The following is a 72,089-nucleotide window of genomic DNA, read 5'->3' as shown; positions in this document are numbered from 1 at the left end:
TACCTATTTTATTTTGCTAATATTTGGAGATTTAGCACTTCCCATATCCGTCTCATTAACCTGAAGCCTGACCTCAGAACCCTTTTCTGTGGCATTATCATCTACTTGGACATCAACATGCTGAAATTGAACATTGTGCCTAGTAGTAGTTTGAAAGGTGGTTGCAGGGGCTTTAGAGTCTTTCCTATGGTCAACCAAAAGAACTTCCCTCCCCCTGGTATCCCCCTCCTTCAAGTTAGTAAGTATCTCCTATATTCCCCCATCATCACATACATGAACTACTTCAGCAACAACAACAGTTTTATTAAGAATATTAGAGTTATTGGGGGAGCCATGGGGGTATGGGAGCATTGAGTCAATACCTGAGGTACTCTTATTGAGAGTATTAGTATGATGATCAAAGTCATCATTTGCAGGGCCCATATCAGTTTGTTGGTGTCTCTCTTTTAGTAGATTATCATTTTCCTGGCTTTGTTTTGTTGCATTATCTTGGATCACCTATTTTGAGGGGCTAGAGGGATTGGGATTTACATTCAAATTAGGATGGGGTGCTGATTCTGGACTCTAGAATCAACATTACATTCATCAGGAGCATTTTCCTGAAAGTTAGTATTTATACCTATTTGCTGAAGTTGTTTCCCTAACTGGTGCTTTGTTGCAGGTGTCTGGCTGGAGCGTGGGTTCTCTCCTTGTTTCATTTCTTATGGTTGTTTCTTTTGTGCATTGGCTTGTTGAATTATCTTCTTTCCTTTCCTTTTTTGAACTTGCCACTCCTCACGGTCTTGACCCTTATCCTTACCATCAGTGTGGAGAATACTTGATTGATTTGTGTTACCTACAACTTCCTGAATCTATAACTCTTTATTCCTGTCAGTGTTTGCTTTGTTTTTGGTCTTCTCAAGTTCCTCCTGCTCTTTTATTCTTCTGTTCTCCTCATCTCTTCTCTTCACAGTAAAGACTCTAAAGAGATGGCCCTGATGTTAGCAATATTCTAGTACTCTAGCACTCCTTCATACTGAATAGGTTACCACCTATCTTCACCATTCTTATCTTCATCAAATTCCATCTAAATATACTGAGGTATTTACTTGGTGAGATCAATTTGAATCTTGACTTTAGCTACACTACCCCTTGTTTTCTTATAAGTAGCCAAATCCAAGAATAAAACCTTACTAATAGGAGATAGTAAAGGGGTTACCACTTCTAGAAAATAACAATGCCAAGGTAATTCAGGTAGAATGGCCTATATAGGGACCAAAGGAGTTTCCACTTCAGGTTTGAATGTGGCAGTCCAAATCTATATTCTCATAAGTTGACCTGCTATGAACGTTTTTCCTTTTGACCACACTGTTGAATGATCAAACTCATTGTCAAGATCAATAAATAAGTGTCTATAGTTAAAATGAGTAAGCTTGACTCCTCCTCTCAGTTCAGTTTGCAGTGTAAATTCCTTCCTGATAACCTCCATTTTTGGCATAGTATTGGTAAATTTCCCAATAAGAGTGTATTTACATCTACCAACCAATTTAACCATAAATTCCTCTTTTCTAAAAACTATAGCAGGGTAGCCTTGCTTAGTAGTGATCTTTGGGGGGGGGGGTTATATCAATAGGAGCATTTTGCATAGCTTCTTGAGATCTTAATCTAGTCACTAGAGCATGGGGCACTATAGGATTTGGAGGAGTAAGAGGATTAGGAATATTTGGATTAGGAGCTCTATTTTAGTTTGGATGTTTGGAGATTGAGTTATTTTTGTTATCCACAGAGGTAGCTAGATTGGTGGGAGTGAATGTCTCAAAATTACTGGACACTTTCATAGGATTGCTATTAGGAATATAAGGCTTTTGTACAGGTTGTTGGCATACATTGGACCGCTTAGACAGATGAGCAGTTTTTTGGTTTATTTTGTTGCTATTCTGCACATTCCCATGAGATTGACTATTCCCCTGGTCTTTTTGATTAGCTACTAATTCAACATGATCATCAGCAACCTGTACTTCCTTATTTTTATTAATCACATCTAGTTGCAGATCATTAGTTCCATTAGTAGGAACATTACCAGTTTGCATATTGTTGGAAATAACACTCACAACATTTGGTTCAATTTGGAGTTCTTCTACAGCTTGACTGTTACATTGCTGATTAGTTCCAAGACAAGTTTAGTAGTCTTTTATCTATGATCATTCTCCTTATCACAATAAATTACTTTTATTTCATCACTTTTTTGGTGTAATTGACCTTGGCAATTCGAATCATCCAAAGTTTGATCTTTCATAGCAGCATACTCCACAGCTTTACAACTTCGAGTTTCCATTGACGACTTACTGTTACATTGCTTATAATTCCCTTGAATGCTTCAAATTTGAATTAAATCATGATCATGTCGATCCTATGGTTGTATTCCATGCATTTGTTTTACTTGGCCCTACAAATTCAATTCTTTCGAAAATTGGGCTACTGAACCTGCAGGTTCTTGGATATTATAGTTCTTAGAGGTCCAGGGATATTTGAATCCATTGGAGGTGATTTGAAGTAGTTCTCAGAGCTTGGGAGAAGCACATCCAAGTGAGGAATATTTTGTCATAACTTTTGTTCGATTTGGGTCGCCGGAGCTCCGGCGCCGCCACTGACTTCTTTGCCGCTGATGATTTCTCTGATGCAATTAGATGAAAATACACTCATCTATTCATGTTGAATTGGAGAACAATCCCTAGTAGTTGCATGTCTTAAATCTCATTGGAAGTTGCTTGAATTTGGAGACACATCTCAAGCAATTTTGAGGCGCTTCTCACAAAAATCGCCTGATGATTTCTCCCAATTTGAATGGTCAAATATTTTTATTTTTGGATCATATGTAGCCCTTGTGATGCTGATTCGACACCTTCATTCCGTTTCAGTCGAATCAATCCAGAATTTTGCAAAAAAATGATTCTTTCTGTGTGTTGCAGCTCCTCTTGATTTTGAGATGCAACTCAGGCGTTTGAGACATTTCAATTGTATCAATGGAGTCTTTCCCAATCGAATGTACTTGAGTCAATTCAGCTTCAGTTGAAATTGCTACTGTATTTTCAGTATCTTTTTGCAGATTCAAAGTATTATTAGATGAATTAGAGGATAATTCTTGATGAGCTATATTCATTTTATGATCCGATGGCCTGGAGAGCTCCACTGGCTGTGGTGAGGCCATTCCGGTAGACCTGAGATGATGAACAATATTTTTGAGAAATTTTTTGTTATCTTGGGAGCGTTCATCTCTTCCCAAGGTGTTCGATTGATTTTTGAGGTAGTTTGGTCATTTTTGAGGTTTAAGCCTTAAAAGAGTTGACTTTAATCAACATTCGGAGATTTTGATGTCAGATGACGTTTTTGTCAATTCCATCAGCTCAAAAAGGGTTATTTTGGTCTGATATGAGTATTGGTTTGGGTTTTAGGGCTTTCATTTTGAGTTTGTGCGATTAGACATTTTAACTTTAAAGTGTTGGCCAAAGTTTGACTTTGGTCAATATTTTTGAAAAATGTTCTCGAATTAAAATTCTGATAGTGCGGTTAGCTTGAGAAAACCAAGTTTGGTCTAAAATGACCTTTGATTTGGTTCATGAGGCCTTCAAAAGGAGTTTTTGGCCATTTGTGTGTTTTATGGGTTTTCTTAAATTAGTGTTGACTTTGGTCAACATTAAGATGATACGACCTCCGTTGGATGTTTCGTTGATTCCATTGAGTCCGAAATGTCATTTACAAGTGGTTTGCACTTTTGGTTTGCGTTATTTGGACTTCGAATGATTTTTGAGGATCAGTTTGAAGTTGTGAGCCTAAGGCTCAAAACTACAGTGTAGGCCTCTAGTGTGGTCGCTTTTGTGACCCTTGTTCACATAACCGATGGTCGCTTTTATGACCAAGGGATTATTTTAGCGAAGGCCATCCCTGAGGTGGGAGTTACTTAAGGGACCAGCCAATCGCTTAAGCGACAGTCACTTTTACAATAAGGTTGTCGCTATAGCGACAAGCACCCCTGGGCGGGGGTCACTTTTACGATCTGGATGTCACTTTAGTGATGACTGCATAGGAATTTAGTCCTTATTTGTTCGTTATTCTTCAAAGAAGAAGACCCACCTTAGGAGATCTCAGACCGAGGAGTTTTCCCTCATTTCTTGATCAATTTAAGTGGTTCAAAGGTAATTCTCCATTTCCTTTTCCTAAAATGATTCTAGCTTCAATTCTGTGTTTTATTTTAATTCTTGACCCCAAATCTCTTGATTTCTAGTTTTCAAATAATGGCATTTTGACCATTTGAGGTCCGAATTGAAATCTATTTTTGCCCAACTTTTGGGCATGTGATCCTTACCTCAAGGAGAATATAATGACATGTTTGGTTCTATAATCATGTAACTTTGATTCGAGAGTCAATTTTTGATCCAAATTTTGGTCCCTTTTTCTTTCTAGTAATATGGCTATTGGTTGTTTTGTTTTGACTTGCTCTTTCCATTTTTTATAGCTTGGCAGCAATCTGAGGCTTATCGGAATTGAAAAGTAACCGAGTAAAGGTTCAAGTGCAGTTTCGGCCTCGAGGTAGGTTATGGTTTCCTATTTTTAGACTTAGCTTAGCTTGATCATCTATATATTGGAGTAGTTTGATAGCTAGGTTGGTGTTAGGACTAGGTGATAGGTATTCTTGATCCTTAGTGAGATTCATTGGCCAATTCGAGATATTTAGCTTAGAATTTTATCATTGAACCTTAGTTTAGGTTGATTCTTTGCTTGATTGTCGCTTAGATCCTTAGACTACCCTTAGGTGGTGTAAAACTTAGCTTGTGTGCATTTTGTTTGCTCAGTTTAGTTGTGTACCACTTTCATTCTATGTTTAAGTTTACTTCCCTATGTTGATTGAGTTGTTGGGCCTAAGCCCGTGAGCTTGGACTTGCGAAGTTCCAAGTTAGTACCTTTGAGTTGTTATGGGTGTTTTACCCGGTTATATGCATGAGCTGGATTGTTTTGACATATTGATTCAATTTCATTGGTGCATAAGCATGTTTATGACATATTTGTATCTAATTTTTGAAAATAGAGAGATTTTTGAGATATTTTGGGCTATACTACACTTTTCTATGGATTTTGAGCTCCAAGGGAGCGGGATACCAGCTTGTGACTGATTTTACCGATGGAAATTTAGTTTTGAGGAAAAGCACCATTTTTCACTAGATAATGCGTATGTTGATAAGCTCTAGCAGCCAGTAGATTAAATTCTAAGTTTTACTTTTGTGATAAGCTGAGGCGAGGTTCCGCAGTTGTTTAGGGGTCCACGGGACAGTCGGTGAGATAACTCAAAAACTTTTTGCATTGATTCTGCAGTGGCCAAATATGTATTGCACCTATGTTTGTGTTTGTTATGGATTGAGTGGTAGTTACTGTGGTAATTTGTGTTCTTGATTATGTTTGTTGTTTGTTTGGACTGCCTTTAGCTTTTATTAGACTCTGTTATTTCTATCATGCTGCTTATTTATATATATGATCTTTCTTAGCTCGGTCGTCCTATGATACACACTAAGTACCTCATGTTTTGGTAAGCATACTACAGTTCTGCATATTTTCTGATGCAGTCCAAGTACGAGCCACCCTTCCTAAGCATTGGATCTCCCTTGGTTGTTACCAACTTGGAATGTGGTGAGCTCCTAGAATCTAAATACTTGTTGCTTTTCCTCTTTTGTATTGACTTATGTTTTGTATTTTGCTTAGTCAATTCTCTTATATATATAGCCTTTTTGTACTTAGTAGCTTCTATATAGGTGACACCAGGTTCAGAGTCTTGGTCATTTTCAAGCCTCTTTTGTATATTTTTGTATCGAATTATTAGTTTATGATATGGACCATTTCTTATATGTTATTTCTGGCATCCTTTATTATTATAAGTATACTTAAATTGTTGTCTTCCGCTAATTTGCATCCTTGGGTTTAGGCTTGCCTACTTGGTGGGTTGTAGTAGGATCCATCATGGCCCAATTTAAGGGTCGTGACAAAGTGGTATCAGAGCTTAGGTTCACCGGTCTCACCAATACAAGAGCAGGTTCCTAGTAGAGTCTTGTAGATCAGTACGATGACGTCTGTATCCTATCTTTGAGGGGCTATAGGGCATTCTTAGGAATACTTCATTTGTTTTGTTCTTTATCATTCATACTTGACTTTAGAAACTTCTGAGCTTTTGTTTTTTTCGTTTATTCTATGATCGCTAGGACGAGGTCGTCTGCGGGTAGACGAGAGTCTTATGCACCAGTAGATAGATCCCCAGTCTTATGGATGAGAGTCTTATGCACCAATGGACGAGGTCGTCTGCGGGTAAACCTAAAGGTTGAGGTAGGCTATGAGTTATAGCCCCAGATCGAGATCAGGAGAGGGCACCATTACCTGATCCCGACATAAAGGTTGAGCATGTTTAGCATTAGCTGGTTGGTGGGGTTTTAGCCCAGCCTCCACTAGGATTCGTTGCCACACTAATTATGGAGGTCACCCTAGCAAGGATTCTTAGCTTCATAGATGGTATGTCCCAAGTAGGAGCTATGCCCAGTACATCAGCAGGTCCCTAGAGGCATGACGGGACTTAGACTGCAGCCCAGGCAAGGGCACCAGAGGTTCAGATATTAGAGGCGCAGCCTGCTATTACATCTCCTCAATTAGTGCGTCGATCGATTCCTAATTTTTCTCCACCCATGGAACCCGAGCTAGTCATATCTTATGAAGAGCAGAATATGCTAGGGCGGTTCATTAGATTAGGCCCTCCCAAGTTCTCCGACAGAGCGAGCGAGGATGCCCATGAGTTTTTGGTTATTTGTTAGGAGAGGTTACATAACCTCATGTTAGTGGAGTCTCACGAGGTGGATTACACTACTTACTAGTTAGATGGGTCAGCGAAGCAATAGTGGAGGTCTTATCTTCAGTGTAGACCAGTCGTGTCTCCTCTCATAACTTGGGCTCAATTCTCTAAAGCCTTCTTGGAGAAGTATGTACCTCGCTGGCTGAGGGAGCAGTTGTAGGATGAGCTTACAGGTTTGACTTAGGGGTCATTGTCAGTTGCATAGTATGAGACCTAGTTCTATAAGTTGTCTAGATATGCGGCTATGTGTATGCCGAAGAAGCATGAGAGAGTGTATAGGTTTGCTAGAGGGCTCTTATACCCACTATAGTTGGCGATAGAGCAGATGGTGATGTCGGGCTAGTCCTTTATATAGATAATCGATCATGCATGCACCATTGAGGGGATCTATCGCAAGGCCTATAGGGGCAGTGACAAGAGGCCCTATTATTATAGTAGTTTTAACGGGTCTTAGTCCTGTGGTAGGGGGTTTCCAAACAGAAGTTACTACTATAGTTTTAGTCTACTAGGCCGGTTCAGGCAGCCCTTTAACTTACAGATGGTGGCACTACTGTAGGTGCTAGTGGTCTTATGGTTCCAATGCCAGTTCAAACTCCTCTGGTTTTACACTCAGGGTATTTAGGCCATGGTGTATAGTCAAGTTCAATCGAGTCATCTCAGTGGGTCAGATCTGGCAAAGGTTGTTATGAGTGTGGTGAGTTGGCCACTTTTCTAGAGAGTGTCGTAGGGGTAGACCTTTCAGAAAGTAGGGTCAATAGGTCCAGTAGGTTCAGCAGGTTCATGCCCCCAGGGCTCTAATTTAGTCTTGTAGGGGTGGTTCTCAAGGAGGTAGGGGTGGTCCCTAGGATGCTCAAGGTTGTCCTCAGTCAGGCAGGTTGGGAGCCGCAATGGACGTCATATGTATGATTTTCTAGGGAGTCTAGAGGTGGATGCTTTGGATTTCGTCACTACGGGTACGATCTCTGGTCTCATCAGTCTGCATATGCTTTATTTGATCTAGTGTCTATCTACTCATATATGTCTTCCTATTATGCTACGTGTCTAGATATGTTGTATAAGCCTTTACTTGTGCCAAAGTGTGTAGCTACCCCTATAGGTGATTCTTTAGTAGTGGATCGAGTGTATTGATCCCGTGTGGTATCTATCTTAGGGTATGATAATAGGGTAGATTTGATTATACTATATATGGTGGACTTTGACTTAATTCTAGGCATGGATAGGTTATCTGCTCATCATGCGACCTTGGATTGCTTCACTAAGATAGTCACTTTATGCATGCCTGACATTCCTTCGATTATATAGATGGGTATAGTTAGACATATGCCTGGAGGTGTGATCTCTTTTATGAGGGTGTAGAGGATACTAAGGAAGGGGTGTCGTGCTTATGTTTGTGCTACTAGTGCCAACACTCATTAACTTGAGTCAGTTCTAGTGGTTAGAGAGTATCCTGAAGTATTTTCTATCGATCTACCTTGTCTCCCACCTGAGCGTGATATTGATTTTGGAATAGATGTTGGGTCGGGTACTCCATCCTATCGGATTGCTCCAGCCAAGTTGAGGGAGCTTAAGGAGCAGCTCCAGGACCTTCTAAGTAAGGGGGTCATTATGAGTTCTTAGTCATGTATTTTGGGTTGACTAATGCCCCAATAATATTTATGGAGTTATTAAACCGTATGTTCTGGCCCTATTTGGATTCTTTCGTGATAGTGTTCATCGACGAAATTCTAGTCTACTATAGGAGTAGAGGGAACATGAGTAGTATTTGAGGATTGTACTCATAACCTTGTAGAATCAGCACTTGTATGCCAAATTCACTGAGTGTAAATTTTGTCTGGACTTTGTAATATTCTTGGGGAATGTGGTGTCCAAGGATGGGATTATGATGGATCCGACGAAGAACGCCTTAGTTCGTGATTGGGCTAGGCCTAATTCTCCTACTGAGGTTCACATTTTTGTCAGCTTAGTTGGCTCTTATAGGTGGTTTGTGGAGGGGCTTTCTTTGATAGCAACACCTTTGACTAGATTGAGTCAGAAGAATATTCCTTTCTAATGGTCTGACAAGTGTGTGGCGAGATTTCTGAGGCTCAAGGCATCACTGACTTCAGCGCTGATTCTAACTCTTTCATTTGAGGCCCATAGGTTTACATTCTATTGTGATGCTTCTGGTGTTAGCTGGGTTGTGTGTTTATGTAGTAAGGTAGGGTTATTGCTTATGCCTATAGGCAGCTGAAGCTTCATGAGAAGAACTACCCCACTTATGACTTGGAGTTGGTGAAGGTAGTCTTCGCATTAAAGAGTTGGTGACATAATATATATAGAGTTCACTTTGAGTTGTAATCTGACCATCATAGTCTTCAGTATATCTTCAATCAGAGGGATCTTATCCTGAGACAGCGCAGGAGGTTGGAGGTTCTAAAGGAATATGACATTCCGATTCTTTATCAGCCAGGCAAGGCTAATGTGGTAGAAGATGCCTTGAGCCAGAAGGTAGTGAGTATGTAGAGGTTTTTCTTAGTTGCAGAGGAGCGACCTATGGCTTTGAACATCCAGTCTTTAGCTAACTAGTTGGTTAGGCTTGATACTTCAAAGCCTGGCAAGGTACTTGCTTGTGTGGAGGCTAGAATTTCTTTGATGGAGTAGATCCGGGCACAACAGTTGATCTGCGATTGAGGGTAATTCGATATAAGGTTCTTAGAGGCGAGTCTAGGAAGGAGATCTTTGATTAAGAGGGTGTTCTAAGGATTGAGGTTCGTATCTGCATTCCTAAAGTTGGAGAATTGGTTTGGCTGATTCTAGAGGAGTCCCACTGTTTGAGATATTCCATTCATCCTGGTACAACGAAGATGTATCGTGATCTGAGGCAGCACTATTGGTGGTGTGGGATGAAGAGAGATATTTCAGCTTTTGTGTCTAGGTGCTTGAACTGTCAGCAGGTAAAGTACGAGTACCAGAGGCCAAGCGATTTGACCCAGAAGCTACCCATTAAGAAGTGGAAGTGGGAGCTAATATCTATGGACTTTGTGGTAGGCTTGCCGTATACTTTTTGAGGGTTTGATGCTATTTGGGTCATCGTGGATTGATTGACCAAGTCTGCTCACTTTCTGCCATTTAGACTTCCTATAATTTAGAGAGGTTAGCTCATATCTACATTTGGGAAATTGTGTATTTGCATGGTGTGTCAGTGTTTATTATCTCAGATCGTGGTACTCAGTTCATTTCGCACTTCTAGAAGTCTATTTAGAGAGAGTTGGGTACTAGAGTTGAGCTTAGCACGGCCTTCCACCCTCAGACCGACGGTCAGTCCGAGAGGACTATTTAGGTCTTGGGGGACATGCTTCGGTCCTGTGTTATTGATTTTAGAGGGTAGTGGGATCTATTCTTAGATTTGGCAGAGTTCATGTATAATAACAGCTACCATTCTAGTATTAAGATGACTCTATTCGAGGAGTTTTATGGTAGGAGGTGTCGTTCTCCTGTGGGCTGGTTTGATGCTTTTGAGATTAGGCCGTGGGGCACCAACTTGTTGCATAATTCTATGGATAGTGTTTGTGTGATCTAGGAGTGACTTTATACTACCCAAAGTAGAGAGAAGAGCTATGCTGACCGGAGGTTGTGGCCTTTGGAGTTCATGGTCGGTGACCGAGTATTTCTGCAGGTATAGCCTATGAAGGGCGTGATGAGGTTCGGAAGGAAGGTCAACCTTAGACCTAGGTTCATCGGTCCATTTTGAGATTCTGAGGCGGGTAGGAAAGGTGGCCTAAGAGATAACATTACCTCCAGCTCTTTCGAGTATTCACCTTGTTTTCCATGTTTCTCAGCTGAGATGGTATGTTCCAGATGAATCTCACATGCTTTAGTTGGATGAGTCTATGGCATTTGAGGAGGAGCCGATATCCATTCTAAATAGGCAGGTTAGGAAGTTGACAAATAAGTCGATTCCATCAGTGAAAGTCCAGTGGAGACAACGTTCGATCGAAGAGGCTACTTAGGAGATCGAGCTTGACATACGGACCCGATATCCTCACTCCTTTAGGTACATTCCTTTCTTTAACTTTCTAGGACGAAAGTCCTTTTAGTAGTAGATGTTGTAATGACCCTCGAGGTCATTTCTTTATTTTTGTGCATTTTTACCATTTTCCCCTTCCTGTTGCTTCCTTGTAGCATTTATGTAGTGTTGGGATGGGTGGCACTCTCCCCAAGGTGTTCAATTAAGTGTTGAGGTGGTTTGGCCATTTTTGAGGCTTAAAGTTTGAAAGAGTTGACTTTAGTCAACATTCGGAGATTCTGATGTCAGATAATATTTCTGTCAGTTCCATCAACTCCAAAAGGGTCATTATGGTCTAGGATGAGTATTAGTTTGGGTTTTGAGGCTTTCATTTGGAGTTTGTGCGATTAGGCATTTTAACTTTAAAGTGTTGGCCAAAGTTTGACTTTGGTCAATATTCTTGAAAAACATGCTCAAATTGAAATTCTGACAATGTGTTTAGCTCGGGCACACCAAGTTTGGTCTAGGACAACCTTTGGTTTGTTCCCAAAGCCTTCGAAATGATTTTTGGCCATTTGTGTGTTTTATGTGTTTTCTTGAATTAGTGTTGACTTTGGTCAACATTAGGATGAGACGACCTACGTTCGGTGTTTTTTCGATTCTATTGAGTTCAAAATGTCATTTACAAGTGGTTTGCACTTTTTTTTTGCGTCATTTGACCTCCAAATGATTTTCGAGTGTCGATTTTAAGTTGTGAGCCTAATGCTCAAAACTACAGTGCAGGCCTCGGGTGCGGTCACTTTTGCGACCCTTGGTAGCTTAAACGATGGCCTCTTTTGTGACCAAGGGGCCGCTTTGGAAAAGGCCATCCCTAACGTGGGGGTTGTTAAGCGACCATCCCATCGCTTAAGCGACAGTCGCTTTTACGATCAGGCTATCGCTTTAGCGACAAGTGCCCTGGGCAGGGGTCATTTTAGCGAAGACCGCACAGGGATTTAATCCATGTTCTTTCTTTATTCTTCAAAGACGAAGACCCACCTTATAAGAGCTCGAACCAAGGCTTTTTCCCTCATTTCTTGATCAATTTAAGTGGTTCAAAGGTAATTCTCTTCCATTTCCTTTTACTAAAATTATTGTAGCTTCAATTCCGTGTTTTATTTTAATTATTGACCCCAAATCCCTTGATTTCTAGGCTTCAAAGAATGGTATTTGGACCATTTGAGGTCCGAATTGAAATCCATTTCCGCCCAACTTTTGGGCATGTGATCCTTACCTCAAGGAGAATATAATGACATGTTTTGTGCCATAATCCTGTAACTTTGATTCTAGGATCAATGTTTGACCAAAATTTCGATCCACTTTTCTATTTAGTAGTATGGTTATTGTTGGTTTCGTTTTAACTTGCTCGTTCCATTGTAGCTTGGCAGTGATCCGAGTCTCTTCGAAAAGGAAAAGCACTCGAGTAAAGGTTCGAGTGCAGTTTCGGCCTCGAGGTAGGTTATGGTTTCCCCTTTTTAAAGTTGGCTTAGTTTGATCATCTATATATTGGAGTAGTTTGATAGCTAGGTTGGTGTTAGGACTAGGTGACAAGTATGCTTTTATCCTTCGTGAGATTCATTGGCTAGTTTGGGTTATTTAGCTTAGCGTTTTATAATTGAACCTTAGTTTAGGTTGATTCTTGGCTTGTTTGTTCGTTAGATCCTAAGACTACCCTTAGGTGGTGTGAAACTTAGCTTGTGTGCATTTTGTTTCCTCAGTTGAGTTGTGTGCCACTTTTGCGTTATATTTTAAATGAAGGATCGGGCTTAAAAATTCACTGGTGCCATGCCATTTGGCCTTTGCGAAAATGGAAGCGATTGCGGAGCACTGGACCATTGGCCTCCACAAACATGGAGCTTCTCCGGCGATCTTGGAGAAGGGAATGGTGACCCTCCGCGAATGTAGTCAGAGGCCCGCGATCGTAGAGAACAAATTGATCGACCTCTGCGAATGCGGCCAGGGGCCGCGATTGTGGAGAACAAATTTGAGCTGCATTAGTAGCTCTGCAATAGCAGAATCCCAAGGAAGAAAAGTCCCCTGATGGGGGCTCAAAATTTATTTGGAACCCCATCGACGTAAACAAGCCATGCTACCCTATTGGAAACGGTATTTCAGACTTTACAAAATCGATGAAATGACTAATGGAGATTGTCTCATCGAAATGTTGACGAAAGTCAACACTAAATCAAGAAAACACAAAGACACATAAATGGGCAAAAATTCATTCAGAACACCACGAGAACTGAACAATGGTCGTTCTAGACCAAACTTGGCGTTTCGAAGCTAATCGCACTGTCACATTTTCAATTCGAATACGTTTTCTAAGAATGTTGACCGAAGTCAAATTTTGGTCAAAACTTTAAAGTTAAAACGCCTAATCATACAAACTCAAAACAAAAACTCCAAAACCCTAACCAACACTCATTCTAGACCAAAATGACCCTTCCATAACTGATTGAATTGACGAAATCATCATCCAACATCAGCATCTTTGAATGTTGAATTAAGTTAACTCTTTCAAGCCTTGAGCCTCACAATGATCAAACCACCTCAAAACTCAACTAAATACCTTAGGGATCATGCCACCCATCCCAACACCGCATAAATACTACCAGGAAGCTATGGGAAAGGGCAAAATGGTAAAAACATATAGAAGCACAGAAATGACCCCGAGTGTCATTATAATTTGAAATGTTGAGTCGAACAAATGCTCATCGTACTCTTTCTGTTTCTGAGGAGTTGGAGACTGGAACTACCAAAAATTAAAAGTATTCAAGCATTGGTTAATTCCATATAGGTAAATTATATATTTGTTAAGAGAGATTTATAAATATCATTAATTTTAAGTGAAATATTACTATATGTGTTGGTCAATATTCTTTATAGATTGGACAAATCTGGATAGTTGCAACAGTTGTTAACATAGAACTTCAAAAAAACTAGTCATATATGGGGTGCAAGAAGTGTCAGAGGAAAGTTGACAATATTGGTAATAAAGCTTATTGCAAAAAATACGCTCGAGACGAGATTGCTTCTCATAGGTATGATCAACATTTCTTTTAACTAAACATAACATATTAAAAATAAGATTTATATTTATTAAACACATATGATATCAGGTACAGGCTTTAGATTAAGGTTAATGATATCACTGGAAATACCTCTCTATTGCTTTGGGATAAAGAAGCAACCAAACTCATTGGAAAAAATGCTATTTAATAAGATCTCTTATGCACTAATTAGTAATATATTATAATAACAATAATTTAAATCATTAACTTATTTATTTGAGGATATTAAAGTAATATAATGAATACACAATTTAATATCAAAATATTATTATCTAGCTATAATCAACCACAATATTAGTTTTTTTATAATTATGTTGGAAGTTTTGTATAATTGTTTTTTTTTCAATTTTAACGTACATATGAGAATAGAGCTACAATAACGTTAAGTTTATGCAGATTCTGATGTTTGAATGTTGATTGAAATTATGTTGTTTATTTTATCTTTGTTATTGCAATATGTTATTACTATTTAAGGACCTACTATTTATATAGACATAACAATTTATGTATTTGTTAGAGAGCGTTTTACTCCTAAATGTGGGGCTTTCCGGCATGAATTTAAATTTAGTCAGACTCTAATGTTGGTTCTGAAAATCGGGTGAGAAATCAAAAAAAATAATTTAATACTTTTTTAAAAACTTCAAAAATAATTAAATATAAAATTATGAACTGATAAATTTGTCAACAAATGTTACATATTCTACATCTAATGAGATCCCGTATTTGTTTGATATAGGATTTCTAAGTTACATTCTCTTACTTTTCATTTTAATAATTACACTCTTTTATATTCAAAATATATACACCATTTGAACCAAGTTACATTGCCCTCATTTAAACTTTGTAATTTTTGTGGCAAAGAATCTCAACTTTGTAATTTTTGTGATCGAACAATTCATCACAAATGCTAAATCAGAATATGCTCCTTCCATGTAACTGTATATGTTGGTAAAGTAGAAAACAAAAAAAGCAAGCAAATAATTTGATAAGAATTGAATAATTCACGATCAAGATCCTAGAATTCAATTTTTTCCTCTCACGCAATATAATTCAAGCCTTGAAAATAAATTATAAAAGACACTTGATTTATAAACAACTAGAAAACGATTATGGAAGCACAATGCCAAAATATTAAGAAAAAAAGATTACTTTGGTGAAAATATTTACCAAATTTAACAATAGACAAAAAGCCTCATCAAAAGTATTAACATTGAAGAAAGGCGAATCCACGAAAAGAAATCGTGAATTGGAGGAGAATACACATGCTAAAACCGTCTTCTGCCGCTCCGCTAAAACCCACTCTACATCTGTCCATTGTCTAGCTATTAACAATACCGTTCATTCACCAACCATGATTCGAGATTTGCAATTCAGGCTGATTATCGTTTTCGTATCATTTTGTGTGCTCTTGACTATCAGTGTATCTCCTCTTCACACAAGATCCAGTGTTTAGTATTTATATTCTCAAATCCTCATTAAGCGTAAAATATGCAAAGAAAATACAGAAAATTGAAAGAAGAGGAGACAGAAAAAAGAAGTTAACCTTTATATATTGTGTTCTCCACCAACATGGATATCAAGCATAAAGTTAATGCAGTAACACTTCTACTTAAATGAGTATTTTTATTTTTATTTTTTTGACAATTAAAGATCATAATAACATTCATGAATTTAAAATCTAGTATTCTATCGATAAAAAAATTGCCAAATACATAAGGCATAAATAAAAGAAAAAGTCAAAATCGAACACACCAACAAATAATAAAACATCTGAAGTTGATATGGTGGCTTTTTCTTAATTGATATGTAAACAGTAAATAGAGACAAAAAAATAATATGAAAGACGTTAAAAAAAGCCCTTTAACAGTTTTCAAACAACCGTTCCCTAATTATTTGGCTTTGTAAAATGTTTTGAACATTTTCTTTGTTTTATAAAAAAATCTGTTTCTCACCTCTATTGAGAAAATGGGAAACGTACTGGGTGAGGGTTTATGGGGAATTTAAAATATTAAAAAAGAAAATTAAAAATATGTAAATTTGTAAGTTGAATAATATTTTTCCATGGTACGTAATTGTTTATTTTGAAAGTCACATATATGAATATTTAAATTAAAAAAATCAGAAAATCTATGATATAGTTGAATTGTCCTAGCGACCTTCAAAACAGTAGGCCTATAAATTTTTATCCTTCAATTATAGTAGGGGTAGTCCGGTGCACTAAAGCTCTCGCTATGTGCAGGGTCCGGGGAAGGACCCGACCTTACCTTGTCTTTCTGCTAGAGATTGTTTCCTAAGCTTGAACCCGTGACCTCTTGGTCACATGACAATAACTTTACCAGTTACTTCAAGACTCCCCTTCCCTTCAATTATAGTAATATTTAATATTTCATTTAGTCAATTTATATTATAAAAAAATAGTTTGAGTTCAAGAATTGTATATCCATTATGAAAGATAAATATGTGATAATGTTACAACTAATAAACATTACATTAAATTATAAAACAGTTTAAAAGTTGAGTAGATTAAAAACATGATTTTTTTATTACAAATTATAAAGGCATATTTTGTGAGTTAATCATTTCCATAAAAATAGGCTAATCTAGAGTTGAAAGACAATATATTTGTAAAAACATTTATATATATATATATATATATATATATATATATATTGAATAAATAATGTGCAAATATTTCAGAGCACTCACACCAAACAACTGATTTGCATTACAGAAGAGGTAGGGATAGACCGAAGAAGTATTGGGGAGAGGTGATTAGACAGGACATGGCGCAGTTACAGCTTACGGAGGACATGACCTTAGATAGGAGGGTGTGGAGGACCCACATAAGGGTAGAAGTCTAGTTCATAGTCTCGTTATTCTTCTCTATTCATAGGCGTAGTAGTGCATTACGATCTCTTGCGCTTTGACTTCTGATTTCTGTTATTTCTGTTATTATTTATTACTTTCTATGCTTTGATTACTCTATTTTACCTGTGACGCTTTCATTATTTATTTAATCATTATTTGTTATTTGTATTTATTTATTTGTATTTATTTGTTATCTATTCGTTATTTGTTTGTTGTTTTTCTCATAAAACTTTTAATTTCCTATTCTTATCTAACATTTGTTTTATGCATTTATGCTTTTACTGAGCCGAGGGTCTCCAGGAAACAGCCGTCCTACCTTGGTAGGAGTAAGGTCTGCGTACATTCTACCCTCCCCAGACCCCATGTTGTGGGATTTCACTGGGTTGTTGTTGTTGTTGTTGTTATCCAAATTATTATTGAAAAATGCAAATTTAAAAGATTTCAAAATTATATTTTTTTAAAATTGAAATTTTTTGTGGTGTTAACTTGTATGCGTTTTCACCTATCCTATTATATATCCACTTATTTTTAAATGAAATTGTAATTATTTCTTAAACGAACAATATAGAAAGTTGATAAAACTTAATTTACCAAGAATACCGTTACTGCATAATACAATTGAGTTTTAAAGGAATGAGGAACTTAGGGAAGTGGGTGAGAAATTTTAGGGGTGGTTTAGAGTTGATAATTTTTTATCTTTATCTTTTTGATTTATTTAACTTTTAACTACCCTTATTCAGTACGTTAATTATTTTTTTCCGTAACCCGTGTTACCATTTTTAATGTGTTGGTCAATTGGAATTTAATTTTATGTTTATATAAATTTTTTGGTAATTTTTTGGGGTCAATTTTAATTGTTGTTTTATTTTTATGTTTTAAATAGTTAATTGTAATGACTCTCCAAGTCATTTTTCTAATACTGGTTCTGTTTCATCGTTTAGAGCATTCCTATAGCGACCTCAGGTCACCTGATGGCGCCGGTAGCTCGGTCGCCTAGTCGTTCGTTTGGGTTTTAGACCCATTTTCCTACTTTGGAGCTTTTATAGCTTGAAAAATTGACTTCGATCAAAACTTTAAGAAAATAAGCCCATAATAGAATTGTGACGATTCTATCAGCTCCGGAATGACCAAATTAGGCTAGTAGCATAGTTGGCACGAGTACTGAGGCAATCGATACGAGTTTGAAACCATTTGACGCTTTTGCCTTTAGAATTTGGCTCATTGTTGACTTTGGTCAACATTCTTGAAAAACACGCTCGGATGAAAAATCTAACAATGTGGTTAGCTCCAAAATATTGATTTTATTCTAGAACAACCCTTCATTCGCTTCATGAGGCTTCTCGTCTAATTCCGAGGTCCTTTGTGGAATTTTTCTTAAAATGACATGGGTGTGGGATCCACTTTTCGTTAAAAGGACCCCGTATGAGAATTTCGAATGCGTCATTGAGTCTGGTACATCGAATTAAGTAGGGTATCATATTTTATTTGTGCGCACGGAGTTCTGAACGAATTCCGAGCACTCCGTCGGAGATTTTTCGAACTATGAACAAATTGCAACAGTGCTGGTGCACTCCCATTTTTGTGTACACCAACATGCTTTAACATCAAAATCATAGAGGACAACATCTGCAGCAGCTCAACACCTGCAGCAGCCCAACACCTGCAACACCTGCAGCAGCTCAACACTTGTTTGCTTTGTTGCTTGTCTTTGGTTGACTTTCTTTGCTTAGAACCTATTTGGCACTGCTATGAGGGCTGCAGTAACCTTGGGCTTATATGGAGTAGCACACTCAGCTGGCCAACCACACTCTCTATTATCAACACACCCCAGCACCAACCTGCAGCAGACAAGGAACAAATCCAATCCACCTATGCCTTCTCTAATAACTCTAATAACACAACACTTGCAGCAGCTCCTTTCTTGCTGGTTCTTGTTTGTGGTGTAGATGCAGATGTCAGGATGAACTCATCAACATGTGTTTCCAACACCTACATAGAGCACAGCACAGATACAACCACCAAAACAAATACCTTCACTAAGAGGCCTACACAAGGACTATGCAGAGCAGCAACTTCCTTCTGGATTTTGTGGTTGTTTGGTTGCTTGTATTTGGCTGTTTGTCTTGTTGGTTGTGTTTGTCTATGCAGGTACCCCAGCTTCACCCCCCTCCAGGAGAATGCATTGATCTCCATGACCAGTCATTCTCAGCTTCACCAATGCAGCTGGCAGACTGCTAAAAGGACTGCAGTATCTTGGGGCTGCTTTGAGACCAACAAGCAGCCTAGGGAACCTGCAGCCACCTGCAGATTGGCAGCCTTGGATGCATTCCATCAACAGCTGCAACAGCTCCACCAACTTGCAGCAGCCAAGGAACAAATACAAGCTAATGCTACAGCAGCTTGCACACCTCTTTGGTTGAATGTATTGTTGGTCTTGTTTGGCTGTGCAGGTACAGGTCTGCAGCAACCATACATTTGGACCACCATGCAGCTACTTCCTTCCTTTCAACCTCCATAGCTGGTAATCATGATGCTGATACAAAGGCACACTTCACCTGGATTTACTTGGTACGACAAGACTAAAAGGAGCAAAGATGAAAGGAATTTCCCATCCCATGCGAGATAGAAGTTTCGTATGCTTGTTCTTCTTCAATGTAGCTATGTCTGGTACGTAGCATAGTTGAATAGGACTAGTGTAGGTTACTTTTCTTTTTTCTCATGGAAGGGGAGAGTCTCCCTCATTTATGCTTTCATAGTTGAATTGTACCGGGAGGAGTCCTCTCACAGGTTTAATGCTTTCTAGTTATAGTTAGTTTCTTTTTTGTATCGGGGATGAGTTAGCCGACCTTAATAGGTTAGCCGACTTATGAACCACCATAGGATCGGAGGTAAGGTTTATGTCCCCCTCCTTGTATTTTTATTTTGATTATTTATGTTAAGGCTTGGGGGTGTTGCTTAACCCCTGACTGTGCACGAGAGGTGGGAGCCTCGTGTAGGGTCTGTTCCCGTAAAAAAAAAAAAAAAAAAAAAAAAAAAAAAAAAAAAAAAAAAAGAGCTCCACATTGGCTAATTCAAAAGGCAAACTTGTCATATTTTTCTAGGAGAATGCATTTAGGCTCGAAAATTGATTTGTGACATTCGATTGAGATAAAATCTTGATTCTAGTTGCTCCAATGTCCATTTTCGGAGTGAAATTTTGAAGAACTTTGAAAATTTATTTCTTGGACTATATAAATTTAATTTTGGCGATTCAAGGGTCTACATTAAAGAGAATTTCGTGGGGAACCCGTTGGTAAGCTCAAAATCTTGAGGGGAGGCTTCGTGTGAGGTAAATTTACTAAACTAGTTACTGATTTTGGTATTTTTGGGTTGGAATTTTTGTAAACTTTGGAGGTTTGTATCTTGGTCATTTGAGCTCCATTTTTAGTAATGTTTGAGGCTAAGTTGTGGAGTTTTTCGCTAGGAACATCATGAAGTAATTTGTTTTGATTGGGAGATTTTTGTTTTTAAGAAATCACTGATTAAAGATGATGCCTTATTGTCTTCTGAGCTTAAAATGTGGAAATTTGTTGCATGATCGTCTTGCATTGGTTTTCCATTCCGATTCGTGTTGTAAATTGATTCTTGAGCTTGGGGTGCTGTGTAGGACCTATTGTTGGGGTCAATTCTGGAATTTCAGATGCGGGTCCTACATTTCTCATTTTAGACATCAAAATTGACCCGTCTTCAAAAATTATTAAATTAGTGTCTAAACGACCGTAACGACGTTATAATTCTGTTTTTAATAACATGGTAGCATTTTAAGGCCATTCAAAAGGGAAAAGCTCTAGTACAGTGATTTGTCGTGCGCGTGTTCAAATCTATAGGTAGGCTACGACTTTTCTTTCTTAGATTGAGCTGAAAGGCGTGAAAGCATGTTGAGATTGTTGGAATTTGGGTTGGGTAGCTTATTTTTATATCTTAGGTATTAGAAATCATGTTTTAGGCTTTCATTTGGTTTTTCGAGTAATTGGAAGCATGTGATTTTTTCTGTTTTTTGTTAGTATTGTAAGAGGAGTTGAATGATTATGTTGTTGATATTGTGGAGTATGTTGGTCTTAGTATAGGTTGTAAACTTGCCTTAGTTTCCCCCAATGTCTCTCCGGCGAACTTAGATCCTTGTAGAATGGTGTAGCAGGCTAGTGCTTGATATTTTGGCCTTAGCTAGGCGGTAACCTTGCTCTTAAAAATACCCTCATCCATAACTCGGCATAATTTTGACTTTCGAAATGCGTTGGCGATACTAGACTTTGTGATCATTTAATTTTCGGCTCTGGTCAAGCTTTGGCAGCATATCAGTTGACTTATTAGGAAGTATATTCTCAGAACTGTTATAGTCCAATTGGAAAGGAAAATATTCAGCACCATAGGATGAATTATCTATGAGCATCCGGGTACCCAACCCCGGCCTCCGTTCTAAATTTCCATCGGAGAGCATTCAGTTACCCAGCCCCAGCCTCTACCAACTTGCTAGTATGGAGAGTATCTGGATACCCAGCCCTGGCCTTGACCATTCGGATATATTATGGCAAGTATCCAGGTACCCATCCCCAGCCTCGACGACATTAAATATTCGAACAAGCATCTGGGTTCCAGTCCCGACCTCGACCCCTAAAGCATTCCTGGTTCATCGATTCTTGCTGGTTTTTGGTTCAGACATGACATGGTTCTTTGGTCTTTGGCATCACAGATTCTTGGTTGATATCCTTGGTAGTTGTAGCTATTTTTGTGTACTCGATGGGCTTGTGGGGGTTCATTTGGGATTTTATTTAACTTGACTATGAATGTTCCGACCGGCCTTTTAAGGGAACAGTTGGTGTAGTTAGATGTAGTTTTCTCAAATCATACCTTTTTCAATTTGGATACTTATTATGACCCCTATTTAGGCTTATTCCTCTTTTTCATACTATTTTTACCCTTTCTGATCAGTCGGCCTATGATGCCTACTTGGTACCTGTTGTCTTGGTACTCATACTATACTATACATATACTTTCATGATGCAGGGCCGAGCACTAGCTACCTTTGCGGGTAAATTAAGCTTGTTGCAGTCAACTCCGAAGACTAGGGTGAGCACTTGAAGCTTTGAGACCAATTCTGTCTCCTTCAGCTTGGACGACTCATCTTTTGCATTTCTGAGACTAGCCAGTTGATGTTTATATATTTTTGATTCACTTTTGGAACTTGTACTCATCTTTTATGTTGTTGCATCTCTGTACTTGTGACCTCTAGGTTCTGGGAGGGATCTTTAGTTGTGTATATCAAGTTTTGGTTTTTCTTTCGCTTATTTATTCTTTTTATGTTAGTGTTTTCTATTCATGATTAGTTTCTGCCCTCAAACCCATTACTTGTCATTCCAGGTTATGGGTTGGATTACCTATTGATGGGTTATCGTAGGTGCCATCATGATATGAAAAATTTGGTCGTGACAAGATGGTATTAGAGCCCAAGGTTCGTTAGTCTCACTTTTACAGAGCTAACGTCTAGTAGTCCTGCGGATCGGTGCGGAGACATCCGTGACTTATCGTCGAGAGGCTACAGGATGTCATTAGGAATGTTCGCTATGTTGTATTATTTTGTGCAGTTGTGCGTCTTATTGGTTTTATGAAAACTCATTTGTTCCACTCTTTCACCAAGAATGGCTAGTATGCGCGGTACTATGGGTTGTGGTGACCCACCAAGACCGGGCAGGCCTAGATGCCAGCCTCATGGCACAGGCATCAGCACAAGTCCCTGATCCAGCTATATCTCCTGAGCATATTGAGGAGCATCAGGATGCTCTTATTCCTCCACAGCTGGAGGGCCCACCACCAGTAGCACAACCTCCAGCCACACCAGTTATGACTCCAGCCTTACAAGTGATGATTTCTTAACTCCTCACAACTATTGAGGTTATACCACAGGCCCCACCTGTAACTGTTGATATGCTAGCACCGCAGGACCAGCCTGCGCCTCCAGCACATAAGGTTCAGTCACCCTCCAGATATTGCACCCTCGCCAATAGTTCAAGAAGGTGTCATGTCCTTACGGAAGCTGAAGATGTTGGGGGTATTTTGGAGGCTATCACCCCTAACATTTTTTGGAGCCATTGGCGAGGATGCCATGGAGTGTCTGACTACTTGTTAGGAGAAAATTCACTCCTTGGGTCTTGTGGAGTCCAAAGGGGCCGACTTTATGGCTTACCAGTTTTGTGGATCAGCTAGACAGTGGGACACTCCTACTTATAGACCAGGCCAGATGGGTCACCACCATTGTCATGAGCTCAATTCGACTCCAGGATCAGTTTACACAGTTGGAGCATGGTCACATGAAAGTTACCAAGTATGAGGCTAAATTCCACCAGTTATCCTGGCATGCCACTATGATTCTATCCACCAATGAGGAGTAGGTACAATGTTTTATGTATGGGTTGAGGCCTCACTTGAGATTGGAAATGGAGCACTTGGTTTATGTGGGCCGCTCTTTACTGGATGTGGTGGACCATGCCCACACCATAGAGATTATTCATCGTCATCCTTAAGGGGGCAGCGATAAAAGGCCTAGGCATCAGGGCAGCTACAGTAAGTCCCAGCCTAGGGTTCAGGATAGTTATGACAGGCCCTGCCAGCGATTTCATCATGATAGGTACTAGTAAGGTCAGTCCAGCTGACCTATTCAGATAGCCTTGCTAGTAGCTGAGGGTAGTCATCCCCATTCAGGGGGTTCGACCGCAGGGCATAGCTCGAGTGGATCAGGTCTGCTTCCTTCCTATCGCGAATGGATCATTACATGGTGCTCAGCTTCGAGGTGTTATAATTGTGGTTCACTAGAGCTAGGCTAGACCATTGGCAGCAGTACCGCCTCCAACTGGAGGCAGAGATCTAGGTCAGAGCCTTGATGAGGGCCAATAGAGTTTTTAGGGAGGTCCCTTAGGAGGTAGGTAAGGTCACAGGGTAGATGGATGTTGGTGAGGCCTACATGGCCATTTCTATGCTACTCTAGTGAGGGTAGAGGCCGAGACATCAGATTATGTGATCACAGGTTCTATCTTTATTTGTCAATAGACTGCTTCAACTTTATTTAATCCAGGTTTCATGTATTCCTAAGTGTCTATATATTTTGCTCCTCATCTGGGTATTGTTTATGAGTCACTTGAGGTGTTATTTCATGTTTACACCCCAGTAAAGGATTCTTTAGTGGGAGATTAGGTTTGTAGATCCTGTGTGGTAACTATTTAGGGGCATAAGACTCAGGCAGATCTTATTTTACTTGATATGTTAGACTTTGATATTATTCTTGGCATGGATTGGCTATCCCATTACCATGCAGTTTTGAACTGTTATGCCAAGACTGTCACATTAGCCATGCCTAGCATTCCCCGATCTTATGACAGGGTGCTTATAGTCGCTCATCGATTGAGCTCATATCTTTTATGTGGGCCCTGCGGCTAGTTGTGCTCGGGTGTTTATCATACTTAGTATGTATCTATGATGTGTCCAATGAGGCTTCTTCTATTGATTTAGTAACTGTGGTTTGCAATTTTATTGATGTTTTCCTTACCGACCTACTTAGCCTATCCCCATAAAGAGATATTGACTTTGCTATAGATTTGGAGCTGGGCACTAAGCCCATTTCAATGCCACCTTACCGTATGGCCCCCACAAAGCTAAAAGAGCTCACTGTGTAGCTTCATGATCTCATAGGTAAGGACTTTATTCATACGAATGTGTTGCCATGGGGTGCACCCATCCTGTTTGTTAAGAAGAAGGATGGGACTATGCGGATGTGTGTTGATTATAGGGAGTTGAATAAGGTGACGGTGAAAAATTGTTACCACATGCCTTGTATCGATGATCTGTTTGACCAGCTTTAGGGCGCCACCATTTTACTAAGATTAACTTGAGGTCCGGTTACCACCAGCTGAGGATTAAAGTTGCTGACATTCCTAAGACTATTTTTCGGACTCATTACGACCATTACAAGTTCCTTGTGATGTCTTTTCGGCTTACTAATGCCCCCACAACTTTTATGGACCTTATGACTCGAGTATTCAGGCCTTATCTTGACTCCTTCATGATCGTATACATCCATGATATACTAGTATACTCGCAGAGTAGAGAGGAGCATGCACAACATTTGAGGGATGGGCTGCATTCTTTAAGAGATTAACAACTTTATGCTAAATTCTCAAAGTGCGAGTTTTGGTTGGAGTCTGTATATTTTTGGGACACGTGGTGTCCAAGAAGGGTGTCATGGTAGATCTGATGAAGATTGAGGCTATTCGTGGTTGGGCTAGGCCCCGCCTATTACAGAGATTCAAAGTTTCATTGGATTAGCTGGTTCTTACAGGAGCTTCATCAAGGTTTTCTCCACCATTGCAGCCCTATTAACCCGTATGACCTTTCAGTATATTCACTTTATATGGTCTGAAGAGTGTGCGTTGGGCTTTCAAAAGCTCAAGGAGTTGCATACCACTGCTCCTATTTTAACTATTCCCATTGAGGGTTAGATTATCTCAATATTTTGTGATGCTTCTGGTGTAGGCCTTAGGTGGTTTTTGATGCAGCGGGGCCTAGTTATTGCTTATGCTTCCATATAGTTAAGAGCGTACGAGCGCAACTACCCCACTTATGACTTAGAGTTGGCGGTGATAGTTTTTGCACTAAAGATATGAAGGCACTACTTATATAGAGTCCATTGTGAGATATATATACAGATCACCACTGCCTACATTACATTATGAGTCAGAGGGACCTTAATTCTAGACAGCGGCACTGGATTGAGCTATTAGCAGATTATGACATCTCTATCATCTCCCTTCGGTCAAGACGAATGTAGTAGTAGACGCATAGAGCTAGAAGGCGGAGAGTATGGTTAGTTTAGCTTACTTGCCTAATGTGAAGTGATCCCTAGCCTTGGAAATCCAGTGTTTTGCTAACAGGATGGTCAAGTTGGACATCTTAGATACTGGTCCAGTTTATGCTTTTGTGGGAGCTCGATCATCTCTTTCTGATCAGATTCATGGCCGACAGTTTGAGGATAGAGCATTGGTAGAGCTACGAGAGTTAGTATTGCGAAGCTCGGGTGTCTAAGCTTCTATAGATTTCGATGGGATACTATAATTTGATGGTATCCTTTGTGTTCTTAGAGTTGGAGACTATATACAGTTGATCTTTCACGAGGCCCACAATTCTAGGTACTCTATTCACCCGAGCACCGCGAAGATGTATCGACATTTTCGACAACATTACTAGTGGTATGGCATGAAGAGAGATATAGCAGAGTATGTTTCTCATTGTTTAAGTTGCGATTAGGCTAAGGCCGAGTATCAGCATCCTGATGGGGTGTTTCAAAGATTAACCATTTCTGAGTGGAAATGAGAGCATATAACCATGGACTTTGTCATGGGATTACCTCGGACACCCAGAGGTAATGATGGTATTTGGGTCATCGTTGATCAATTGACCAAGTCAGCACACTTCCTGCCAGTAAAGTCTACTTTTAGTGTAGAGCATTTAACTCAGGTTTGTATTCAGGATGTGGTCCATCTTCACAGGGTACCAGTGTCCATTATATCAGATATGGGAGCTCAGTTTACTTCTACTTTCTAGAGAGCCTTTCAGAGAGTGTTGGGCACCTGGGTTGATCTTAGCATGACATTTCATCCACAGACCAATGGCCAGTCAGAGCGTTCTATTCAGGTTTTGAAGGATATGTTGCGAGCTTGTCTATTAGAGTTTGAGGGTTATTGGGAGCAGTACTTGCCTTTGGCGGAGTTCACATACATTAATAGCTTCAACTTTAGAATTCATATGGACCCTTTTGAGGACTTATATGGTAGGCTTTTTCATACTCCAGTTGGTTGGTTTGAATCCTCAGAGCCTGGGCAACACAGTATCGATTTACTTCAGCATGATGTAGGTAGGGTTCAGGATATTCAGGATAGGCTAAGGACAGCTCAGAGTAGGCACCAGAGTTTTGCTGATCATAGGTGCCGACCCTTACGCTTTGAGGTTGGAGATCGAGTGTTATTGCTGGCATTTCACTTGAAGGGCATGATGAGATTCGGTAGGCCGGGTAAGCTTAGCCCAGGTATATCGGGACTTTTGAGATTCTAAGGAGAGTTGGAGAGGTTTCTTATGAGCTGGGTTTGCCTCCAGCATTTTTAGCTATACATCCAGTTTTCCATGTTTCTATGCTACGTCGATACATTCCAAATGAGTCCCACGTGCTTCGGTATGATTCAGTTGAGTTCGATGATCGCCTGACTTTTGTTGAGGACCCGATTTCTATTCTATCTAGAGATGTTTGCCAACTTTGTTCTAGGTCCATCCCAGTGGTTAATGTCTAGTGGTACCATCGTCCGATGGAGGGTGATATCTGGGAGACTGAGCAGGAGATGCAGGAGCAATTCCCCAGCTTATTTGAGCCTCTAGGTATATCCTTGTCTTTACTTTCATGGACGAAAATTCTTTTAGTAGTGGATGTTGTAATGACCCTCCAGGTCATTTTTCTAATATTGCTTCCATTTGGTCATTTAGAGCATTTCTATAGAGACCCCACGTACTTTATGAACTGCTAGCGCTGGTAGGTCGATCGCCTGGTCGTTCGTTGGGTTTTAGACCCATTTCCCTACTTTGGAGCTTTCAAAACTTAAAAATTTTACTTTGGTCATAACTTCAAGAAAACCTCAAAAAGGAATTCTGATGTCTCCATAATGGCCAAATTAGGCTAGTAGCATGGCCGACATGAGTATCGAGGCAATCAGAATGAGTTTAAGACCATTTGGCTTTTTTGTCTTTGAAATTTGGCACATGGTTGATTTAGTCAACATTCTTTGAAGACACACTGGGATGAAAATTCTAACATCATGGTTAGCTCTGAAATATCGAGTTTGTCTATAACTACCCTTTGATCGCTTCTCAAGGCTTTCAGTCTAATTCTGAAGCTCATTGTGGAAGTTGACTTAAAATGGCACTTGGATGTAGGACCCACTTTTCATTAAAATGATGTCGTATGGGAATTCAGAATGCGCCATTGAGTCCGGTACGTCTAATTTGGTGGGGTAGCATATCTCATTTGTGCGCATCCAGTTTTGAATGAATCCCGAGCACCCTGTCCAAGATTTTTTGGACTGTGCCAAAAAGAGTACAGCAATGCTGGTGCATTCCCATTTTTGTGTATTTTCTCCAAATCTAAAATCTGATAACTTGAGTTATAGAGCTCCAAATTGGGCGATTCAAGGGAAAACTTGTGAGATTTTTTGAGGAGAACACATTGGGAGCTTAGAAACTGATTTGGATCATTCGATTGAGGTGAAATCTTGGTTCTAGTTGCTCCCATATCCATTTTCGAAGTGAATTTTTGAAGAACTTTGAGAATTTATTTTTTGGCCTATATAAACATGATTTTGACGATTCAAGATTCTAAATTCAAGAGAATTTCATGGAGAATCCGTTGGTGAGTTCAAAATCTTGAGGGGGGGCTTCGTGTGAGGTAAATTTATGAAACTAGCTACTGATTTTGGTATTTTCGGATTGGAATTTTTTTGAACTTTGGAGGTTTGTATCTTGGTCGTTTGTGCTCCATTTTTAGTACTTTTTGAGGCCAAGTTGTGGTTTTTTTTTGCAAAGAACATCATGAAGTAATTTGTTTTGATTGGGAGAGTTTTATATTTAAGAAATCATTGATTAAAGATGCTGTCTTATTGTCTTCTTAGCTTAAAATGTGAGAATTTATTGCGTGATCGTCCTGCATTGTTTTTCCACCCCAAATAGTGTTGTAAATTTATCCTTGAGCTTGGGCTTCTGTGAAGGACCTATTATTGGGGTCAATTCTAAAATTCCAGATTTCATTTTAGCCCTCGAAATTAATCTATTTTTAAAAATTATAAAATTAGTGTCTAAACGATCGTAACGACATTATGATTCTGGTTCTGATAGCATGGCAACGTTTCGAGGCTGTTTAGAAGGGAAAAGCTCTAACACAGTGATTTGGAGCGCGCGTGTTCAGCCTATAGGTAGGCTACGACTTTCCTTTCTTTAAATTGTGTTAGAATGCGTGAAAATATATTGAGATTGTTGGAATTTTGGTTGGGTAGCTTGTTTTTATATCTTAGGTGTTAGAAATCGTGTTTTAGGCTTTCATTGGGTTTCTCGGATAATTGAAAGCATGTGATCCTTTCTGTTATTTGTTACTATTGTAAGAGGAGTTGAATGACTATATTGCTGATATTGTGGAGTATGTTGGCCTTAGTATATGTTGTAAGCTTTTCTTAGTTTTCCTGGCATCACTCCGGCAGACTTAGATTCTTGTAAAATGGTATAATAGGCTAGTGCTTGATAGTTTGTCCTTAGCTAGGAGGTAACCTTACTCTTAAGAATACCTTCATCTATAACTCGGCGTAATTGTGAATTTTGAGATACATCAGTGATACTAGACTTTGTGATCTTTCGGTTTTGGCTTCGGTTCAAGCTTTGGCGGCATATAAGTTGACTTATTGTGAAGGAGATTCTCGGCACTATTATCGTCCTGTTTGAAAGGAGAATATTCGACACCATGGGATCAACTATTTGTGAGCATCTGGGTACCCAGTCCGACCTCCGTTCTGAATTTTCATAAAGGAGCATCTAGGTACCCAGCCCCGGCCTCCATTCTGAATTTTCATCGGGAAGTATCCGTGTACCCAGCCCTAGTGTCTACCGACTTGCTAGTATGGCGAGAATTTGTGTACCCATCTCTAGCCTTGATCGTAGCGATGTGTTATAACAAGCATCCGGTTATCCAGCCCCGGCCTTGACTGTACTAACGTATTTTAGCGAGCATCTAGGTACGCAGCCCCGGCCTCAACCACATTGAATACTCGTGTGAGCATATGGGTTTCAGTCCTGGTCTCGACCCCTAAAGCATTCCTGGTTCATCAATTCTTGGAGATTCTTGGTTCGGATATGACATGGTTCTTCGATTCTTGGCATCATAGATTCTTAGTTCCTAGCCTTGGTAGTTGTAGCTATTTCTATGTACTCGACGGACTTATGAGCTTCATTAGGGTTTCACGAGTGTCCCGGCTAGGCTTATGGGGGCCCAGTTGGGTGTAGTTAGCTATAGTTCTCTTAGATCGTACCCTTTTCACGTTAGATACTTATTACGACCCTATTTAGTCTTATTTCTCTTTTTCATATTGGTTTTACCTTTTCTAGTCAGTCGGCCTATGATACCTACCGGTTACATATTGTCTTGGTACTCATACTACACTCTGTATCTACTTACGTGATGCAGGGCCGAGCACCAGCTATCGTCGCGGATAGATCGAGCATGTTGCAGTCAGCTCTAGAGACCATGGTGAGCACTTGCCATTTTGAGATCATTTCTATCTCCTTCAGCTTGGATGACCCGTCTTTTGCATATCTAAGACTAGTCAGTTGATGTTTATATATTTTTGGTCCACTTTTGGGACTTGTACTCATTTTTTATATTGTAACAGCTCTATACTTGTGACCTTCAGGTTATGGGAGGGATCTTTAGTTGTTTATATCAGGTTTTGGTGTTGCTTCTGCTCATTTATTCTGTTTATGTTATTGTTTTCTATTCATGATTAGTTTCTGCCTTCAAATCCATTACTTGTCATTTCGGATTACCGGTTGGCTTACCTACTGAGGGGTTATAGTAGGTGCAATCATGATCTGAGAAATCGGGTCATGACATTAATATTTTTTATTCTCAAATTTTAACTGCCCTTATTCTGTTTGTCAATTTTGTTTTTCTCAGTTGGTTCATTTACGTTTTTTTCTATTTTAAATAATTATTTTAAGAATTTGTTTATTTTTATTCTAATATTTAGTATCCTGTTCTAAAAAAGTAAAGTGGCTTGACATATATTCATTAATGTATTTTTTTCTATAACCCGTGTTACAATTTTTAACGTGTTGGTCAATTGGAATTTTATTTTATGTTTATTTAATTTTTGTTGTAATTTTTTTTGGGGTCAATTTTAATTGTTGATATATTTTTATGTTTTATATAGTTAATATTTTTTATTCTTAAATTTTAACTGCCCTTATTCTGTTTCTCAATTTGTTTTTTGTCAGTTGATTCATTTACGTTTTTCTCTATTTTAAATAATTATTTTAAGACTCTGTTTATTTTTTATTCTAAATTTTAGTATCCTGTTCTAAAAAAGCAAAGTGGCTTGACATATATTCATTAATATATTTTTTTCTGTAACTTGTGTTACCATTTTTAACGTGTTGGGTCAATTGGAATTGTATTTTATGTTTATTTTAATTTTTGATGTAATTTTCTTTGGTCAATTTTAATTATTTTTATATTTGTATGTTTTAAATAGTTAATATTTTTTACTATATTATAAAGAACCTTAATTTAAAACTATCAAGTGGCTTGATATTATGCTGTCACTTGGCAACTTCTGATGCTTCTTCCCTTGCTTTAATATAGATATAGCCACAGTTGAGTGTTTCTCTCCAATCGCTACATAGACACAATACAATGTCACACCTCGGAAGGGTACCCTAGGCGTACCAACACTCAAAGACTACTGCCAGTTCCCAAGCGAATCACTTGGCCTGTTCACACATCCATTCATTCATTCAATCAGTGGAAGACTTAAAATAAAGAGACAAATAGGTGGGAAATTCCAATCTACAATATAACTCAAAGAAGAAAGTCCATAGGCCAACAAATCAAACTCCAATATATGTCATGAGAATAGTCTGACAAGAACAATTCAAGAAATAAAAATTCTCACTCAATCCATCACTATCTAATCTAGGAAGACTCTATCACTACTGTCTAAATGGTACAAATGACAGGTTCATGGCTACCTCATATCAGAATGAAAAGACTAAACTCAAAGAAAGAATAACATAAGTGGTATCCTCCGAATGTAGGGGTGAACTTACCAATTAGTTGAGTGTGAACAGATTCTCAATGGTGCGCCTGTTGATGATCTCTAAAACCTATTTCTGCATCATTAAATGATGCATGTCTAAAAGTATGTCAGTACGTGGAATGTACGAGTATGTGATATGGCAGAATGAAACATGCATCAACGTAGAATAACATCAACTTAAGTAACTCAATTAAGATGTCATATGTCTAAAGCAAGAGTGACGTTTTGATAGAGACCAGTCATATACAATCCAATCCAATTAGAGTACTATCAAGACCTATTTAAGAGTTTTTCTTATCCGACAACAATCACTTATGAACCAGTGATCATACAACAAGCTCGTTACTGTTGCCACAACTGTCCAATACTTTGCTAGGGTAAAGGATAAATCATCCCATCATAGATCCAATCAATCAATCAAGTCATATCTTTTTAGGACAATAAAAAGAGAAACATTCAATTTTAATAGTTAAATCCTTTTCTATGCTGGTTACGTAGTTATTGGATTTGAGTTATTACCTACTCTTACCCAATTTGGTGCTCGATACTCCTCCCAAAACTCAATACTTATAAGATAATCAATTCTAATCAATCAATCAACAATTCTCATATGGACTTTTATCAGTTCATCAATTTTATCCAATAAATCCTTTCAACCAATCAATTATCTAATCATTCCCAATCATTTAAGAGTAGTTGGGATAATTATTTATGACAACATTCAGTTGAGACCATTCAATTGGGTTCAATAATGAATATACAAAGGACTATCAAGTTTCATCAAGATTTTCATATTTAGGATCACACCCCAATCATAATCATGTATTCACGATTTTAAGGATCTAGACTTAATACTTAGGTATATACATCCAATATTAGTGAAAATACTATTAGAGTTTATGAAATAATTAGTTTAAATCATTTGTTCAAGAAACAAGTTCATGAAAAACATCAATTACGCAAAATTATGTAACATATGTTAAATTTAAATAAATTCTCAAGAAACACAATTATGGGAACTCAATTCATTCACAAATCAACCTATCACAATCATGGGGCAAATGGAAGAACAATGTCCATGCTTTATGTTAGCTTGGAAATCGAAGAAACAATCGAGACTTTGAAGGAATGACTTGAAATCCTTGAACCCTAGCTTTCTTTCTTCTCTTCGATTCTCTTCTCTCAATGTTCTAATTCTTAAATGAGAGAAAATAACCTTAGGGTATTTAGAAGGGATGAATTTTATTCCCAAAAAGGCTTAGGTTAAGTTTGGGAAAGGCGGAAAAAGTTCAAAATGCCCTTCATTAAGAAAAAATTGAAAAATGGGGTCGGGTGCACTGCTGGCATGCCGCCCTAGGCCTTAAACTACTACGACTTATCTCGGGCGCAGAGGTGGCGCGCTGCGCCAGGCCCCAAACTACTGCAGCAATAGTCTCTGATAAAATGGCCATAACCTTTTACTCCACACTTGGAATGAGAAACACTTGGTGGTGTTGAAAAGGGAAGTCAAAGACCTTTAATTTCATAGTTCATGGGCCACCTAAATCTTAATATTCGGAAAGTAATGGTCGTTTGAAGTTGACCCTTATATGATCTTATACGAAAAATCAATCGATACGGGATATTTGAACTCGACTTAGTACTAGAGGTTCCTCATGACCCTAATTCACCTATAATATACTTCAAATACTTAGGAATTGATCCTAAAACATATCTACAATTAGAAGTCATTATTCTCGGGCCTATACACATAAGAAGAATGGCTCGGGTCTTAGCTTAAATTTTTTTTGGGTATAACATACAATTCCTCACTTTCAGAGGTGGTCTTTGAGTTTAGTTGCTTTTGGTTTAATACGGTATTGATAGAAATAGCCATTTTTCCAGTTTTTCTGTCCCTGATTACAAGTTCTCGTTCACCATAACCTATAGGAACCAGGCTATCTACTATTTTTAAAACTATTTTCATAGGCTCGTGCACTGATTTACGTTCAATAATCCCAGGGGCTTTCACTTCAACACGTCTTCTTTCGTGATCTCTTAGAGGCCCTTTTCCATCAATAGGGACCCCAAGCCATCGACCAGACGCCCTAGGATAGCCTTTTCTACTGTAACATCTACAATAGATCCAGTGCGCTTAACAAGATCTCCTTGTTTAATAGTAGTATCACTACCAAAGACAACAATCCATACATTCTCATTCTCAAGAGTCAAAGTTACTCCTTTCAAACCACTGGCAAATTCAACCATTTCCCCAGCTTGAATCTTGTTCAATCCATAAACAAGTGCAATCCCATCTCCAAGTGAGACCACTCAACCAATTTCATCCACTTGAAAATTCATGTAAAAGTTGCTAATTCGACTTTCTAATAGACTTGTTAGTTCCATAGCTCAGGGTGAAAGTTCCATAATGAAATTTAGATATATAGAAGGGATAATGCCACGGACAAAAAAGAGCACTTCCGGTCTCTCCTTTTTTTGATTCCTTCAAAGAATAGATCTAAGTCGTGTCGAGTAATCATTTTCAAAAGACTTTTATAAGGTCGGCTATAGTGGGTCCCATAGTGCTCTATCTGTGATAGGTGGAAAAAGTAGGCTATCAAGGATAATGGTTTGCCAAAGGGATAGAAGGGTTCCCCCCTGATCTGGTGCCTCTTTCCAAGAGGAGAGTCCTCTCTTACTCTGTCTGAATGAAGAGCTTCCTTTAATTCAGTTCTACTTGGAATTAGGCCTCCAGAATATCTTCTTTATGTTACTCATTAAATGGAGACCTAAGACTATTTAGAACAAGTCGATTGGTGAGCTCCCGATGCCTCTCTCTATCTTCTTGTAATGGATGATAAGGCTCCACAATAGGATGCATTGCGGGTTCACTAGGGTTGGGAGAGTCCGGGGCAAGTTGGTTGAGACCAAATTCGAATTAGCAGAGGATTGCTTCTAAATAACTCTGAAACTAAAGAAGTCCAACGGAAGGAACTTTCTCAAGCACCGTCACCTGATCCTGAGCCAGAGGCCCCTTAATCCCCTGCTAGATACATCATGTTACATGATGAAGAAATGCAGAAGATCAAGTAAATGAGAAGGGTCAGTGCTCCAGAGTAGCCCAATCCTCTAAGAGAAAGGAAAAGAGCCTTACCACCGAAAGAGAAAGCCAATCTTTCGAGAAAGAAAGAGTAGCTCGGAAGAGAGTCCAATTGCAAAGAGATATAATAGGAGGCAAGAAGCAAGAAGGTAGAAAAAAGGAAAAATAATAATACACTACATAAGAAAAAATTATAATTAGATCTTGGAAATAATCAACTCAGGCTCATCATAACTTTTTATGCGACTCTACTCAAGCTCATCATAACATTTTTTGTGAATATAAAAGGGTTCATCATAATCCCTTTTATACTCTACTTTATCAAGGATAGTGATACAAATTACTTTCATACTTTAATCATAGAACTTTCTAACTATATGGGTGTCACGCCCCGGGAGGGTACCCTAGACGTAATCGGCACTCAGAAACTATTTCTAGCTCCCAAGCGAACCACATAGCCTGATCAGATATCAATTCATCTATTCAATCAGCGGAAGACTTAAAATAAAGAGGATAGTCGGTGGGCAACTCAAAACATCAATCTAACTCAAAGAATAAAGGCTATGGACCAACAAATCAACTCTAATATTTGTCATAAAAAAATAGTTTGACAAGAATAATTCTAGGAAAGAAATACTCAATTGATCCATCACTATCTAGTCTATGAAGCCTCTATCACTACTATCTAATTGGTGCCAATGACATGTTCATGGCTACCTCAAATCAAAATAAAAAGGGCTAACTCAATGCAAGAATGATATAAGCGGTGTCCTCTGGATGTAGGGAAGGACTCACCAATACGCTGAGTGTGTATAGATCCTCAATGGTGCTTCTATTGACGATCTCTTAAACCTGTCTCTGCATCATGAAATGATGCAGGTCCAAATGAACGTCAGTACATGGAATGTACGAGTATGTAATATGGCAGAATGAAACATACCTCAAGGAAGAATAGCATCGGTCCAAATATCTCAAATCAGAAAGATAAGAGAGACTCAAATAAGGCGCCATAAGTCCAAAGTAAGAATACATTTTTTTGACAAAGACCAATCATATACCATACAGTCCAATCCAATCATACACAATACAGTTCAATCAAATTATATATCATCCGATTCAATCCAATTGTATACAATTAACTCAACAATCAACTCAAAGGGCTCAACTCAATAAATATGCAAATTAAACTATGCAATATTTTACAATTCAACTCAAACATCTACAGTCACAATCAAGCCAATCATATCAAGCACAATCCATTCAATTGGGAGTTTCTCTAACCGACAACTATCACCATATGAGCGAGTGATAGTACAATAATTCGACATTGTTTCCACGCCCGTCCATACCTTGCCAGGGTATGAACGCTCAACCAATCATGGATCCAATCCAACCAAGTCCTATAATGTCATGACAATAAAATAGGAAACATCAGACTTTAACGGTTCAATCCCATGGGAAGCATCCGACTTTAACGGTTCCATCCCCTCCTACGTTTGTTGAGGTAGTTTATTGGTTCGAGTATGGACCATACTCTTACCCAATTCGGTGCCCGATACCCCTCCCAAGACTCAATATGCTCATATCTATCAAGTGAGTAAGATACTCAAAATACTCATTTAGTCTCATTGGACTCTTTTCAAAACTCAACTCAAATCTGGCCTCATTGGACCTTCTTTCAAATGGACTCATGTCAAATCATCAAACCCTTCTCTTTAAAATTTATACAATCTTGACTCAATCTCAAAAATCGACATTTTTAAAGTAGAAATGCTCAACTCATTTATACTCAAAATACTCGTGTTCAAAAATAATTAAAAGACTTTTCAAACTCAACTCATGCTTAAACTCTTTTTAAATCATAGATGAAAATAATCATTCTTTAGACTCAAAATAGTGTATAAATAGTTTATGCAAAAAGGTTCCCACATTCTTTATGTAAAGCTCCTTCTCAAAAGATCATTTATTTTCAAAATATTCATAAGACTCCAATCAACTCAAATTATGCAAATCACATACCACATAATCACATTAGACTCCAATCTACTTCATCACACAACATCCTCATCAACATAACCTTTTTATTCACATCATCATCAAATATCATTATTCATATCATTATCAAATATCATCATCACATCATCATCATCACCATCATCAAACATTATCATCACATCATTGTCAAATATCATCATCACATCAATCGTCAAACATCTACTCTAAAATTCCTTATTTTTATTCCATGTTCAATTTATAGAAGCAAAAGGACATTCTTAACTATCCAATTCATTCTTTTCTTTCCAATCAATACACATATATAAAAAACTATCCATCTCAACCTCAAGACAATTATGACAAAGAAATCTTATCTTGTGTTCATGTAAATGAAACATGAATCCATACTCCCAACAAAACTCAACTCATGAATACCGTCAATACCTATAAATCTATATCCAAAGATCCATTTGTAGTTAATAATATGAAAGATAACTATTTTGTAACTCAAGTCATTAAAATCATCCATCAATTTCTAGCATATGAAAATACTCTAGGGTTTAGGAAAATTTCAAGAAAACCTTCCTAGAAGGTTCAAATCTTTCACACTCTTCATCCAACACATCTATGGGCATATGGAAGAACTCAATCCATATTTTGGGTTAGCCTTACATACCTGGAAATGAAGAACATCCCACCGAAAACCAAAGACATGACTTGAAGATCTTGAATCCTTGAGCTTTTGAGGACAAATCTTGTTGGAGATGTTTAGGAGAGAAGAGAATGGAGATTAGGGTTTTTAGAGAGAGGAAGGGGGCTGAAAATAATGGTCCAAAATTTCCAAGGATAGTGTATATATAATTTGGGGAAATACCCAAATTACCCTTTCTCCAAAAATCTGGACAACAGGCTAAAAATGCTCTTGGCGCGATAGTGGCGCGTCGCGCCACTGCGGCGCCAAGTCGAATAGGCTTAAAACCTACACATCTGATAGTGGCGCGTCGCTCCAAGGACCAAACTACTGAGGCTGTTTTGTGGCGCGATAGTGGCGCATCGCGCCCTTACAGCGCCAAGCTTATATTTTCTGGGTTTTGGGAAATAGGTTTAAAAACCCTGCACATCTCCTAGTGGCACACCGCACCAGGGACCAAACTACTGAGGCTTGTTCTTGGTGTGATAGTGGTGCGTCGCGCCACTGTGGCGCCAAGTCCAGGCTTCCTGCAGTCACAACCCAGGCCTGAAATTCCGGCAGTACTAGTCTATCTTAGGATGGTCATAACCTTTGACTCTAAACTCCAAAATTTACAATCTTAGCGGCATTGGGAAGAAGACTCAAAGACCTTTAATTTGATAGGTCATGGGCCATCCAATTCATCGTATTTTAGGAGATATGGTCATTTGAAGTTGACCCTTATACAAACTCCTTCAACAACTTACCCAAGACGAATTCTTTTGGACTTAGATTGGTTCTAAGGATCCCTTATGACCCCACATCACTTCTAACACTTTTTAATTACTTAGGAAATCATCCTAACTCATGCACACACTTCACAATAATTGAGTTCGACCCTACACAAATACAAGAAAGGTCTGAATCTTAAGGAAACATTTTGGGGGGTATTACAATGGGCCTGGATCTTCTAGAGTAGTTTAGGCGACCAGAGGCTATAGAAGATACCTATAAATCCTGTTTTCCTGATTTAATTCATGAAGTTATTGAAAATAATAAAGCTGATGTATCATTATATGGGGAATATAGGATTTATAGGAAGTGTTTCTGCAAGATTGTTTGTGGGATAGACATCTTAGGATATTTCATTTATTGTAAGGATTTCTTAACTTAAACACTCTTAGCTAAATTACTTATCTAAGGAGCGGAAAGCCACCTGACTTTAAGGAGATAAGCAACCCACTCTTATTATTAATTACTCCTCCAGGGTAGGGATCAGGTATGCTGCCGGTCCTTAGAAGGACCAAGGAAATTCTGGTCTTCTCTCCTAACGAATTTCCCCTTTGCTACTCCCTTTCGCTACCTGGAGATAAGTTTTTCTTATTATGTATAATGTACGCATATGTGATCTATCTAACTAATGGACTAGCTTCACTAAGACTCATTCGATCTTTTATAGAAACTTTTAAACCATTCTATTCATTGTCTTCTTCTCAACCTCTCCTCGGCCACTAAACTGGGTAACTGAACTCCACCTTCTCAAAATCCCATTTCAGAAAGTTAGGTCGAAGGCAAATGGATTCCCTTGCTTGGGTAATAAAAAATTCTACGATTCTCATCTCAAAAAAAGATTTTAAAGCTACGGCACCTCCTATAACTACACCACCAAAACTGGGTAACAGAACAACAACCAGAGCAATAAATTCCATAGCCGCGGTTCTTTCTCTATCAAAATGCTCTGAGCCTACTACTGTCACACCCCAAAATAGGGGAGGTGCGTCTGGCACTCGATACCATAATTGATCAAGTTAGCCACAGAACATACTAGCTAACTAAACTAGGGGCCCAAAAGCTAGGCATTACAACATCTAAAACACTAAGCCTAGACCGTTAAGGTCATGACCTGAATAATAGTAAATCAATTATATAAAAGGTAGATAAGCCAAGTTGATAAAGTACTAGCTAGCCGACGAGGCTACAACTGAAGACATACATGCATACACACATATATATACATGCCAAGCTTATGGGCTAGAGACTGAAAGCTGCAGAAAGGAAACCCAAAATATTGTATCCATAATAGCCTCTAATAGTGTCATAAGCACTGCCGGGTCAAGGTCCCGACTATACCCAAACTGTATAACAAAATTAAACATCCTATGAAAGCTGTAGGAAGAGGTGGATCTTACCAACTAATATCTGAATCCCGAATCCTAGTAGAGGGGTTGATCAAAATCCCTACCTGGACCTGTAAGCATGAAACAAAAATGCAGTGTCCCTAGGCAATAGGTTATCAGTACGAATAAAATATACTGGTATGTAAGACAGAAAGTAGAATCATAAATAATTGTTGTAAAAAGGATAATAGAGATACCACCTGACACTGAAACTTTGATAGCCTCCATGGACGACAACCAATCTCATAGTAATCAAATATGCATCATATGATCATGTAATCATATGTTGTGAATACATATATATTGATGCAAATGCATGACATACCCAACCAAATACTAGCGATGGCGATCTCTTTTGGTAGCTAACCGGTATCATATTGCCAACCTGTGGCCATCTATAAAATATATATAGTCTTCTGGGCAAATAGTCCCCTTACCTCTGATTATAGCTCGGAGTCCATGCATAACATTCCATGTATGACATGAAATTTGAATGCACATATTAGGCCATAACAAGAACTTAGCCAATCCTAGCTCATTAGTACTCTTATTCTCATAATTTTGTAATCATTTTCGTATAACATGTAAATGCCTCGTGAAACCTTATATGTTTTTCAAATAACCTTGAACACTTAACTTGATTTTTTAGAAAGATAACTTAGCCTTGAAGATGTTCATAAGGAGCTTAAGGCACTTTACTTAGTTCTTATACCCGATTTCTTGATAATTAGTAAAAGAAAGTATTTTAAAAAAATAAGCGTTTTAGTAGTTTAAACATTATAACTTCCAAATGGGCAGGGTGCTATCCAAACCAATTCTTTAACCACGAACCATTTTTTAAGGGATTTCTTTGACCTAAACTTTCAATTTCTTGATATTACAACACATTTGCAGTATCATTCTCCCGATGTACTATACCAAGTGATATACACCTTATATAACTACATCACCATACGTATATTATGCAAGAAGAAATAACATGGGGTTTTACATTCTCCCCCATTAAAAATATTCGTCCGCGAATGGATTGATGCAATTCCTTGTTCAAATTCATTTCCTACTAATTCGTTATATGCAAGGCTATATTTGTTGCATTTCCAAATTCTAAACCAAATTCTTAAAATTCCAACTACTAAACTTCATATAGTATCTCACAATAAGACATATAAATTACACTTTCAAGTCATTTAAAATCCAATTATGTTGTAAGAAAATAATTTCACATTATTTAAATGTGACTCACCTGAAGACGTAAATAGATGGGGGTACTTCTTCATTAGTTTTTCCTCAACTTCCCAAGTCATTTCCTCGATATTGATATTTTGCCATAACACTTTCACAGAAGCCACTTCTTTAGTTTGAAGCTTCTTTACTTGCCTATCTAAAATAACTACTGGTACCTCTGCATAAGACAAGTCTTCAATAATGTGAATATCCTTAATGGGCATAATACGCGAAGGATCTCCAATACACTTCCGTAAGATAGATACATGAAACACAGGGTGGACTGCCTCCAATTCTGAAGGCAAATCAAACTCTTATGCCACCTTACCAATCCTCCAAATAATCTTATACGGTCCAACATACCTGGGACTGAGCTTCCCTTTGTTTCCAAATCGCATGACACCCTTCATAGGTAATACTTTCAAGAAAACCCAATCTTCTACATTAAACTCTAAATCTCGTCATCGAACATTTGCATAAGACTTCTATCGACTTTGTGCTATATGGATTCGGTCCCTAATAAGATTTACCTTTTTAATCCCTTGTTGGACTAGATTAGGACCTAGAAAATCTACCTCCCCAACCTCAAACCAACCGATTGGTGACCTATAGTTCCATCTGTATAGTGCTTCATAAGGGGCCATCTGAATACTAGCGTGAAAGCTGTTATTATAAGCAAATTGGATAAGAGGTAGATGATCATCCCAACTTTTATTAAAATCCAACATGTAAGTACGTCACATATCCTCAACGGTCTGAATAGTACGCTTTGCCTGTCCATCAGTTTGCGAATGAAAAGCGGTGCTAAGATTTTCTTGAGTGCCTAGACCCTTTTGAAAAGATCTCCAAAAATGTGCTATAAAGTGAGTCCCTCGATCAGTTATAATAGATATGGGAACTCCATGAAGGAATACAATCTCTCAAATATAGAGCTTGGCATAATGCTCGCCTGAATATGTCATCCTGACTGGCAAGACATGAGCAGATTTCGTTAACCTTTCAATAATTACCCAAATAGAATCATACCTTCGTGGTGTCTGAGGCAAAACAGTGATGAAGTCCATATTTATCATGTCCCATTTCCATAATGGAAGCTCAATATACTGAGTTAGGCCCTAATATACTGAGTTAGGCCCCCAGGCTTCTGATGCTCCTATCTGGGCGATATCATTTTTCATGCCATTCCACCAATAAATCTATTGAAGGTCCCGCTACATCTTCGTCACTCCAGGGTGAGCTGCATTTCTAGAATAATGGGCCTTTGAAAGAATCTTGGTGTGAAGCTCTTCGACTATTGGTACACATAAACGACCCTGGTATCTAAGGATTCCATATCCGATTAGCTCAAATAAAGGTTGTCGCGGCTGTGGAATACTTTCCTTGAATTTCATAAGCTCAAGATCCTCATGTTAATGTTGTTTTACTTTAGTAACAAAGGAGGATTCTTATTCATTCCGAACAAAAATTCCTCCACCCTCTACATCTACCAATTACACCTGCAAATTAGATAACTGGCATAAATCTTTGGTCATTTTGACCTTATTAGCTTCAATATGGCTTAGAATACCCATGGGCTTCTGGCTAAGTGTATTAGCAACAACGTTAGCTTTGCCAAGATGATATAAGATACCAATATCATAGTACCCATGGTATGCTATGAATTTTTTGAATGAATACAGAACTGCTAATAGTTCTTACTATGTGACAGTGTAATTCTTCTGGGCTACTTTTAACGCTTTGCTAGCATAGTATATGGGATGAAAGATCTTATTGCACTTTTTCCCTATCACAATCCCCAAAGCAACACCGCTAGCATCACATATGATCTCAAATGGGAAAGACCAATCAGGAGCAACAATCATTGGGGCTGAGATCAACTTCTTCTTCGAACACTCTAACACTTTCATGCATGCCTCATCAAAGTAGAACTTTATCTCCTTCTCTAATAACTTGCACAAAGGGTGTGCAATTTTATACAAATCCTTGATAAAATGCCTATAAAAACCTGCATGACCCAAGAAAATGCGGACACCCTTTACAGAGATAAGGGCGACAGTTTCTCAATCACCTTTATCTTTACCTTGTCAACCTCAAACCCTTTTTCAGAAATCTTATGGCCTAGCACAATACCCTCTTTGACCATGATGTTTCATTTTCCCACTTGAAGACTAGGTTGGCCTTTTGACAACTCTACAAAGCCCTGCTAAGATTCAACAAATAGTTATTGAAAGTATCACCTATCACTGAAAAATCATCCATAAATACCTTAATAGTGTCCTCCACCATGTCAGAGAATATAACAGGAGAATTACATAATCCGAATGACATGCACTTGAATGTTAAGGTTCCATAAGGACATGTGAAGGTGGTCTTCTCCTGGTCTATGGTGATATGGAGATCTGGTTGTAGCCAAAGTACTCGTCCAGAAAATAGTATCAACCTTTTCCTACCAACCTATCTAACATCTGGTCCATGAAGGGTATTGGAAAATGATCATTCAAAGTCCATTTATTAAGCTTTATATAGTCCATGCAGACTCGCTATCTAGTGACTAGTCTAAGTGGGACCAACTCATTCTTATCATTCGCGATGATTGTCATACCTCCCTTTTGAGATACATTGAACAGGGCTCACCGAGTTATTGCTGGATATAGGATAGACCACACCTGCATCTAACCACTTAATGATTTCCTTCTTTAATACCTCTTGCATAGGTGGGTTTAATCTCATCTAGTGTTCAATACTGGGAATGCAATACTCCTCCAACTGAATTTTATGAGTGCAAATGCCAGGAGGAATACCTATAATATCAGTAATAGTCCAACCAATAGCTTTCTTATACCTCTATAATACCTCCACCGGTGTTGTAACCTGTTCTTCACTCAAATATGATGTAATAATTATTGGAAAAGTCTCATGCTTACCAAGAAATACAAACTTCAAATGGATTGGCAATTTTTTGAGCTTAAGTACAAACGGCTTTTCTATGGATGGTTTAGCAGGTGAAGTCGGCCTATTCTTCAAGTCAAGATCAAGCTTCTTGGGAGCATAGGTATGTGACTCGACACCCTGCAAAGCATTTATAGACTCATCATACCCCTTAATACCATCACCATCAAAATTCATAATTACAGCTGGTAAAGGCTCAAGAACAAACCTTTCCTCAATGGGCATATCAACAACACTGTCTATCTCAACATCGAACACAAATATCACGGAATATCCTTTGGCTGATTCATGGAAGCACATACATTGAACTTGACATCTTCATTGTTTATTCTGAATGTAAGTTCTCCATGTTCTACATCAACCAATTCTCTGCCAATCACCAAAACTGGTGTCCCTAGGATGCTAGGAACCTTAAAATCAACCTGGCAATCTAGTATGATAAAATTAGCAGGGAAAATGAATCTGCCCACTAGCAACAACACATCACACAAAATTCCTACTGGACGTTTTTCATGGATCCACAAATCTATATTCCATCAGTGGCCGCATAGAAGCTAGTTTGGAGGCTTCCAAGCTGAAATATCTATAGATAACTAGCGTCATTAAATTGATGCTAGCTCCCAAATTACATAGAGCTCTTGCAAAATCAAAAGCACCAATGGTGCAAGGTATGGTGAAAGTGCTTGGATCTTCCTTCATTTCCACCAATGACCTTGTAGCAATGGTGCTACAGTGATGTAAATTGTCAACTAGCTCAAAAGAAACTGTCCTCTTCTTTGTAACCAATCCTTCATGAACTTGCCATAACTTGGCATTTTCTCTTGTATTTCCACCAATGGGATATTGACTGATATTTCCTCAAGCATTGAAATAAACTTCAGAAACTTGCCATCTTCAGCCTTTTTCTTCAATATATGGGGAAACAGAGGCGGCAACTTGCGAATAGGTGGCAAATGTGAGTTCACTCTTCCACTAATTTCTTTGTACTATTGTTCTACTTAGTCATTTTTTAGTCCAATACAAGCTCATCAGCCTCATCATCGTCATTGAACATAACTACTTTTTCTGTTTAATGCCTTGCCTGCCTATCAATCTCAGAAGTTGCATCCTTGATCTGCTTAGTGCCTGCAATAATAGTGTTAGAAAGTACCTTAACACTTCTCATGTCACTGCCATGCATTTCCCATCTTTTCTAAGATTTTGAACCATGTCACTAGGTAAAGTACCATTCTTCCTTGAATTAAATATTGCCAACAATTGGCCCATCTGATGCTCCAATTGTTTGATAGAGGTAGAGTGTGAATTTACTAATTGAATGATATTGGTCATGGAGCCTCGCATATTTTTGACTCCAGACTCAGTCGCCTTAACCTTCTGTAGGACCTTTGTCATTATGTCTTCCAGATTAGAGTTCCCACTATTGATTCCAACTCAATCACTGTTCATTGGTGGCACATTAAACCTTGCTCCTGTCATTCTTGAAGTTGTCTTTGTTTTGCCAATTTACTTGATCACAATTACCTATCTGGTCATAGTAGTTATCTCGTTGAAAGTTTCGACCATGGTTTCCGGAGTTGTGTGTCTGAAAACCCCCTGGTTATTAAGAAACTTGGCTTCCTCCTCATAATAAAACTCTGGTTTATCATATCGACTTCTAATATCCATAACTTTTACTTTTTCAAGCCCTCCACCTAACAAACACTTGGTTAACAAATCCATTTGAGTCCTCATATAGGATATGTCCTGATCAAGCTCTTCTTCCTTTTGCCTTTGCTCCACTGACATCTCAAATCGAAAGCCAAAACCTCCCATATCAGTGTATCTAGTGTACCAGGCTAAATTATTCTTTGCAAGTTGATTTAGAATTGATATGGCTTCCTGAAATGTCTTGGCATGAATGAACCACCACAAGATGCATCTATTATTAGTTTAGTTACAAAATTGCAAGACCTGTAAATACCTTCTTCAAGTGCTCATCGGTTAGGTTGTGATTTTGACATTACTTTAGCTTTTGCATGAATCTCTCCCAAGTCTCATGCACTATTTCAGTAGGTAGCTACTTGTGAGAACCAATCTCATCCTTGATTTGCAGCTTCTTGGATGGTGGGAAAAACCTCTCCAAAAATGCTTCCCTCAACTCCCTTCAGGTGGCAATCGAGTCATGTGGAAGCTCATTCAACTACTTTAATGCCTCTCTAGACAGAGACAATGGAAACAGGTGTAGTCGTACGACTGATTGGCTAACCTCAGGGATTTCAGACAACTTGTAGGTGGCAATAAATTTCATCATGTGTTGGTTACATCATCATTTACTGCTTCACTTAATGTTTCTTTCAGGTTCAACATCTGTAGCATGGTACTAGTTATAGTGAACTTCATCCTTAGAGGTAGTGGTGGGAGGACTATAGCTCCAGTAGCTCCTGCACCATTCATATCAACATCATTATAAACCAAAGCAACGTACATAGGTCTCTGATATCTACCCTACAAAGATCTATTGAGTTTATCCCTGTTGTCATCACCATCCCTGACTTGATTTTCAACCAGCTCTCTCAGCCTTAGAGCCTCACGCTCTTGCACATTCATCTTACGAATTGAATTTTGTAGTTCAGGATCGTAAGGAAGTAGTGGTTCACCTTTGCTTTAGGTGTTTGGAATGAACCATCTATTCCCTTCAATAACACAAACAAGAAATAAAAAGTAAAATTAGGAAATAGAACTGCAAACTGAATTATCAACTAATAGAATGTTTCCAAGCCGTATTCCTTGGCATCGGTGCCATTTTGATAATAATCAATTACACCTATCAAAAGAGATATAGATGATTTTTAGCAGTATATTTTATCCAACTAAGGGTCGGGATTGAACCCATAGGAAGTAGGTTGAAACAAGTTCTATTAGCTATCAGTATTCAGTCGTAGTTGGTACTTCCTTAAATTAAATATGTATAAAGTAAAATGGGGGGGTTTGTTTTTTAATTTAGTAATCACTTAATGATGTTTTAGCAAAGTAACTAACAATTACGTTGTGAACAATATGAGAATTTAGCTAGGATTGTGTTCCCCATGACATGTAACTTAATAGATAAATTTGTATTCATGATATCGTTCAATGCATTGCATGAAAAATCTAGCGAGTTAGGTAACATCTAATTCACCTCTTGGTCCTTTTTAGAAGTACTCAGACATCTCTTCTCGGTCTCAGAATGTATGCTTTACTAAGCATCACTCTAGATCTCAAAGTACTATCTCCTTTCAGTCTCAAGTAACTTAAACGAAGTTTATCCTTTCTTTTTAAGTCAGACTCTTCAAATTACTGTTGTGATATTCTTTTCTTAATCACTACTTCCCTCCTGGGCAAGCAATGAATAAGGACAAGTTCTTAATGTTTGCATTCACTAAGAAAGACTTTTAACTGAAGAAATCACATTACATGCAAAAATAAATCACGAATATCAATCCTACGTTTTGCCTCTTTAATTAAGTCGTCATGGTTTCCACAATCCTATTTGTGGTCTTAGCTACTCATAATTGTAAGTAAAAGAATAAGAATTGGTGTAGAATTCATGAATCAATACCTACGTGAATGAAGAAGTAATCCTTGAATCAAACACACTAACCACAAATCAAGAATGAAAACTGGAATGATATTTCAAGAATCAATCTCCGAAAGTAGTAGAGTGTATCTTCAAATGTTAACAAAATACTCAAAAAAACTAATAAAATGTGGAACCCTAAAAATAAAATAATTTTGGTTATTTATAGAAATACAAAACCAAATCCTAAACCAACTAGGAAAACTTGAGTCTGCACGTTTGATGCTTGATCACTACAGACCATACTGGAGTTGAAGGTCCATTGTCCTTCTTCCGTTGTGCTTAACTTGGGCTTCAACACTATGTAGATCTTCACTTCTTCATGAGAAATCCTCATGCCCCATAGTGACGACTACGACCAGTACTAGTGTCCGTAGTGATTCCCTTCACAGAATTTCCTTTTTCCATTAACATCCTTCCCGATCCACTTTTACGATCCGTAGTGGACTCCAGATCCCGTGAAGGGTACCGTGGATTTTCACTTGCCCAAAATTTGATTCACTTCACCTTTACCCAATTAACATTATAGTAGCCACCATGACCCGTACAAGGAACTATGGTTCGTGGAGTTCTATTTCATGAGAGTTTCAGCAATACCTGTCTCCTATTATTAGCACTACACCAACCACCATGGACTGTGCAATGAACTACGGTCCGTGGTAAGGCTCGTATTCCTTAATCCCTAACAAAATAACACTCATACCCACAAAAATCATCCAAAATCGTGCGCAACTTAGTTTTCCTACAACATAAAGAAAATACACATCATATCTATAGAAATATGTTGGCAACGCACACTAATTCATCATTTTGAGCATTGAATGTGTCCTAAAAGCGACACATAAATACCCCTAATGACAGCTAGTATTTGAGTCAGAATGGTCTAAAGGTTAGGAGTTGCAACTAGCGCGGGTGGTGGCTGAACTTGTCGAGTTGAACAACACCATCACAGAACTCAGGCTGGGAGTTCTCAAATTCTCTTCTAACTCCCAAAAGCTCCCCTAAATCCCTTTTTTGGGCTCCAACTCACGTTCGCTTAGCTTGAACTTGACTGAAAATACAAGATTCCTTTGAGGAAGACCAAACTACACCAAAACCACCAAAATATGAAATACAAGACCATGTTCGATCCAATTCAACTCAAAATTCCAAATACTTGCCTTAAGCTCCAAATATATTTTCTTCTAGCCACAAAAGGTGTTCTACCAGTCCTTAGCTATCCTAAAAACCTCTAACATCATCTGAAACTTTCCTACATAATCCCATAACACCAACCCTTGAAGTAATTTACTCTTTCTGAACATCAGGGGAACACAACAACCAAAAGAAGGAGACAACTCGGGCAAAGCCCTAAATCCCAATCTCAACTTGATAAACCAAGAATCTAAGCTAAAATTCACTTTTTGGAACTGAACACTCTGCTCCAAAGGATGAATATAGCCCGCGAAGGAGAAGGCCACACTAACTCCAGCTCTGCCGACTTACTCCAATCATAGGAACTTCCAAACACCGGTACTAGGTGCCCATAAATCACTCTTCTGCCTTAAGCCTCAGCCAATCATCCATGTCCGAGTGAAACCAAGTGGTAGGCGACGTAAAAATATGGAAAACCAATTGATTATAGTCAAAGGGAACCAACTCCCAATCACAACACCGCAAACTACCAAATACGACAATGGTAGAACTCACATCCTGAACAAATTTAGAATCATAGATTCCATGAATTACTTTAACCCCATCATGTAGCTGAACTTTCTATCCAACTTCCCATCTTCCAGCTTAGGCCGCATCTGAATCCAACCAAAGACACCACTTTTCCAAGTCTAACAAACAACCTAAACCTCGAGAGCTACCATTAAATCCAAAACACCAAGACTGGTATAAAGAAACCAACTAGGTTAGTAAAAGAGAAAAACCTCAACTCCACAACTTAAGGACTGAAAATACCAATAAGTCATAGAGAGTAATTGATAATAAATCTACCAAAACTCCAAAGATATTATACCTCGATCACACACTACCTTGACAACCAACCTTTCAACTATAAACCCTATGATGCAAAGCAATAAAGACAGCCGTCTAAGTCAAGAAAACTAGAATGGCAGAGGAGGATTACTAATCAAAGCAAAGCTAGTTATGCACTAAGGTAAGAAGGAATTAACTTGGGATCTAATCGATCCTTGAGCATAGCCTTGGGTCAAATCAATAGATCATAGATATAGAGGCATCCTAAGACTACCACTGAACAAGAGCGAATAATTGAGACATGGCTCATAATTAGATAGGGGAGAAATATATCTAGGATCGACACCTTACCCCAAAATATGCCATCTCATCTCCCAACGAGCACTAAGCCAAACCTATGGCTATGATAATCCATAGAGGTCTCCGGCACTAGCTCTAAGTCACACTAGCCATCTCGAGCCCCTACTAGAAGCTACACCTAGCTACAAAGGCACTAAATCAACCATAGGTCCCTCCCCCTCAACATCTCTAACATAAGGAAAATATGCCAAACACCCGCTATCCACTAATCTCTGAGCTAGAATAAAATAAATCACTCCGACTAGTGTGCGACTACAAGATCCCTTCCACACCACTGGTGGAATACCAGGCATAACTAAGGTAATGATTTTGGCATAGAAATCCCTCTAGTGAGTGGATAACTAGTCCATGCCCATAATCAAATAAAAATCCACCATATCAAGAAATATAAGATCAACCCTAGTGTCTCACCCCTGAATAGTTACCATGCAGGATCTAAAGATCTTATCCACTACTAACGAATCACCTATCTAGGTCAAAACACGCAGTGGCTCAACTAAGGGCTCCAAACACATACTCAGTCGAGGGGCACAATATACAGATATATAAGAATAGGTGGAACCTGGATCAATTAAAGCAGATGCGGGCTGATGACATAATAAAATTGTACCTGTGATCAAATTGTCTGAGGCCTTAGCCTCTACATTAGATGGAGAAGCATAAAAGTGGGCTTGGCCTCCTCTAAAGTGTGCATCGACCCTACCTCCTAGTCTTCCTAATTAAGGACCTCCCCGTGCACCCTGATGACCATCCTTGCAGTCTTCGTCCTAGCCTTGGACTCCGCCTCTACCTTGAGATATTGTTGCTGGCGCAAGTCTAGTTGCATATGGAGATAGTAGGGCTATCCTATGGTAAAGTCACTCAAAGGACCAATGATTTATCTCTCCTCACTCATAGCACCCTTTTGATAGTCGGCTACAAGCTGGAAGTTGGCCACCTCAATCGGAAGAACCCGTCTATGAACTACCTTATCTCTGACTCAAACCAAAACTAGAGCCACCTTAATGGTATGGCTCACACACTGAAGTATGAAGAAATTCTTGGACGGGGCAACTAGATTGGACCGACTGAAATCTCTTGCGATATCTTTCATAGGACTCTCTATGTCTAAAGCGACGCCCATCCTGGCTCTTTTCCTGCCTAGATTTTTTATCACTACCTCTTTGGGACTCGCGATAGAGCTGCTCAAGTGTGCAGGCATGGTCTATCACATCCAAAAAGGAGCTGACCTCTTAGACTAAAGGATGAGTCTCAATCTATAACTTGAGTCTCAATTTCCCGACAAAGCACTTAAATCTCTCCTCCTCAGTAGGTAAAATCATAGAGGCATGCCTGAAGAGCTCATGAAATCGAGCAAAATCATAGAGGCATGCCTGAAGAGCTCATGAAATCGAGCCTCAAACTCTGGTATGGTGATGGAGCCCTGATCCAATCGTGAAAATCAATCTCCAAGATGATCTCTGATGCTCCTAGGAATAAACCCGACCAAGAAGTCCTCTAAAACCTCATCCCTTAACACTGATGGAGGACCAATTGGCCTAGCTAGCATTTGACAGTACTCAGAGATCTAAAGTGAGGCTTAATAAAGCATACATTTTGAGACTTAGAGGAGATAAATAAGATACTTCTAAGGAGTATCAGGATATAATTTAGATGTTACCTAAGTCGCTAGATTTTTTATGCAATGCATTGAATGATATCATAAAAAAAAAAATTCTATTAAATTACCTATCATTGGGGAAGATAATCCTAACTAAATTATCATATTCTTCACAACATAACTGGTAGCTACTTTTCTAAAACATCATTAAGTGATTACTAAATTAAAAAACAAAACCTCCTATTTTACTTTATGCATCTTTATTTTAGGAAAGTAGCAACTACAACTGAATAATGATAGCTAATAGAATATGTTTTAACTTATTCCTTGTGGGTTTGACCCCTAATCTTAGTTGGGTAAAATATACTGCTAAAGGTCATCTATATCTCTTTTATGAGGTGTAATTAAGCATTATTAGGTATGCAGAAGGCCCTAGCTCTAAATGCTCAAGTACTGAAGGACCAGCCTAAGCTAGAGACACCTGTTGTTCAGCAGCCACCGATACCTGCCTCTCAGCCAGATGATTTATAGGGCGTTATATAGCTTCAGGAGCAGAAGATGCTTGGGGTGTTCCTTATACTATCACTGCCTAGGTTATTTAGGGCTGTGGGTGAGGATGCCCGCGAGTGTTTACTTAGTTTCTAAGAGCGGCTACAGACCTTAGGTCTAGTGGAGTTGAGAGGAGCCTACTTTACTGCTTATAAGCTAGACTGTCCTTCTCGATAGTGTTGATATTCATACTTAAAGACCAGACCAGCTAGGTCTCCATCGGTGATGTGGTCCAAGTTTTCAGAGGCTTTCTTGGCCTGATTTATTCTAGGAGGATCAAAGATCAGCTTCGAGATCAATTTTAACTATTATAATAGGGCTCCATGACCGTATCAGAGTACAAGACCTGATTCTATAAGCTTTCTAGATATGCTTCTATGATTTTACCTACTAAGGAGGAGAGGGTTTGGTTCTTCGTTAGAGGATTGAGACTACAGCTATGGATTAAGAGTTAGTATTTAGTCTCAGCAGGCTTCTCATTTTTTAATGTGGTAGATCATGCCCTCATACTTGAGCAACTCTATCATGAGGCCCAAGAGGGGAGCAGCAAAAGAGCTAGCCATGAGGATAACTATGATAGGTGCCGCTTTATACCCAGGGAATTCTATGATAGATCTCACAAGAGATTTCAGATGGATCAGTCCAGTCGCCCCTTCCAGGTCTCTCTTCAGACTTTAGAGATTGATCAGCCCAGTCACGGTGGCTCTAGTGCCGATCTGAGTCAAGGCCAAGGTTGTTCACAAATGGGTTCTTCCAATTGAGGTAGCTGACCTCCAGCATTAAACTGATAGTTATAGGGGTTCTATATATACAGGTAGATAGATCATTAGTCCTACAAGTGCCCTCACTGCATGCCATCCTTACCAACTATACTGATAGCTAGACTTTTGCTAGCACCAGTACCTCTAATTAGAGGTAGAGTCTAGGTCTAGGACCGTAGGGGTGGTCATCAAGGTGAATATGGAGGTCTCAGGGGAGGCAGGGTAGGAGGAAGACTCAATGCACAGGGTATAGAAGTCAGACCCACTTCTATATAACTCTAGCTAGAGCAGAGGCTGAGGTCTCGGACGATGTGATCACATATACAATTTTATTATGCCATCATAACTCATCCACTTTATTTGACCTAGGCTCCACATATTCTTATATATTTATATATTGTGCCCCTCGTCTGCGTATGAGTCCAGAGCCCTTAGTTGAGCTGTTGTATATTTTGACCTGGTAGGTGATTCTTTAGTAGTGGATCAGGTCTTTAGATCTTGCATCACATTTTGCTTGATATGGTGGATTTTGATTTGATTATAGGCATGTACTAGTTATCCCCTCACCATGTCTTCTTGGATTAGAATGCCAAGACCGTTACCTTAGCCATGCCTAGTATTCTATCGATGGTGTAGTAGGGCTCTTATAGTCGCACGTCTGTTGGGGTGATTTCTTTATTTCAGGCTAGTGGCTAGAAGGTGTTTGGCATAATTTTCTTGTGTTAGAGATCTTAGTAGGGAGGTCCCTATAGTTGATTTAGTACCTATAGTCCTAGAGTTTGCAGATGTGTTTCTTGTAGATCTGCCTGGCCTTCCTCCTAATCGTGGTATTGAATTCGCCATTGATGTAGAGATGATTAATCATCCTATTTCTATCCCACTGTAATGTATGGCCCTCACAAAGATCAAATACCTCAGTGTTTAGCTTCAGGATCTCTTGGATAAGGGATTTATTTGTCCTAGTGTATTGCCTTGAGATACCCCAGTCCCATTCATTAAGAAGGACGGTACTATATGGATGTGTATTGATTCTAGGCAATTGCACAAGGTTAAGGTAAAGAACTATTACCCTATGCCTAGGATTGATGACCTATTCGATCAGCTTCAGGGTGTCATGGTATTTTCTAAGATTGATTTGATATTTGGCTACCATTAATTAAGGATTAGGGAAACGGACATCTCTAAGACCATATTTAGGACTCTTTATGGCCACTATGAATTCTTAGTAATGTCTTTTGGGTTGATTAATACCCCTGGCGTATTCATGAACTTGATAACTTAGATGTTTAGGCCATACTTAGACTCATTCATCATAGTCTTCATTGATGACATTCTGCTATACTCACAGAGCTGGGATGAGCATGTGTAGTATTTGAGAGTATTGCTATCGACTTTGAGAGATCAACGTCTTTATGACAAGTTCTAAAAGTGTGAGTTTTGGCTTATGTTTGGAGCATTATTGGGACACGTGGTGTCCAAGGATGGAATTATGGTAGATCTGGCAAAGATTGACTTTATTCGAGATTGGGCCAGGCCCACCTCTATGTCTGAGATTTGTAGCGTTGTTGGATTGGCAAGGTACTATACGCGCTTTGTTGAAGGCTTCTCTATTATAGCGATACCTCTAAATTGGTTGACTCGCCGGGATGTTCTATTTGTGTGTTCAGAGGAGTGTGAGAGGAACTTTTCAAAGCTTGAGGAGGTTCTTACCACCGAACCTATATTGTCTCTTCCATTTGAGGGAGAGGGATTCACCATTTATTTTGACCCATCCAGCATTGGTCTGGGTTGTCTACTAATGCAGCAAGGCTTGGTTATTTCTTATACATCGAGGTAGCTTAAGTTGCATGAGCTTAACTACCCCACTTATGACGTAGAGTTGGCCGTGGTAGATTTTTCCCATAAGATTTGGAGGCACTACTTATATGGAGTTTGATACGAGATTTACACTGCTCACAGGAGCCTTTAGTATATTTTGAGCCAGAGGGATCTTAATTCGAGGCAGCGCTACTGGAATTAGATTTTGAAGGATTATAACCTCTTTATTCTCTACCATTCGGTCCAGGTGAATATAGTAGAAGACTCCTTGAGTTGGAAGGTGGTGAGTATAGGTAGTCTAGCCTTTCTTTCTACTGTGGAGAAACTATTAGCTTAGGACATCCATTTCTAAGCTAATCGGATGATTCGACTTAGAATCTTTTATTCTAGGTGTATACTAGCTTATATGGGAGTTAAGTCATCTCAATTAGATCGGATTTGCAGCTATCAATTTGAGGATGAGAAGTAAGTTGCACTTTGAGATCTAGTTCTCAAAGGTGATGCTGGCCTGGCTACCTTAGATTCATATGGGGTTTTGAGGTTTGGTGGTTGTCTTTATGTTCCAAGAGTTGGGGATTTGATTTAGTTGATCCTTAGCGAGGCTCATCATTCCAAATGATCTATCCATTCGGGCACTGCTAAGATATATCGTGACTTGAGGCAGCATTACTGGTGGAGCAGCATGAGAGAGATATTATGGATTATATGTTTCATTGCTTGAGTTTTTAATAGGTTAAGGCCGAGCATTTGAGGACTAGTGGTGAGCTTCAGAGATTACCCTTTCCCGAGAGGAAGTGGGAGCAGATCGTAGGCGTCGATCATTAAGATTTACTATCGATGATAAGGTTTTCCTCCGTGTATCATTCATGAAGGGCGTGATGAAATTTAGGAAGTCGGGAAAGCTTAGCCCAAGATATATTGGCCCTTTTGAGATATTAAGGACAGTTGGCGAGGTGGCATATAAGCTATCTTTTCCTCTAACCTTTTTCAGCTATTCATCCGGTCTTTCATGTTTTAATGCTACACCGGCACATTCCATACGAGTCTCATGTGCTTCAGTATGATGCGGTTGACTTCGATCGCTTGAGCTATATTAAGGAACCAGTTGTTATTTTAGCCATAAATGTCAGGCAGTTGCGATCCAAAGTCATTCATGTGGTTAAGTTCTGTTGGAGGCATTATCCAGTCATAGAGGCTACCTGGGAGACCGACCATGAGATGCAGGCATAATTCTCTGACTTATTTGAGCTTTCAGGTACTTTTTGACTCTTACTTTTGTGGACAAATGTTCTTTTAGTAGTGGATGTTGTAAGGACCCTCTAGGTCATTTTGGAATTAAATCATTCATTCCATCATTTAGAGCGATCCTGTAATAACCCTAAGTCATTTATGACTTACTGGAATTGATTGTTGGGTCGCCTGGTCTTTCATTTGTAATTTTGGCCCATTACACTGTTTTGGAGCTTTCATAACTTGAAAAGTTAACTTCGGTCATAACTTAAGGAAAACAAACTCAGAACAAAATTCTAATAAAACTATCCACTTCGGAATGGCCAAATTAGTCTAATAGCATGGTCGACGTAAGTATCGAGGCAATCGGTACGAGTTTGGGGCCATTTTGCACTTTTGTCTTTAAAATTTAGCCAAAGGTTGACTTTGGTCAATTTTTTTGGAAAACACGCTTGGATTAGAATTCTGACAGTGCTGTTAGCTTTGGAATGTCAATTTTGGTCTAGAATGACCTTTCGTTTACTTTCTGAGGCTTCTGGTGTAATCTCAAGGCTTATTGTGGAATTAAGCTTAAAATAACACTTAGGGGTGTGGGACCCACTTTTCATTAAAATGACCTCTATGGTAAGTTTAAATGTGCCACTTAGTTCATAACATCAAATTTTATGGGGTAGCATATCTCGTTTGTGTGCATGGGGTTTCGAATGAATTCTAAACTCCCCGTTAGAAAAATTGGCATGTTAAGTTTATTTATGCACCAGCTGGGTCTAGTGCTGTCGCTAAAGCGAATCTTAGTCTCTAAAGTATCTAGGAGGTCACTAAAGTGACCAACCCTCTTAGGCGGATGTCGCTTAAGCGATAGACTTATCGTTGAAGTGACTGGTCGCTTAAGCAACCTGGTATCGCTAAAGTGATGCCCGACTCTTTGAGGCGATCGCTTAAGCGACCAGTAGGTATTCGCTTTTGCGACACCTGAGGCCCGTTTAAGTCCATATTTCCAGTTTTGATCACTAACTTTGAATTAATATTTCTCATTTAATTCTTGGGTGATTCAAATGCTATTCTGCATGGATTTTCGAAGGGATTCTAGTCGTGTGATCAAACCTATGATTTGAAGCTTCCCTTGAGGTAAATTTCCCTTTTCTCCCTGCGAGTTTAGTGTTGTTGAAGCTAAATGACAATGTTGATGCATATTTGGTTTGAGTCTATTTTAGTGTATGAATTGTGTTCCTTTTTGGAATATGTGCTAGGGGTAATAATTGGAGCCTATTCTCAGAGTCAATTTTGTGAGTTATGGAGCGTGTCCCACAATTCCCTATTTTGACTTTGAAATTGGCCCATCTCATAATTCAATAATTTTAGTGTCATAATGACCGTATTAATGTTGTGATTCTATTTTTGATAGTGTGGCAGCATTTGGAGCCATTCAAATGGAAAAAGCTCTGGTTTTGTGAGTTGGAGCATGTGCGGTCAGCCTATAGGTGAGCTATGGTTTTCCCCTTGTTAAACTGAGCATGTTTAGGCAATTGTATATTGAATTATATTAGTTTGGAGGGGTTTGGATGTCAAGCATTCTAAATTCCTAGATTTTATGCCTAGGTGTTATTTCTGGGGTATTGTCGGACTATTAAAGCATGTCTCCAGTTATTGTTGATCATCCATAACTTGTGGTGTGTGTTGTGCCTGTGGTTATAAATTTGGATGTATGTTTGACTTTAGTCTAGGCTTAGACTAGTGTTGCCTTAGACTTGTGCAAATTTGGTGTTGTTGGGCCTTAGAATTTCTCCAACATCATTTTGAACTGCTTAGTTCCCTTTAGACTGATATAGCAAACTCGAATGATAGTCTGAGCTTTAACTAGGAAGTAACACAGCTTTGGGACCTTACCTCCATAATGACCTATTCTCCTATCGGTCCTGTTTTGCTTGGTTTTGGATTCTAGAAGTTTTCTTAATGGTTCTGGTTGAATATGGTTTGGGCTAGAGCGATGTATTGATGACACTCGAATTGGGGTAATTCCCATGACGCTCGGTTGGTAGTTGATCTTAATTCTGACCGACTAGCCTTTGTTTATGGTTAAAGTCCACAATTCACTCCCCTGGGCAGGGTTCAAGCCCCTGCCTTGGTGTTATTGCCTCGGTTCACGCCTGTCGCTCTTCACTTAGCCATGATTCGAGCCTACTGACTTTATGTACAACCTTGGTTTAAGTCCATCACTCTTTACTCACTTTGGTTCGACTCCTTAGCTATAGTTACCTTATTCAAGTCTGTGGTCTAGCTTACTCGTATTTGACTCCTTAGCTACAGTTAACTAATTCAAGTCCTAGGTCTAGCTTACTCATGTTTGACTCCTTAAGTACAGTTACCCGATTCAATTTCGTAGTCTAGCTTACACATGGTTTAAATCCACGATTATCTGTCATCCGATTCATGTGTGTGGTTGCTTTCAAATCTCGATGAGGGTTCCTAACTCTCTGATGAATCTTTGGTTCAAGTCGTTATCTACTCTCAGTTTTTGGTTAAAGTTTCAAGCTTTTGGGATGGTTTGGTTCATGTCCGAGAAATTGGTGGTATTATTGGAACTCTATTGGCTCCGTTCATTTTACTTTTACTACCCTTGCTCCTGTTGGGCTTGTGGGAGTCCATTTAGGTTGTTACCTTATACTTGTGCATGAGCGTAGGAGCCCGATGGATTTAGCTAGAATCTTTCTCTTTGTTGTTACGTATGCTCGTGTACATACCTACATTTACTTCTTGCCCTGCATTTGGCTGTGGTTATTTTCTCACATTTCAGTTAACTTTTACTTATCTTGCTCAGTCGGCCTATGATACCTATTGGGTACCTATTTTTTTTACTCATACTATACTCTGCATCTAGATGCGGGAAACACGACTGAGATGGTTTGGACATGTGAAGAGGAGAGTCCCAGATGCACCAGTGCGGAGATGTGAGAGGCTGGCCATGGATGGTTTCAGGAGAGGTAGGGGTAGGCCGAAGAAATATTGGGGAGAGGTGATCAGACAGGACATGGCACATTTACGACTTACCGAGGACATGACCCTAGATAGGAGGGTGTGGAGGACACACATTAGGGTAGAAGGCTAGTACATAATAGTTTTATTCTCCCTTATTCGTAGACGTATTAACGCAATGTGATTTCTTGTACTCTGATGTATGTTATTTATGGTATTTATGTTATTATCCAATAATAATATCTACTGTTTTTGTGCTTTGATTATACTATTGTTTGGACCGTATTTGTCATCTACTTATTTACTCTAATATTATTGTCTGACCTTTTTCTATGCTTTTATTGAGCCGGGGGTCTTTCGGAAACAGCCGTCCTACATTGGTAGGAGTCAGGTCTGCGTACACTCTACCCTCCCCAGACCCCACGATGAGGGATTTCACTGGGTTGTTGTTGTTGTTGTTGTATACTATACTCTGCATCTATTTTCGTGATGCAAGCTTGAGTAATACCACCGCATTGATTCGATCCAACCATGGTCCTGATTGAAGGTGAGGGTGAGAACAATGCATTCGAGATTTGCCCGTCTCCTTCTGTACATATATTTTGCCTATCTTTTGTTTTTTGAGACAACCATGTTTCTATGGTCCAGTTTTGGGACTTGTACGTTTTTTGTAGTTGCTCTGTAAATGTGACTTCTAGTTTTTAGGAGGGATCCTTTTATTTTTAAATATCTCGTTTAGCTAACGCCATTTAGTTATGTCTATTTATTTCATTATTTCTTTAGTTGTATGGTTGGACATCACCCCGACATTCCATTACTCACAGTTCTGGGATATGGGTCGGCTTTCATACTAGTGGTTCATAGTAGGCGCCATAATGACCTGAGAAATTGGTTCATGAAAAATATATCATTCCATAATCATTTCATCATTCTTTCATTTCATAAGACTCTCTTTGATAATAGACATTTGATTTCATTAACATTCATTTTGGAGTCAAAGCTTTAAATTCAAACTTCATTGAAACATAGTGAAAGTTGGTGGGTTCTATTCAATCAACCTTCTAATCATTTAAACCAATGCTAGCAAGCATGAGAGTAGTGGAATGCATCAATTGAGATACCTTTAAAATAATCCACCAATACACTTTTAAACACCTTTCTTGCTTTCATATATGAACCTTTGATAAATCAATCATTTCATGAAATTTAGAGTCAATATAAACTAAGATTGATAAATAAACTTCAAGTATTCAATAATCTATACATTTGAAACCATAATGTAAACATTCATAAAATTCATCATTTGAAATTGAGTTGCTAGGTTTAGAAAATACTTGGGCTCCATGGGTGGAAGAACCCATGAATGAGACCCACATATCTTGGGGAATAAATCCCTAAATGCAGCTTTGAAAATGGAGGCTTGAAGGTCCTGAAAGGGAACCCTATACTTGGAAGATGAAACCCTTGGGAGAAATTTGATTGGAAAAAACTTTGTGTGTTTGAGTATAAGTGTGAGAATGAGAGGTGTGGAATAGCTTAGGGTCCTTAGATAGGGTCAATTCAGTCCCCAAAATGACCACACTTTGATGTTAAAACATGGGAAAAGACTAAATGCTTTTTAAAAATCTGAGCTAGACAGACCCTATAGATTGTCCTTACGACTCGTAGGACTTTCTATGAGTCGTAGAGAGGACTTGTCCTACAGGGTCTAAAAAAGACCTTGAGGACTGGCCCTCAGAAGTTTCTCTATGACTCATCTCTACGAGTCATAGACACCTCTACGAATCATCAAAGGAACTCATCCTGCAGGATTGGAGGAACCCTGAGGACTGAGTCTCTGAACTTTCTCTACAATTCATTCCTATGAGTCGTAAACGTGACGACAAGTTGTAGACTCAATTTGTCTTGCATGTTTTAGAAAATATTCAATTCCATGCCTCTGATGTTTCTTGATGAGTCATTTTTATGACTCGTCTAAACTTCTATGAATCATAACCTTGACTCATAAACTTTCCCCTCACTTGGATGAATTTCCTTTCCCTCAGCACCCTCTCTACGAGTCATATCTACAACTCGTAAGTAGGCTCGTAGACTTGGGGCAAATCACTTTTTCATAGGTTTTCCTTTGTTTCGATAGTTTGACTTATGAGGTCTTACAATATATCCTCTTTGAGAACATTCATCCTCGAATGAGATTCATTAGCATAGAAAAGGACACGAAGACTAGAAACCCAACATGAAAATACAATGAACTTGAAATGCATAGAAGACATGATCTTTAAACTTAACATAGAACATGACTTTAAATTTCAACTTCATGAACATGCATGCATATGAAGACTTAGGAAAATCTGAAACGTAGGAGTCTTAAACATTTGAGCAACTTCCTTGTTCCTCAATCTCTTGACTTGTTGATCCAAAATTTCAACCTGGACCTCTTCATAGGTTAAGTTTTCTTCAACATTTACTACTTCCAATGTCACAATGGAAGTAGGATCACCCATACATTTCCTCAACATAGACACATGGAACACCAGATGAACAATGGCAATTTCAAAGACAATTCCAACTCATATTCAACCTTGCCAACACGTCTCAAGATTTTATAAGGCCCTACCTACCTAGGAATCAATTTACCCTTATTACCAAACCAAGCTACACCATTCATGGGAGAAACCTTTAAGTACACCCAATCATCCATAGTATTCTCAAGATCCCTTCTCCTAGTATCGATTTTGGCAAGTTTGACCCATCTTCAATGATTATCTATTTACTCTCACCTTCTCCAAAGCATCAAGCACCAAATAAATACCTAACAAGGTTATCTCACCTAATTCGAACCAACCAATTAGATACCTATATCATCTCCCATACAAAGCTTCAAACAGTGCTATCTCAATAAGCGCTAGATGGTCATCGCAACTTCCTTTAAACTCTAACACACAAGCCTTAGCATATCCTTTAGTGTTTGAATTGTCCGTTCAACTTTCCTATCTATTTGAGGATGTAATGCGATGCTTAGCTTCACCTTAGTACCAAGTCACCTTTGAAATAATTTCCAAAAATAAGGAGTGAATTGGGCACCACGATCTGAAATAATTGACAAAGGCACACCATGTAACATTACCAATTTCCTAATATACAACTTAGCATAATACTCGGCACAATAAGATGTCTTGTCCGGTAGAAATTAATCCAACTTTGTCATCCTATCAATAATTACCCAAATCAAATCATGATGTTTCTAGGTATGAGGCAAACCCACTACAAAATTCATGTTCACATCTTCCCACTTCCAAGTGGGGATTTCAATGTCTTGTGCAAGGCCACCCGACCTTTGATGTTCGGCCTTAACTTTTTGGCTATTTGGGCATTCGTCCACAAACCTTTTTATTTCCTTCTTCATGCCATACCACCATTAAAGCTTCTTTGACTATCGATACATTTTAGTTGACCTCGGGTGAATAGAATATGAAGAATTATGAGCCTCGTTCAATATCAAACCCCTTAGGCCATCCACATCCAAAACACATAACCGATCTTGATAACGCAGTACCCTATCTCCCCCTTGTGAAAAGACTTCTACCTTCATGACCCAAACTTAGGCCAAGCCATAACATGGCGATTGGGATTCGAGGGACCCAGACCAAGCCATCTTAGCATATATCACATACATAAAGTAAAGCAACATAGTAAAATAAGCAGAAATAAGAAATTAAGGGAGTGGGTCTAAGGGATAGAAAACTTAATAGATGTCCAATCGGACTACATCACATAGCGTCTAAACATGCCTCTAGTCTAGTCTTTTATGGGGGCTTAGAACAAGCACCTAGATCACCTGAAATCATAGAAGTAAGTCAATGAAACAATGTGGAAATAAAGTCATGTCCTCGATGATATAAAGACTCACCAACGAATCGGATGATCGATGTCCTCCCCTACATTATGAGAAAATATTGGCAAAATATGCGTCAGTACATAAAAGGTACTAAGTATGTGAGATATGCATGAACAAGTAAAGGAACGATAACAAAATGCCACAAGATGCATGACCAATCACGATGAACATGAGTAAGGCTTAAAACATTTAAGAACATATGAAAACTCATGGTCAATGCATATCATAAAACTTATAACTAGACATTTAACTTGCATGGGATAAGACCTTTAACTGACATATAAGACCATGCGAGCTACTACATGGAATCTGATGTAACCTTCATCGAGAAGGGGGGGCTATCTTGCCAGGGTATACTTTGTGATGGTACTCATCTCAACTCAATTGTGCTATATTTGGATCCACTAGCTTGTCTATGAATATAACCTATACGGGCAATGTAGTTTGGGACTTTAGATTGCTACAAGGATTCCCTTGGGTAACTAAATCCATTACCTGACCGAATCCTACCGAGAAGCCCTCTCGGTGCTTAGTTAATATTCCAACGAAAAATCATAAAAACATGATCATAACATAATACGAAAAGATAGTAACTACCAATCAATCCATATTTATAAAATAGATTAGGAGTAGCTCATTAACTTTAGTGATTTATAAGAATTAATAATTTCGGTGAGAATCTTCCTTATCACCATATTTAAACATGATTGTGTGAGAATTGTACTTATTACACCATAATAGCTTGCTTTGATCATAATTGGTCATCATCATAAATTTTATCATAAAATATAAATCTCAACTTTTAAATCATAGAACTTTTATTAAAAATCATTGAACTAATAATCAACTCAAGAAAATTGTCTTTGAATCCTCAAAATTATAATTGAGATAGCTTTATGCATGGGCATTTATAATTCATCTTAAAATAATGAAATTCATGTAAATACTTGCTTAGAATAATCAATGATAACATTTTAAAAAAATCAAATCAGCCCAATGCAATTCATCAAAACTAGAATTCATAATCAATTAGAAATGGCAACTTCACTTGTGCATCAGCTTGGGAGTTAGTAAGAAAGAAAAAGACAAGATCTCTCACTAACAGCAACATATGGCACAATAGCACTCCTTTCAAGGTCTCTTTTCTTTTGTGGAGAGCTTTCAGACTTAACCTACCCACAAATGACAAAATTGTGGCCTTTGGACAGGAGCCTGCTGCATGCTCTTGCTGCTATAGATCAGGTCTTGATGATGTAGACCATATCCTTGTTTCAGGCTACTTTGCACAACATATTTGGAAGCACTTCTCAGGGTACTGGGGTCTACAACACAGCAACACTCTAAAAAACCTATTGATGAGGTGGTGGCTAATCAAAACTAACAATGAGCTTCATAAGTTAGTAATACAAGCCATCCCCATTTTTGTGTGCTGGAATCTATGGAAGAATAGATGTGCATGCAAGTATGGAGGCAAGAAGTCTAATGCTACTAGAGTAATATTCTCAATATCCAAAGATCTATATATGCTTATCTCTACTGTGTATCCATATATTGATTTGCCAAGTAAGTGGGCAGATTTGGTTACCATGGTTGAAAAAAGCCAACATGAGTTGAGAATAACCAAAGTATATTGGACTAAACCACAGCCTACAATGATCAAGCTCAACACAGATGGGATTGCCCTTAACAATCCAGGAAAGATAGGGGCAGGGGGCATTCTTAGGGACCATAATGGAGTGTTGATATATGCCTTTGCATCTCCACTAGGCTTTGGTTCTAATAACCAAGTTGAAGTACAAGCAACTCTTATTGGTATTTAATGGTGTCTACAACATGGCCACAGTAGGGTAGCCCTGGAAGTAGACTCTGAGCTACTGATCAAGTGGCTCAAACAAGAGATGAAACCACCATAGAATATTCACAGCTATCTCACTGAGCTGCAGTTATTGATTAGCAAGATGGAAAGCTTCCACTGCAGACATATCTTTAGGGAAGCTAATTTCCCTGCAGATACACTCTCAAAGGAAAGCCACATGAAGGACCATACACAACACTCTACTATTTTCAACAACTTCCAAGAGAGACCAAGGGATATTACAAAATGGACAAAGCTGGCATGGCTAGCTTTAGGAGAATAAAGATGAAGAAGATCCACCAACCACCTTGAAGGATATCACTAATCATGCTCTATTGTTAGTTTCCATTCAAGTATATTTATTCACACTTTTTTAATACTAGCTGATATATATAATGATATCCAGGACCATTGTAAAAGGGAGAGTCTCCCTAGTTTACTGCTTTCCTAGAATAATTACCATACCACTAGAGATAAGGGATAGAGTAACTATCTTCTCTTCTATTGTCCTTTTGGTTATGCAGGTAGTTGCAAACATGGAAAATGTCAACCAACAATATAACAACATACAATAATCCACAGCAACAACTTTCCAAACCAGCAACACAACATCCACCACATGGAACTCCATTCAACAGCAATCAAAAAGGAAACTCTGGTTCTATTATTGTTTTCTGTTGTGTGTCTCATTGTGTAGGTTTAATGCTGCTTTGAGCCTAGAGTTGGAGTTGCAGCAGCTGAGTTTGAAGTTCTTGCACCAGCATCTCAACAACATCACATGTAGATGCTACAGCAGCAGCAACTACATTACAGAGATGCAGCAACAACAACATAAGAATGCTGTAGAGATGCAACATAGGAATCAGCAATGGGATTTCTCGTTTTGTTTGTCTATCTTGTGCAGGTACTCTGAAAAGCTGATCCTGATCATAAGGAAGGGTCTCCTCTTAGGAGTAGCTTGCAACAACAAGCATCTTAACCCCCTCTACTATGGAAGCAACATGGAGATACCCAAGGACCTGCAGCAGACTATGACCAAAATGCAGCAGGGTATGATGTGCAGGGTGATTTGGACCATGTGGACCTGCACCAAGGTCTCCAAAATTTGCAGGACTACAGAAAATACTATAGGAGAAAGACCCAAGAAGTCTCATCTCAAACGGATAATTGGAGACGTTAGGCGAGCGACCTTGAAAAAGTCAGCTGTCTTAAGCCTAAAGAGGGAGCATTTTGCTATTTAGAAGTTCTAACCTGTGCAAAATGCCTCAAAATATTGAAGGACAAAATAAAAGCATGTTTGTGCAAGTATCAAGGAGTTTCAGCTCAATCGGATAATTGGAGACATTAGGGGAGCGACCTTGAAAAAGCAAACAGGCTCCAAAACACTATTAGATGTCCTTTTCTTTTTGCTAGCTTGTGCAAGTTCTTTCTTGCTTTTGTTTGTTTGTTGTATTGTTGCTGGTTGATGGAGTTCTACATCAACATGCATTAACAACAACTACATGGAGGACATCAAAGATACAACCACCAAATCAAATAGAAACTCCAAGACTGCTACACAAGGCCCATCCTGGTTTTTCTGTCTGGTTGGCTGTTCGTTTTTCTTTGATGGTTTTTGTGTATACCCCTGATCAGCTTCGATAGCACTGGAACTATGCAAAATTCAAGGCACACAATGGTGCATATCGAATCAGCTGCTCAAGTCAGGGAGGCATCACATACAAGTTGCACTACAAAACTTCTCTATCTTTCATGATCCTCAACAACAACCCCAAGGCTACTGGCTGCTATAGCTCCATTTACTTCCTATCCTTTCATCCTCCTTAACTACTCATCCTTATATTGATGTTGTTTCATATTTCCTTGGACTTACTTGGTATGACAAGACTAAAAAGGGCAAAGATGAAAAGAATTTTCCCATCCCATGCGAGATAGAAGTTTCATATACTCTTTCTTCTTCAATTTAGCTATGTCTGATACGTAGCATAGTTGAATAGGAATAGTGTAGGTTACTCTCTTTTTTCTCATGGAAGGGGAGAGTCTCCCTCATTTATGCTTTCCTAGTCGATTTGTACTGGGAGGAGTCCTCTCATAGGTTTACTGCTTTCTAGTTATAGTTAGCCTCTTTTTTGTATCGGGGATGAGTTAGCTGACCTTAATAGGTTAGCCGACTTATGAACCAACATAGGATCGGAGGTAAGGTTTATTTCCCCCTCCTTGTATTTTTATTTTGTTTATTTATGTTAAGGCTTGGGGGTGCTGCTCAAACTCTGACTGTGCACGAGAGGTAGGAGCCTCGTGTAGGGTCTGTTCCCTTAAAAAAAAATCAATTAGAAATTTGAAGCAAAACCTGGAGAAACTTGGGAATCCATGGGTGAAAGGAACCCACGATTCAGTCCCCACATACCTTGATTGAGATTACTTAAAATTGAAGAGAAACTTGAAGATAATCTGAAACCGTAGCTTGTAACTTTAAGAGGAACCCTTGAGAGAAATTTAGTTCTTGCCTTAGAGAATTTGGGAGAGTGATTTAGAATGAGGGAAACTTTAAAGACTTGGGTAGATATAGGCTTGAACTTAGCCATAATTGTGTCTAGGTTCATTGAACCGAACTTGGGAAATGACATAATTACGCTTCATTAAAATAGAGATTATGACCTTACAAGAGACTCTATGAGTCGTAAAAATGATGACAAGTCATCAAGATGACTCGTCCTGTAGGCTTAGAAAAACTCTAAAAAATCAGGCCTCTAAAGTTTGCAAATAAGTCGTTTCTATGACTCATTTTCAAGGCTACGAGTCATAGAAAGCATTTGTCCTACAGATTTTGAAACCTGTAGACTTGAAGGTCTCTAAACCTTTATCTACGAGTCATGTATACGACTCGTCCAAAGGACTATGAGTTGTAAGTAGGACTTGTCTTGCAGGTCTTAAAACCTGCAAACTGGAGTCTCTAAACTTTTGAAATGACTTTCTTTGACGAACTGTAGACACTCCTACGACTCAATTTGTTGAGTCGTAACTGTCACCTGATATTATTCTTGAATAGACCCTTGGGATTCACTCTACGACTCTGTAAATAGATGATAAAAGATATAAATATAGAAGAAACTCCGCACTCTTACAAGTCGTAGAAATCTCTATGAGTCATAGAGTGACTCGTAAACATGGGTCAGTTTGAAATTTTGAGAATTTTCTCCTTGGTTCCAACTTTTTGACTTTTGGGGTTATACAATATCTCCCCCTTGGGAACATTTGTCCTCGAATGAAATTATCTTATCATAGAAAAGATGCAGAAGAGGACTAACAACCCAACATGATAATAATGACACCTCGTAATGTATGGAACATAAAAACTTCAAACTTTAACGTAAATCATGACTTTAAAATCAACTTTCATGAACATGCATGCATATGAATGACATGGGAGGAGGAGTTCAATTTAACCTTGAATAAGAACAACTTACTACTTTAGGCTTGAGTAGAGAGAAAGAGGTACGGGTATCATTTCATAATATACACCTCTGCCTCCCAAGTTGCACTTTCTACTTGTTGATTCCCCCACAACACTTTGACGAATAAAACTTCTTTATTTCTTAGATTTTTCACTTGCCGATCTAGAATTTCCAGCGGAACCTCATTATAAGAAAAATTATCCTCAACATTTTATATTTTTTAATTGTACAATGGAATTCGGATCACCCATGAATTACCTTAACATAGACACATGAAACACCAGGTGAACCATAGCTAACTCAAGTGATAAATCTAACACATAAGTAACCTTGCCAGTACGTCTCAATATCTTATAAGGTACAACATATCTAGGACTCAATTTCCCTTTCTTACCAAGATGCATTACACCCTTCATTGGTGAAACCTTCAAATAGACCTAATCATCTACTTCAAATTCAATCTCTTTTTTTCTAACATTCAAATAGGACTTTTGATGACTTTTAGCCGTCTTCAACCTCTCCTTTATGAGTCTTACCTTCTCCATAGCATATATCACCAAATCTGGACCAATCAAGGCCATCCACCTACTTCCAACCATCCTACTAGAAACATACATCTTCTCCCATATAATGTTTCAAAATGAGTTATTTGAATGCTGGAGTGATAACTATTATTGTAGGCAAATTCAATTAATGGAAAATAATCATCCCAACTCCGTTTAAAATCACTAATACATACCCTTAACATATCTTTTAAAGTTTGGATCATTCTTTTGGCTTGACCGTCGGTTTGAGGATGGAAAGTGATACTTAGCTTAACCTTTGTACCAAAACTCTTTTGGAATGACTTCTAAAAGTGTGAAGTGAATTGAGTACCTCGATCTAATATAATGGACAAGGGAAGACCATGGAGTCTTACCAACTCATGAATATACAACTTAGCATAGTCTTTGGCACCAAAGATGTCTTAACTGGTAGAAAATGAGCCGACTTTGTCATTTCATCTAAAACAACCCAAAAGGAATCATATTGCTTCTTAGTACGAGGCAAACCCATTACAAAGTACATATTCACATCTTTCCACTTCCAAGTAGGAATTTCAATATTTGGGCTAAGCTTTCCGGTCCTTGATGCTCAACTTTAACTTGTTGGTAATTTGGACACTTAGATACAAACTCCACTATGTCCTTCTTCATACCATCCCACCAATACACTTCCCTCAAATCACGATACATGTTGGTGGAACTGGGGTGAATCAAATATTGAGAACTATGGGCCTCATTCAATATCAACTCTCTTAACTAATCAACATTAGATACACACAACCGGCCTTGATAATGAAGCACACCATCTCCCCCTTGGGAGAAAGCCTCAATGGATTTTTCGACAACCGGCTTCTTCAACTCAACCAATACTAGATCGTGATCTTGTTTAGTCTTGACATACACTACAAGAGATGATTTTGAACCATTGTTTACAAGAACTCCTCCGTCATTAGAGTCAACCAAACGTACTAAAAGTGCCAATCTGTGAACATCTTTTATTATTTCTTGATTACCTTCTTCAACATGTGCAACACTACTCATGGACAATCTACTTAGTGCATCGTCAACTATATTAGCTTTGCCCGGATAGTACAACATACTTATGTCATAGTCCTTTAATAATTCAAGCCATCTCTTTGCGTAAAGTTCAAATCTTTTTCCTTAAACACATATTATAAACTCTTATGGTCATTGAACACATCCATATGGACACTATAAAGATAGCGTCTCCAAATCTTCAAAGCAAACACAACCGCCTGCTAATTCAAGATCATAGATTTGATAATTCCGTTCATGCACCTTAAGTTGCCTAGAAGCATAGGTTATCACCTTACCATGTTGCATCTAAATGCAACCAAGACCATCCCTTGAAATATCACAATATATAACAAAACTATTGGACCCTTCTAGTAGAGTCAAAATAGGAGCGGTAGTGAGACGATCTTTCAACTCTTGGAAACTCTTCTCATAAGTTTCTGACCATTGAAACTTTACCTTCTTTTGATTCAACTTAATCAAAGGTGACGAGATCGATGACAACCCTTATACAATTCTCTTATAATATCCTGCTAGGTCCAAGAAACTTCTAATATCCAAAAATAACAATAGTCTAGGCCAATTCTTAACCGCCTCGGTTTTTTTACGATCAACCATATTCCCTTTACTAGACACAATGTGACCAAGAAAAGCCACCTCCCTTAACCAAAACTCACATTTGTTGAACTTGGCAAATAATTGCTTGTCTCTTAGTGTTTGCAATACAATCCTCAAGTGATTAACATGCTCCTCCTTATTCTGAGAGTAAACCAAAATTTCATCAATGAACACCATCACAAACATGTCCAAATATTATTTGAACACCCTATTCATCAATTCCATGAATGTCTCAAGGGCATTGGTCAAACCAAACAACATAAATAATAACTCATAATGGCCAAACCTTGTTTGAAATGCCTTCTTGGGAAAATAGCACTCCCTCACCCTCAATTGGTGATAATTAGAATGGGGATCAATCTTAGAGAAGCAACTTTCCCCTATAATGTTTCAAATAAATCATCTATCTTCAAAATTGGGTAGTTATTCTTGATGGTTACTTTGTTCAATTGTCGGTAGTCAATGCACATATGTAGTGAATCATCCTTCTTTCTCACAAACAAAATGGGAGCATCCCAAGGGGATATACTTGATCTAACAAAATCTTTGTCTAAAAAGTCTTTCAATTGATCCTTTAACTCCACTGGATCCATTCGGTAAAAAGGAGTAGAAATATACCCAAAAGAAGGTCCATATAAAAATTAATCTCCCTTTTAGGAGGGTCACCGGATAGATCATTGGAAAACACATCCGAAAACTCATTAACAATAGGGACTAAAAGTCAATGAAATAATGTGAAAAGAAATTCATGTCCTCGATGACATGAGGACTCACCAACTTCTTGGAGAAACTAAGCACTCTAGCCACAAATCGAATGATCGACGTCCTCCCCTACATTATGAGACAATGTAGGCAAAATATGCGTTAGTACAAAGGTACTAAGTATGTGAGATATGCATGAAAAAATAAAGGAACTTGAACAATATGCCATAAGATGCATGACCAATCATAATAAACATGAGTAAGACTTAAAATATTTAATAACACATGAAACTCATGGTGAATGCATATCATAAAACTCATAACTTGAGATTTAACTTGTGTAGGATACTTTTAACTGACATATAAGACCATGCGAGCGACTACATGAAATCCGATGTAACCCTCATCGAGATTGGGGAGGCTACCTTGCTAGGGTATACTCCATCATGGTATTCAACTTAACTCAAGTGTGTTATAAGTGGATCCACTAGCTAGGACATAAAGCCAGCCTACAGGGGCAACGTAGTTTGGGAGTTTAGGATGCTACGAGGATTCCCTTGGGTAACTAACTGCGTCACTGGACCGAACCCCACCTAGAAGCCCTCTCAATGCTTAGTTAATATCCCAACGAAAACTCATAAAAACATAATCAAAATATAATAGGGAAAGATAGTAACTATCTATCAATCCATCTTTATAAAATATATTAGGAATAGCGCATTAACTTTAGTGATTTATAGGAATCCATAACTTCAGTGATAATTGTCCTTATCACCATCTTTAAATATGCTTATATGTTAATTGAACTTATCGTACAATAATAGCTTGATTTGATAATAATTGATCATCATTATAACTTTCATCATAAAACATAAATCTCAACTTTTAAATCATAAAACTTTCATTGAAAATTATTGAACTTATAATCAACTCATGAATATCATTTATGAATCCTCAAAATCATAATTTAGATAGCTTTATGCATGAGTATTGTTAATTCATCTTAAAATCATGCAATTCATGTAAATACATGCTGAGAATAATCAATGATAATAATTTAAAATAAAATCAAATTAGCCCAATACAATTTATCAAAACTAGGGTTCATAATCAATTCAAAATTTGAAGAAAAAACTTGGGACTCCATTTGTGAAATGAACCCATGGACCAATTTCCACATACCTTGATTGAGATTACTCAAAATTGAAGAGAAAACTTGAATAAAATATGAAACACTAGCTTATAACTTTGAGCGGAACCCTTGAGTTAGTTCTTGCCTTAGAGAAT

At 38.5% G+C, this 72,089-nt stretch overlaps 1 pseudogene; it reads right to left on the bottom strand.

The window, feature by feature from the left end:
- Nucleotides 1–31,215: 31,215 nt before the first annotated feature.
- Nucleotides 31,216–34,155, bottom strand: LOC129884251 (ATP synthase subunit alpha, mitochondrial-like; annotated as a pseudogene).
- Between the last annotated feature and the right edge of the window lie 37,934 nt (nt 34,156–72,089).

Source organism: Solanum dulcamara, chromosome 4 (genome assembly GCF_947179165.1).
Source record: "Solanum dulcamara chromosome 4, daSolDulc1.2, whole genome shotgun sequence".
Taxonomy (NCBI): domain Eukaryota; kingdom Viridiplantae; phylum Streptophyta; class Magnoliopsida; order Solanales; family Solanaceae; genus Solanum; species Solanum dulcamara.
The sequence above is the reverse complement of the archived record's forward strand: the minus strand, read 5'-3'. Positions and strand labels throughout refer to the sequence as shown.